The sequence below is a fragment of the Parasteatoda tepidariorum genome, chromosome 3, assembly GCF_982258835.1.
Source record: "Parasteatoda tepidariorum strain Cologne lab strain chromosome 3, Ptep-v5.0, whole genome shotgun sequence".
NCBI lineage: Eukaryota > Metazoa > Arthropoda > Arachnida > Araneae > Theridiidae > Parasteatoda > Parasteatoda tepidariorum.
The window spans coordinates 110895679-110967767 of NC_141757.1; the positions used below are offsets into that span (position 1 = coordinate 110895679).

The window sequence follows — 72089 nt, forward strand, 5'->3', positions numbered from 1 at the left end:
GAGCTGATTCAATTAATAAAGTTATTAATTATTACTGTTATTTTTTAACTTAATTTTTCAGACAATTTTGGTAAATATCTGTATTGTTATATTGATTTTAAAGTTTATAATACTGGCACATATATCACTTATGTGCAATGGAAGCATCTAACTTAAAATTAAATAAATAAAGTAATCATAAAAAGTATAAAGTAGTAATAAAACAAGTCATGAGGTGTCAATTTTATAAAACTTATTGAATCTGGTTAATATATTGTTAAAAAAAATGAAATAACTTATTGGTTTCAAATCGAAAGTTTTTAACACGTGATATAGAAATTGGATAAAATTTTAGGCCTTTATGCATCAAATGTGCTTGCCTTTTAAAAAAGTCACTATTAAAAAAATATTCACAGTTATATCTTTAACGTCGAGGAAAAAATAAAGTTGCGTTACTCTAGTGTGTGCAGGGTCCTAAAATATGGCAATATTTAAAAAAAGATTCAATTAGGAATATTTTTCCTATTGAAACTTCTGATCAGAATGACATTTAAATATATGTATTCACAATGTCATGCAATTATATATGACTAAACAATCATGACACGGGATTATTTTTTTTTATTGAAATTCCAAAGCAAATATCATATCAAGGAAAAAAGCATACAATTTTTTTTCCGAAATAAAAAACTCTTTTTAATGGATTGTCTTGACATTAAATATTATTTTCTTGACAGTAAATTTTATTTGCTACGAATTTTTAAAGTGAAAAATAAAATGGGGGGAAATTTTTAAAGTTAAAAATGGGGAAAATTAAATAAAATTTAAGCAGCTTTATGTATAGTATTTTTCTCATCTTGTTGCAGTTTAATTTATCTAGATTTATATCGAAATTGTCATTTTTTAAACGGAAAATAAAAATATTCAATTGATAAAGAGAAATATTCACATTATTAAGAAATGATAAATTACAATAGCTTTGATAGGATTAATTTCTTATCCTCTATCAACAGCATTTATAACTTCAACATTAAAACTTTTAAAAATTAATTCTTTAAATTCAAAAAAATTATTCATGAAAGCTTTCACAAAGTTAATTAGCTGAATTCGACCATCCTATAAAATTAATAATTAATCATATTAGAAATGTATAAAGAAAATTTTTAATTGTCAAAATAATTTTTACATTGTAGTTTTAAATTTAAAAAAAACACACACACATTAAGAAATATTTTTTATGTACAGATATTTTGACTGGCATTTGTTTTTATTCGGCATCGCCATTTTTTTCGCATGTTCTTAGCTGCAAAATTTTTGTAACTACAAATCAGTGAGGACGACTATTTTACAAGTGATTCATAAGAAGGCGGCCATCAGTTTCATCCTTCTAGATTTGGCTTTATTTCGCTATTCTGGCGCACACGTTTAAAATTTTAATGCGGCAGTCGATCTTGAGCTGATAGGAGGGTAGTTAATCGAAGGCAGGTGGTGTGAGATAATTATGGGGTTAAACCCAGGTAGGAACTTCCGAGGATGGATAGAGCTGTACCCCTTTCATTCATTCATTGAAAACAGGTGTGTTAGTTGAAAAGTTGCACGTCCAGTTGCAATAGTGAGCAAATAGGTTTGTATGTGTAGTAATAACAGAATAAATTTTAAAGTGTTCAAATAATTTTGTTTTGTTAAAGTTTTCAATGTTTTCGTGTTCTGATATTTTAAGAAATTATTTTAATTAAGCACTTTACATGCATAACTAACAAAATAATTTTTTTAAAAAAGCTAGTTAAATATTAGAATTATTTCTGTGTAACAAATTGAAGTTCGTTTAGGTTTAAGCACATTTCTTGAGATATTCATTTGGCCATTTGCTAAATTAAATTTTTAAGTGAAGTAAAAAGAAAATTTATGTATATAGCAACATGTAGGAAACGAAAAAGTAAACAATGATCCACCCCTTCTATAAGTTGACCACTTGTCTAAGTTGGCCACTAAAACAATGCACATGAAGTGGTCAACTTACACAAGCTTTACTGTAACTGTTTCATTGAACCAGAGTAGTTAATTGTTTTCGTAATAATCGGCCTTACAACTATTTAATTTAGATTCTTCGGACTTGGCGTCACTTCATGCATGTCTTTCGAGATTGAAATTTCAAAGATAAAATGTAAAAATTACAAGAATGCGTAAGCTGGTTTCAACTAACAAAAAAAAAGGGACAAAATCGTTGGCAAAAGAAGTTATCTCTGAAAAGAGTGTCAGAGTTGAAAAAGTATTGTAAAAACTGTAACAATTGTTACTCTTGTTTTATTAATGGTATTATAAACCAAATTTTATTTTAATCATGTTTTTTAAAGAACTAACGAAAGGAGTGTGTAAATAACATTAACTCTTTTTACTGCAAACTAAGTTTACTTAATATCATTTGCAAATATTATGAAGTACAAATTCTTGACTTGCTCCTTAAAATGAAAATTTATTTTAATCGTAGTTGAAGAAGTACGGATACGTATGCGACATTTGGAAAAAAAAGTCGTGTGATAGAGATAGTTTTAAACAGAACGAATTAGTTCTTTTGATTGAAATGCTGACAATATCATTACAGCATCTTGGTTAACAAGTGCCAGGAAAAAAGGTTTTGAACTTAAAATATGGATTTTAATATATTTTCCTATTTACATACCTCCTTGATCTCCGCACCGTTTTAATATTCTGTAAAGCATAAAATGAAATAATGTTGAATAAAAAAAGAGATTTCAAATGAAATATTTTATTTTCCTTAATACAGGGTATCTGCTACATTATAGATTTTCAAATTCATAACTTTTCATGTTAATTCTAAGAATTTTCATGACTTAGTGAAGTTACTATTTTCTCCGATAAAAACAGAATAATAAATTTAAAAAGCATTATAATCAAATTATATAAAATAGGTATAACCAAAACTGTTATACTCTGCATCTTCTTATTTATTTATTTTAAATTTAAAGAAACAGAGTAAAGAAAGAGTTGAAACAATAAAATAGCTGAGCAAATATTTTTTTTTTCTGCAAAATTATAATCTAAAGGTAATTTTCTTGTTCATCAGAAAAGAATTGGAATTCGCTGCTTGCTTTAAAGATTTCGTTTCATGTTTTATTCTGTTTCTTCCTTATATTTAATTTTCTGATTTCGCGTGATATTTTTACTTATTGTGTTCGATTATATTTGTTGCAATTTTTTTGTAAAAATTTTTTGAGTGCTTCTCACACTATTGCATTGATATATTTTACTTTGGCTATATTGATACAATATTAGAAAGAGCTATTTTTTTGCTGATATAATCGTGCAAGCTGATGAAAAGATTATATCTTTTATTTTCCGGATATTTTTCGAAATTTTTTTCCTTTTTTCGAAATTTTTTTTCTTCCGGTTTCTTGTTATTTTATTTTTATTATTATTTTTCTTCCCCTCTCCCTTTTTTTACTGTTCTGTAATTTTTCTCAAGTTTTTTCTACATTTTGAACTTATTTACTTTTTTTATGAATTCTATTTACTTGCAGCTTATGCGCAATAAATAAAACTTGTTATTTTTCTTAATTTTCTTCGTGTTTTTTTTTTGTTTTATATATATACTAGGAGGCTTCGCCCCCTGCTCGCTGGCCCTCGCCAACCCCCGGAATTGCTTTCGCAGTTCCTTTTGGATTGCTTCGCAATCCAATGCTCGCTTTGCTCGCTCATTGGATACGTTCTTAACGTCAAGCTCTTATATACTTTTTTGAATACTGAAGTTCCGAAAACTTTTCACTGTAGAAAATTCTAAACCTGTACATTTCAATATTAATTTGAAATTGCAAACAGTTCACATATTTTGCTTAATCACACTATTCCAAATTTCAGTTGTTGAGAAAAGTAACTGTCGTAAGTTTTGTTTTAAAGTCTTTCCCACCAGAGGGCTGAAGCCATGCGTTGTAAAACAATATGAAATAGTAGTCTGCCACTGAACACCGGATGTAAAGCATCGGCTTTGATGAAGATAATTTTGTATTTTTAATTCTCTGAAGGGCGCCACCCTATTAATATGGAATTTGTAAAATAAATGTATATATTTTTGATTGTTGATGAAGCCCATCATTTTGTGTTTTCATCAGTGTTCAGAAGCAGAACAACTCTTAAGTTTTTTATTTTATCACAAAAATATAAAATGTATAAAAAACAAAGAAAAGAGTAAGAAAATGAGTATAGTCATAGAAAAAGTTAAAATTATAATATAGTATTTGTCAGTTAAAATAAAACCTTTTGTTTAAGTCATCCCCGAGGCAATTCTAAAGTATAAATTAAGGTAGTATAGTTAAGTTGAAACACAATATTTTTAGTTTTGATGTCAAAATACAATTCAATTTTTTACAAAAATGATTGTTTCCATTGTTAAATTCAATGTCAACAATTCAAATTTTTCTGAGACAACTCTTAACCTCTAAATATTATTTTTTTATGTAGACATTTCTAAATGTCAGTATTCAGCCACAAAACAACTTAAAGTCCTCACATTTAGCATGAAGTTGTAAAATGTAATGAAAGAGGGTCAGAGGAATAAGGAAAGTAGAAGTAAAGTTAGTACTGTAAAATTAAAACAATATTTTTAATCAATGAGCCAAGTTTTTCAAGAAGCAGTTGTAGAAGTAAGTTGTTTATTTAAAACTTTTTATAGAATTTCTTTAAAAACACAATTGTTAATTTGGGCATTTGGCGATACAGCACTTATAGAATTGAAGGATTTGTTACGTCAAGCGTTCAGGTATCATAATTTTGATCTAGTTGCGCTTCTATGTCATTTTGATTTATGTTGCTAAGTTAACTTTCAAAAAATTCTACGGCTGGCAACAGCATTTTTATTTTTTTAAGTTGTTTATTTTTATTTCTTTTAGAATTCATTATTTTTTTAGCGAAATTTTTTCTAACCTAACAGAATTCTCTGCCGAATGTTTTCTCTATAAATGAAGAAAATAAAGTAAATATTTAAGTGCTGTGAAAAGAATCCTATTTAGTTGTACAAAGCACTATAGCCAAAATTTGGAAGCCACGTAAGAGAATTATATATATTAGATCAGAAACACATCATTAAAAGGCAGAATGCTTTGGTGTTTTCAAAACGTAAACAAAACAAAGCAAACTTTGCCACCGGCGGAAAAGAAATACAGCCAAAATTTGGGAGCCACGTAAGAGAATTATATATATATATATATATATATATATATATATATATATATATATATATATATATATATATATATATATATATATATATATATATATATATATATATATATATATATATATATATATATATATATATATATATATATATATATATATATATATATATATATATATATATATATATATATATATATATATATATATCAAAATGCTTTTAAAATGCCATATAACATTTATTAAGTTTTACAATTTTATCGAAAATAAATACCTTGAATTCTATAAAATTTTGCGATTATGCATCATAATAGCTATCTTTTTTCAGGTCCACCTTTGCTAGATCACTTTTTTTTCCTTTCCTAAGAAACTCGATGTGAGGGGAAAAAGCATTTAACCCTATAAATCTTCATAAATTTATGATTACTTATGAAAATTTGGTTTCAATTCAAAACTGTCATACAAATGACATTAAAACAGCTGTAAAAAAATTAATAATGTCAGATAAAAAGTCAAGGATTCTAAAATCTTGGAGAATCAAAAATAATTTATTAATTTATTTAAATTTCCTTTTCAAAGGAGATTAAAAAAAAAGCCCATAAAGCAACTCGAAAAATTATTTTGGTTGATTAGCAACGAGAAGCACTATCTTTTCCCATCTTGTCATTCATTCAGTCTCTTTATGGTTGTTATAAATTATTTCCCCTTCTATGGCGAGGTAATTTGGCATATTTTTAAACCATTGCCAGATATATAAATCCTTATTGCGACCATATTTACAACCCATTTTTTTCGAAATTTTGTCTACCCGCCTATTTTAAAGGTCAGGATTCCAAATATGTGAAAAAAAAATATATGTTTATTCAGAGAAAGTACGTTTTTGTGTCTGATTTCGCAACTTAATTATTAGTTAGCACTAATTAATTAGCATATTTGAGGTCACCCTCAGGAACCATTAAGATTGACACTTAGATCGTGAAAATCCGATCATTGGAACAAAAGTTATTCAACGTAGACCGTTTTTTTATTTCTGTGCACTGTACGTGTCTGCTTGTGTATGTCTTTATACCAGAATGCGGGTATACCGTAGATTCTACATCATGAAGCTAGAGAGCCGTGGTGGCTCAAGAGATAAAGCATTCGCCTCCCAATTAGGTTCGAATCCCAGCAATGGCTGGTAGATACGAATTCCGCACCCTGCGCACACCGACTAAAGTGCTGACGTAAAATATCCTCAGAGGTAAATAGATGGATCATGGGTTAGAATCCCTTGACGTCAAGATAACTGTGGGAGGTTTTCGTGGTTTTCTTCTTCATGCAACGCAAAAGCAGATTAGTTCTGCTAAAACTCCCTTAAATCGGTAAGTTTCTCTCAATATTTGATACAGGTGTTTCCTTGTCTTCTGGATTGGGTTCAAAATTACAAGGTTACGGAGTTGAATATTTGTAATCGTAGACTCCAAATTGAGTCGGCCGTTCAACGATGGTCATAAAAAAATACAGCATAAATCTAAATGAGTGCAATTGTAAACAAATTACTTAGCCCGATTTATATTTGATAATCTAATTAAAATTTTAATTCAGAGACATTTTTAATACTGGAATTTTCGCATTTGTTTAGCGGAAGTCATTTTATAACAATAGACCATTAAGTTTTGTCAAATATTTTATAAGTTACATTAGTGATGTCTTCTAGCTAATAGCTCTAATCAAAATAGTTGCTTATTAAGTGCTCTGTAATGCTTAATTATTTCTTATTCGTTACGGCCAAATTATCTGAATGATCCGTTTTGTGATCGCGGTAACATATGCGATCTACTACACCAAATCAATGTTTCTAAAGTACTCTGAAACAATGCAATATTTTTTGTTTATAGTGTTATGTATTTTGAAATATTATAGTTTATAATAAAACTAAATCATTAAAAATATACGGTGCTTGAAATAAACAAGTTTTGTAATGAAAGGCAAAATTAATGGGAAAAGAGTACTAATTCGTTAAGAAAGAACGCTAAAAAGACGACAATATTATTGACACTAATAATAATTATTATTGATAATTATTGCTATCTGAATTACAAAAATGAGCTATGTTCTAAAAAGCAAATTATTGGAGAAAAGGTACTAATTCGTTTAAAAGAGTATAAAAAATCAGCTATTACCAGATGGAACAGATTGTCAAAGTGACGTCATACTAAAGTCAAAAACAGTAACAGTCACAGGTGTGACCATTTTGAATTGCCTCAAGAAGGTCATAATGTGACTTTGATGCAACTCTGCTTTGTGATATCACATATAAGTCTCCATGACTATTTATTGTGACTTTTATCACTTGGAAGTCACAAAAATATCTTACTGGGACTAAAGTCACATGGAAAATGTGTTGCCACTTTGTTGCAACTTAGATCCCTAGAAAGTCACATGGAAACTATTTCATGACTGATCTTACTTAAGTTCCAGGAGTATTTTTTTCGACTTATCTCATTTTGCTCGCATATTTAATTTTTATCGAATTTGTTTCATTGAAGTAAGTTTGTTCTTTTATGTGACTTGCCTCACTTAAGTTATTATTCCACTCTATGCAGAACAGTCATTTACAAGTCTTGTAAGAACTTTTTTGCTAAAAATCACTTACAATTAAACATGTGAAATCAAACTGAAATATACCGACACAATTAAAGAACTTTGAAGAACCAGATAAGTGACATTTTTAGGGGAATTAATGAATCAGAATTAATGAGATTTAAAAAAAAGTGGTTGAATAAATACGGTATTTAATGTAACAGAAACGGTGTTTAATGTAACAGAACTGCTTTTGCTTTTACTTAAATTTTAGCATAACTAAAAACATCAAATTTCAGTATGCTTGCATGATTTTTATTTCAAATTAGGCCGTGGCTAAAATGATTTTCTAGTGCGCGTTGTATATTTTGATGAAATATTATTTACAATAAAAGCATTAATTTTTGTAACCATTCGTGACACTATTTAATTCACTGAGGTCACCGGTGACCCCCATGGCGCTACGAACAAACTTAGTGCCAGTCAGCGGTGATCCCCATGGCATTCAACGTGATAATTTTTGCTTTTGAATACATAAATATTTTTTTTTTATTCCATTACAGTTGGTTTTAAATAAGTAATTATTTAGAAACACGTTTAAAAGAATTACTATAAATAAAATAAAAGCACGTGGTATCGGACAAAGTGTAAATTTTGTGACGTACACCACGTGTGCTTCCACGTTATGTTCCTTGAATGCATCTGGCATAGCGAATATAAAATAATTAAATGCGTGCAATAAACTATTTTTTTATTAAACGAAGCTATAAGCAAGCAATTATCACTGATGTATCTTTAAAATACGTGAAAATTGATTCGTTAAATTTAAAACAAGGCTAACGCTTAACCAATCAGAAAATTCCATTAGGTATTTAGCTCATCCTGCCGATTTATTGTAGAATGTTCTAGTGTTGACAGTGCTTGAAACTATCTGTAAGCCAAATTTCATCACTTTCTGTCCGATGGTTTAGGAGTCTATAAAGAACATACATACAACACACACACAGACATATTACATTCCTTTTTATATAGATAGATGTAAATATATTGAGCTTATTGGCGTTGTTTAATCGATTCGTTTATTTTCAAAGTTTTTTACCATTATTGAATTTCTTTTCCTTCTCAGAAAAGTCTTTTATTTTGATTCAGTAAAATCATTATCATAACTAGTATAAGAATTATTTCAAGGAATTATTGTCTATTTTATCGTTTGATATGTTACAGTATGTATGATTTATTGATTACTTGGGTAAAATTTGAATTTTATTTTCAATATTGTGTTTGGGATTAAAGCAATTAATATATTTGAATTTTTCTTCTAAATGTAATATTTATATATTGAAATTTAATTTAATTGCTTGAATGCCCTTACGAGGAGGCAGAAATTAACATTTTTTATGGAAACAACATATAGTGTAATAGATAATTTGAAAAATGAATGAAATACTAATTTTACCTTATATTGGAAAAATAGCTAGGTCAGTTGAATTTTATATCTTAAATACTGATTTACCTTACTCCAAATTAAGTTTGACAGCTTGCATTGGATTTTAACTAGTGATTGATTGTGTTAAACCGGCTGTAATGCAATTCGGAGAAAACTGATCACTTTTTGCGACGATAAAAGCAACTTGTCCTTACATATTTCTTCTGAGATCAAGGTAAAAGATTCCGATAAAAGTACTGATAAGAAAAATAAAGTTTTACATAAGAATAAAGAATGTAAAAATGAAAGAAAGAAGAAAAAGAATGTAAAATCGATAAAAAACAATAATGAAAATATTCATTTGAATGTTGAAGAAAATAACATTTCGAATATAGAAATATTCAAAAAAAGAATAACAAGAATGTAAACTGAGTGAATTTAAAGAAAAATAAAATGAAATATGGACTAAAGGAATCGAGATTTAAATATAGCTAAACTGAAAATCTTGAATTATCAAATATTCTTGAGACTGATTGTGACAATGGGGAGTTACATTGTCAGAGTCATTTTGACAGAATTGGGCAATTCAAAGAAAGTTAAGAAACAATTCCTAAATTAATATCTAACTTCAGAATAACAACCAAAGTGTCATTTTTTATTTAAACAAAATAAAAATACTGAAATCTCGAACTTCAGATTTATTTTTTATTCTTATAACAAAATATGTCAGCTGTTATTTTTAAATCTCACGTTTTTCAATATTTGCATTTTTATAGTGCGCGTGGAAATTTACAATTTTAAATTAAGGTATTGAAAGTTGTAGAATAGTATTTGTTGGTGAAAGATTATCCTCAAGAAATATAAACAATTGATTTGAACTAAGCTGACAAAGAATAAGAAAAACTATAACTTTTTATAAAAAAAATTCAATTAATTGTAAAGTAGGCCTACAAGCATTTATATACAGCGAATCGTGAGTTAAATTAGTAATATTGTGTTACATTTTTATCTTGTATACAAAAGTGTATTTTTAACAATTCATATTACTTTTATATATTGATTGTCAAGATCACAAATTTTATTCTTTTCATGTTTAGTGTTCTTCTATTATAGTATTGCAAATATATAATTTTTTATGCATTATTAGATAGTAATTAAAATTTTCAGGAAGAGGGGATGTAACATAAAAAGCGTCATCTAATCCTTTTATGTTATTCCTTTATCTAAGTATTTTTCTTAATTTATTATTCAAAACTAAGCGCTTTCTCACACTTTAATATCCACATCCTGTTTTTTAAACTATTTTTAGTACAAGTATGCAATAATTAAAATTTTAACGTTCTCTCTTTACTAACTGAGGAAACATATTTTTCATTCGACCTATTTAATGGACCAATTTTATTCTATAATCTTCGTTGAACAGTCATCCCAATTGTTTGGGTTTACGATTACTAATGTTCAACTACTTAGTCTTGTAATTTTGAACCCAATCCGGAAGATAAGGGAACTACTTAAAGTGGAGAAATTTGCCTTCATGCCTTTCTTTCACTTTTCGATGGAACTAACGTATTAGCGTTACATGGAGAGGAAAACCACGGAAATTTTACAAGGCTAGCCTGAGGGCAAGGGGACTGACCCATGATCTGTCTACCACTGAGGATAGATAATTACGTCAGCATTGCTGTCGGTGCAAGCCGGATGCGGAATTAATACCGACCAGCCATTGCGGGGATTCGTACCCTCACCTCATTGGATGGCGAACGCTCTATCACCTGAGCCCTTACGTCTCAGGCTTCCCTTTTTCCTTTAGACAAAACATCGTTACGGTACTATTTGCAAGAATTTCCCTAATTTTAATTCGAGAGCACTTCGGTCTGTGTGTCACTTGGATCTTCGTTCTCTAATTATGATGGTTAAATAAAGTTAATTTGCTCTTTTTTAATCCTGTGCTTGTTCACCCAGCTCACCAGACTGATATATATATATATATATATATATATATATATATATATATATATATATATATATATATATATATATATATATATATATATATATATATATATATATATATATATATATATATATATATATATATATATATATATATATATATATATATATATATATATATATATATATATATATATATATATATATATATATATATATATATATATATTCGTCCCAAAATTAACGCAAGATTTGAATTTGCCGCCATTTAGCAGTAAATTGTTGACATCCCAGAAAAAAAAAAAAACAATTTGACAGCAGAAAGTTTAGGTTTAGAAAAATCCAGCGTTATACGATACCACAACGTGTTTTCGTTATTGAACTATATTTCAAAAATAATAAAAGTTTGGCAATTAGTTGACAAAATTAGTTGAAAGATTCAGAGAAACTGGATCAGTTGGAGATGAAACACACCGGTCATTCAAAAAGAAGCCTTTCAAATGTCGATATCGAAGCACTGCTTGAGAGAGTTGACAAAAATCCAGGAACACCAATTCTGCGTTGTGGACAAAAATTGTAAATTTCAAGCTCTCTGCAATGTATACTCACTAACGATCTGTCTCTCCATGCTTACAAATTAATACAACAACTGAAGCCTAATGATCATGAACAGCGAAGAGAATTCGTCGAATGGATTGGACATTAAAAAAGTGGATGCTGAGCAAAATATATCAATACAATAGTATGAGGAGCACTCAAAAAAATTGTTACGAAAAAATTACAACAAATAAAATAGAACACAATAAGTAAAATTAACGTAAAAACAGAAAATAAAATATAAAGAAAAAACAGAATAAAACTTGAAATTGAATCTACAAAGCGAGTAGCAAATTCAAATCAACTTACATGAATGGGAAATTTTTCAAGAATGATTTAAAATATTTTCGTGATAAGATTGTCAGATAGCGAAATATGAAACCAATAGCGCAAATTGAGGTAAAAGCGTAAATAGCGGGTTTTTGTATTAAAGTGCGTTCTTAATGCAGTACTGAAGCGCGTTTGATTTGTTAGTTACTGAGGATGGGCCCGAAAATGGATGCGTGCAGGGCAATATTATGCTGGATAATTTAAAGAAGTTGACAATTAATAATTTTAGAAAATTAACATTTATTTAAAAAATAAAATAAAATAGGATAAGGAAAGAAACATGAATTGCCTGCTTTGCACATAATTTCAGCCATGGATTTGACCGAAATGCTATATTGATAGCATTTAGCTACATTGATACAATATTAGAAAGCACTCCTTTTTGCGGATATAATCGTGTGAGCTGATGAAAAGATTATATCTTTTATATTCCTGATTTTTATTAATTTTTCCCCTTTTTTCGGATTTTTTTCTTCCGGCTTCTTGTTATTTTTATTTTAATTATTATTTTTCTTTTCCCCCCTTTTTTCATTGTTATTTAATGTTTTCACTACATTTTGAATTTATTTTATGAGTTATGAGAGACACTGTACTTTAACAAAACATATATTAAACGCTAAATTTGCATAAAGATGGACGATAAACAAACACAGAAATAACACAAAATAAATGAGTTCGTCATCGTGAAGTTAAAAAAAAGTCATCATCGCTGCCCCTCTCTGGAATTCATCAGCGTCTCCTTTTTTGTTAGTTCCATTACACGCTCCCGTGTCTCTCGTGTCTTTGGGAAATTCGCACGGGGTCTAACTTGCAGCTTACATAATCTGGTTGGATCTCTAGCTAGATCAGCTTACAGCACAGGAACTGGTATTATAGATTGGAACTGGCACTACATATATATATATATATATATATATATATATATATATATATATATATATATATATATATATATATATATATATATATATATATATATATATATAAATTAAAATAAGGCAAATTTGGTGATAAAATGTGTTCAAGTTTGCACGGTATCCATAAAAAATAATAATTTAAAACTTAGATTTGCATCAAATACTCTGTATTCTGCGCAGACGCCGAGTATTGGGTTTAGCCACATAATAAAAGAGTTCGATCACTACCAACCGAATAGTTCGATGATTGCTAACATATACATTTAGAATCACTTCAACTGATATATTTTAAATAACAAAAAATTTAATTGTACACTGATGTGAAAAAATTAAGGGCGAAATGGAAAATTGCCATAAGAACAAAACAAGTTGTTACAACGAAGGCAAAGATTGAGAAGACCAATCACGGTGAATAAAAGTAGCAAATTGGCATTGAAATGCGACCAACGTGATTGCAGAGTTCAGGATCACCACAGCATCATTTCACGAGTTTGGAACATATTTCAGAGGACAAGAACACCTGTTCGGAGGTTTAGTAGAGGTCGTCTTCGCACAACCACAGTAGCGAACGATCTGAGTAGCTAGGAAACTGAATAAGGATGGTCTATTTGCACACCGGCCAGTAAGGTGTGTTCCATTAACACCAGTTCACTGGAGACACAGTTTAAGGTGGTACCGGGAACACAACAACTGGACAGATGCGCAATGGGGTCGAGTACTCTTTATGGATGAGAACAGATTTAGTTAGACCAGTCTTGGCCAGATTTAGTCTGACACATCTGGAAAGAGAGTGGAACAAGCAATAACCTCTCTAGATCGTCCCACCTCTTCCAAACCGATCACTCTATCGTAAGAGATCGGTTTGGAAGAGGTGGAGTTCTGATATGGGCCGGTAGCATGCTTGGTACCCGTATAGATGTACACATCTTCCAAAGTGGTTCTGTCACTGGTGCCCATTATTGTACCGAGGTTCTTCTTCATGCTCGTCTTTAAAAGGTGCTGTGGGTTTTGTGCTCATCTTCATGGATGATAATGCAACGCCTCATCGTATAGTAGCTATCTAAGGACTGTTAGAGAGTGAAGATACCGCACGCATGGAATTGCCGGCAAGGTAACAGGATTTTAATCCGATTGTACATATGGAGGATATTCTAGGTAGAGGCTTTGCAGCATGGCCTTGACCGCCAGTAACAATTCCTCAACTGCGATTAGCACTACAACGGGAATGCGCAGAAATTCTTCAAGAGCTTCTTAACAACCTGGTCCTCACCATGGGCAGACGATATCAATCCTGCACAGCAGTCAGAAGGGATCCTATTCCATAATAATGGCTGGAATTTCCTTACCAATCCAGTGTAATATTAACGATTGTAATTTGTACAATTGAGTTTTAAGCTTAAATTTCCTTATTCCTTATTCCAAGTTCCTTATTGTTCCTGTGAATTACATTTTTGGTGCATTTTTTTCTTTCCCATATTCTTAAATTTCGAGGATTCTGTGGTATGATTCTTATCGATTTTCAACACTGATGTACAAATTTTCGAAAAACCACTTCATCCTTAATTTTCGTACTGCGTATGTGTATAAAACGATAAGAAGTTTTAAACATTTTTAAATAGACTATATATGTACTTTTTTTTGAATATTAAATACAAAACAATTTTTGGTTTATAACAAATTGTACTAATTTAATAAATGAATAGAAATTTAATTAGCCTTTAATTTTAATTAAGGGGTGGTAACATACATGAATAATATGAGAAATGAATGCTATTAAAAATTTAAAATTGCAAGGCGAAACGAAATTTAAGTGAAAGGGAGAGTTTTAAAGTTGATCATATGTTCCGATGCCTGAAATGGCAAATATCAACCAGGTGGGCATTGGGGAAAAAATTGTACCCCAGTGTAATCAATAGCATCATTTACGAGTTTACTGAGTATAATTAAACTTCGTTTTGGTTAGATCTACTTATAAAAATGTGTTTTAAAAACCGCTTTAAAAGGCAACAAATAATAGTAAAAAAGAAAAAAAAATATTATAACTTATTTCATTTAACCGGAATATAGTTCCATAAGGTGGATTAATATCGATTTGTTAATTCTTGACTTCCTTGTGCAATATTCAGTTACGTCGAAATGACGTAGTTATAATAGACTACATAATTCAGTGACACTGACAATGATTCAAATCTTAAATGGAAACCTCACAGACATATATATGATACATATACATAGATGTTATATAACATAAAATAATTTTTTTTATCCCATATAGTAGTTTAAGATAAAAATTATAACGTCTACAGAATTATAATGCATTAAATAACTAAATTATTTATGAATATATAAATAAAATGTAAGATAAATATTTATAGTTTCATGAATTAAAATATAAGGTTAGCAAAAAGCTTTTAACAACCTAACATTGTTCATTCAAAATAAATTATGATTTAACGTTTTGGGAAGGTGAGTACTATACTTGATAAAGGAATTTATAGAATTTTTTTCTATAAATAACTGTAATTAAATAAATATAAATCATTTCTAATCTTTAAACGCTCATCTGATTCGGGCATCTCTTTTTGAATAAAAACTGCCCGAATTTATGTTTGCATCCAAACGATTGTGAATGACTCGAAAATAACCCTACGAAGACCTAGAATAATATACCAAATGCTCATACCTAGCAAAAATGTATTATGCCAGAACTTCAGTCATTCAGCTCCGAGATTCTTTAATAACATTTCAACGATTTGCAGAACGCTTCGAACAATGGCTCATTGAAACGGAGATGAAGGGAATTTTTATTTTTAACTTTCATCCCTCCCCCCCCCTATATTTACACTCTCATTGCGTCTCAAAAAAAAGTGACTGCTAATTTTTACATATATTGAAGGACACCCTGTTAATCCACTAGTATGTTGTTGTATAGATTGTACTTTTCGCCTATTAAGTTTTGTCTTATTTCTTCATGTAAGTTTAAAATAATTAGATTTTATGGCTACCGTAATATATATATACACCGAAAAGTCATTACATTATGACCACCCTCCATCTATAACAATGGGCTCGCCCAGGAACAATGTTTTCATGGGGCACATTAGGACCCACAATCCTCATAGAACAATCCCTGACGTCTGTAAGCTCCTGCGAGGGATGGTGTTTACCAACAGGATAATGCACCATGTCATAAGGGTCGAATCGTCATGGATTGGTTCGAGGAACATTCCAGTGACTTTCAAGTCGTGTCTTGGCCCCCAAATTCTCCTGACCTTAATCCAATCGAGCATTTGTGGTCCTACTTAGATAACCAAATTCGTGCTGCCACGCTACCCCCTCGCAATGTGAGGAAAGTGCAGGATCAGTTGGTGAGCGCTTGGTACCAGATACCTCAGACTTCCTATCAGCGCCTTGTGGAATTAATGCCACTGCGGGTGCTAGCAGTTTTGAGGGCTAAAGGTGGTCCTACATGTTATTAGCAGGGTGGTCATAATGTAATGGCTCTTCGGTGTATTTATATATATATATATATATTTGTATTTGTATTTTCTTAATATTATAGCAGGCATGTAATAAAGAGCTGTTATGCTATTTTTCCTATAATTTTCATTTGACAGGGCCTGATTGAATAAAGATAATCCATTTTATGATGGATAACAGATTGTAAAAGAGCATTAAGGAACTTAGCTAGGAGGTAGATCGAAAATTTTTTAGAACACATTTAAATATTCCTAATTCCTACCTTCTGGCTAAAACAGACAAAATATCGGTTCAAAATGTCAATTTTGTTTCATTTTCAGTAAGGTATATGCCTTTAAGAAAATTCTGCTATTTACTATTTATTACAGTCTTCTTACATTGTCTTAAACTAAAGGTGAATTTCAGAAATGACGGCTAGACAAATAAAGTGGCATATTGTTTATTTTCATATCAATTAATGCAGTTACTTCTATGCCATTAAAAATCCACCTACCTTTTAAATTAGCTGTAAAGGTTTGACTAATAATCTGAATTCTTCAATATTTTCTGAACTTATAACGCATTTTAATTTTTTTCATGGTTTATTTATTATAATGACAGCATTTTAATCGAATTGCAGTATGATATATTTTCATTATTGAATTATAATGGAATTCTTAATTACATAAATACATTACAGAGTATAAAAAATACTATTTATGTCGCTTACCAATGCTCAAAAGCATTATTTTAAATTGATTTTTGAGTTGTAACAAAACATTATTTTTTTATAGGGGCTGTCAATGAATGGAACTCAAAAATACAATTCTTCTTGTCACCAAAACATGAATCAGTCAAAAGAAAAGAATCAGTAGAATTTTAGAATTTACGATTTTCTTTTCAAAAAGTTCTAATAATAAAAACGGTTGGTAAATAATTTCTTGGAGTAATAACAATTTAAAAAAAACGTTATTACTATTAATTAAAAGTCGTATTTTTGAATTGCTATTTCTCGGGTTTAATTTTGCCAATTTATTTTCAATATATTGATTTTACCAAACAAAATCTTTCATTAATAATGTGATTTGAAAATTTTCATGTTTCTATAGTTCGTAAGTGTTTTATTTATTATTAATTTTGAAACAATCATGATCATCTTTATTGATAATATTTTTTGTATAAACTGCAAGTTTAGAAAGAAAGAAATTTCTCACTGAAGAGGGATCATTAGAATACGTTTTATCGGTCCGAATGCAATGAAACTAAAACTGCAGATAATATTGAAAGCCATTTTATCACGAGAATATTTCTGATTAGCATACGTTGTAACGCAACTCATGTTTCACATTTTCAATATATGCTAATAGGTACAATTTATGTTGTAGCGCTATTGATTTTTCAATAAGTATTTTTACTTACCTATTGTCGGGTAGATAATGTATTTGCCATTTATGTTTGATATATACAATAATTTGAATTTTATTTCTTTTGTAGCAAGTTGATTCTAATATCCTTCTGAAATGGGAATCCCTCTGATATCCCACTGATAATCCTTCTGATAATTTTTCGGAAGTGGAAAGCTTATTTCTCATCAACTCTTTTTTTTCTTCTTCGAGTAAACGAGTTTTTTTTAACCTTTAGCAAAAACTTTTTTGGTCGCATTACTAGTATTTACAACTGATATGTAAAATAAAAACAAAAATTTTAAATGCCCGAATTCTCAATTGCTCTTTTGATTTAACTAATAAAGTAATAATTTTTCTCTACTTTACCACCATTCCCAAACATGGACCTTCTTCTTTCAAAATCAAACCCTGTAAAGGTTTTACGACACTAAGAGAGGCATTGTTCTGATGGAAAATCCAACTTTGTCCTCCAATTATCTCAGCAAATCGCAGTAAAGGTTTTTCCAGTATTCTGCAGCTCCATACGGCTTTTTAGTTGAGCTTATTAACTGTAGCCAAAGCATTCAATAATATCAAAAAAAAAAAAAAAACCTGTTAGTCATATATATTTTAAACTTCCCGAAAACAAGCTATATGAAGCTAAATGAATTTCTTACCAGTTTTTACTCTCTTTCGTCTTGATAACCGCCCTGATCCAATTTCGTGCAATATTTGTTGCCTAACATTATCAGCCATGCCATTTATGTTTGATACACAACATATTGTCGTTAGTAGCAGTCGTAAGATTCACTTAAATTGGTGGTTTTCTGCAGTCAATTGTAGAGAATTCATTGTTAAAACACCAGCTCAAGACATTGGGCAAATTTATTGTTGCTAATTTCATCATAATTTACAATTTAATTTGTATTATTTATTACAACATTATTATAGCGCTATCTATTGTTATTCTAGCGACATAATTTCCTACAGCATGAATTTTCATAGTGCAAAAGACACTATTGCCAGCCTTATACGCCCTGGAAAATGTCATAACGGTACTTAAAATCGTACTTGTTTATAATAATTTCTAATAATTTTAATAAGTTTAGTTCTTTCTAAGTGTTTCAGGCAATTAAATGTAACGTCCTATCAGATTTTGATTCTGTGGTTAATTAAATCATTGTCACGTTTCAATTGAGCATTAAAAAAACATTAACATTCTTGTCTTTTCACTGCGAAATAAAAGAAAAACTTTTATTTATAATTTCTGTAAAAGGTATTTTAAAACTATTAATTACAATTATAAAATAATTTGTTATTCAAAACTTTCTTAATACATCTTATTTTAGCATTAAGGAAATTCTAAAGTTAAAAAAATAACACGTTTTAGAGATGATGAGTCTAAAGTTAGCCTTGGAATCTTCTTACAATTTTCCATTTTTAGTATTTGCTGTTTTGCGAAATAAGGCATATTGAGCATTTTCCGGATACAACAATTCTTTTGAACTGTGCTAAAGATGAGTAATAATATTAAAAATTTTTAAGCAAATTTTTTCAACATTATCCTTACTCAAATAAACTTTTCCTTACTCAAACAAATAAGAAACAATAAAAAAAGACAATCTATAATTTATATTCCTTTTTCGAAAAATAGTATGTTTAGTAAACAGTCAGCTCTTCGAATCAGAGGAATACTTTTTTATTTCTTAACAAAATTTAATTGTCAGCTTGCTGGCAATAATTCTAAGTTTACTTTTAATAACAACATGGCCATAATTTAAAAAGGAATTTTACTTTAAAGCAAAGCCTAAAATAGAGTACTAAAGCAATTGATTAATATATTAATGGAAAAATAATATACGTGGTGGAGTAAAGAATAAGATTTTGAGGAATTTTAAAATTTAATTAAGTAACTGGCAAAATAATTCTGCGAAACAGGCGTAGACAGGTATTCAAAAAATTTAATTTAAAATGAAGACGATATGTAAGATGTTGAGAAATTTTAAGATGCTTAAAAATTTTGACTACGTATTCGCATTAAGAATTATAACTCAGGAAATTGATAAATATATTATTTAAAATCTATGCATGCGTTTGTATATTATTGAAACTGTATCGATTGATAAAAGAGCAAACTAAAAAATAAAATTAAAAGAAGCAAATGTATAATCACATTCTATCAGAAAAATACTTTTATAAAACTCGACATTCGTAGAATAGAATGTTTTTATCTAATAAAATGTTTTATTCAAGTCTCTTTATTAAATTATGAACAAATTTTTTGACCATAAAACAGAAATATCGTATTTTATAATTTGAAAAAAGGATCATAAATCGATTATCAGCGATAAAAATATGAATGAAATTTTACGCTGCACGCGCGCAAGTCAAGTTTCTCGTGAATTATCCTCATTTAAATATTAATCTCAACATTTAAATATTTCTTCCATCTCATCAAATTATTTTTTAAAAAATAATTTTAATTTTTCTCTGCTTCTACGAAATAAAAACTGCTGAAACTTTAGATTTTGATATAGAAAAATGCGTAGATTAATATGGTATAAAGAAATTTATGCATCCCATTTCCAAAATTCTTTAATCCATATTTAAATAATAAAAAATAATAAAAAACTATTGCAAGTTATTTTTGCATGAAATTATCTTTCAGTAAACGGATTTTATGAGTGGATGTTTTTTTTTTTGAATTGCTTAATTAATCTTCAAAATATGACTTAAAACGCAAAAAGTGAAATTAACATTGAAGGAGCCAAACTTAGCATCACTGTCCTGATTAAACTATGGGAACCATATTTCTCAGATTGCAGCTATCCCCTATATTTCGAAGGTTAAAAATATTATGCAAGAAAATGTATGAAGACGGAAATGTATTTAAGAAAAGTATCAGAGAAAGAATGTTTCTGCGTCCGATTTCGTAATTTAATTAATAGTTAGCACTGCATAATTAGCAGATTTAAGGTCATCCCCAAGAACCATCATAAGATGAAAATCCGACCATTAGAACGGAAATTATTTGGGGTGATATATATATATATATATATATATATATATATATATATATATATATATATATATATATATATATATATATATATATATATATATATATATATATATATATATATATATATATATATATATATATATATATATATATATATATATATATATATATATATATATATATATATATATATATATATATATATATATATATATATATATATATATATATATATATATATATATATATATATATATATATATATATATACTTGCTCATTGTACATATTGTACATATTCTTTACTGCCAATTTGACAAGAATTCTTATAATATTAAGACCGAGCATTCTAAAGACCGAACATTTTTTAAAATTAAAAAAAAAACATTTTTTGGCTTAATAAAAAAAGATATGGTCACTAATTTATTGTTTCCTAAGTATTATATATAAAGTTAGTTAAGTAAATAACAAAAATACAGCAACTCTTTTTAAACTTTCCTACATTTAATTTAATTACTTTGGGAATGGTAAAATATGCTATAATAAATCTGATTCCAATTGCATATTTTTTTTAATCACCCACTTTATAAAAATAACTAAATGAAATCAGCCTTTTTAGCCTCTTTAAATAGCCATATTATCAATTATAATATTAAAAACATTGTTTTGACAAAATCACTATTCTGTGAAATGATTATATTGGCGTCATGGTAAGGAAAATAATCCTGATACTGTATTACTCTAATCTATAATAACTAGTTACTTTAGCTAAGAAAGGTTTATCTCAAAGCCTGTGCCATAGAATATCCAATGCAATTAGAGACACTACAAGTCTTTTGGATTTAAATAAACTAATTATTCTTGATACATTAGAAGTTTAAGATCTGTGTAATAAAACTGAATATTGAATAATTATTGATTTTAATTTCAGCAATGTTCAGCAACGAAGACCTACTTGCTTTAGATGAAGTCAAACCTACTCGTATGGCGAACAGGAAGTCGGCCTCGCACCAGGAAGAGATCCCAGGTTCGAATCGCTTCGGACATGAATGTAATTTTTCTCTCTGTTCTATTTGTCTTCCTTGTGTTATTAAAGTGACATTGACCCAGCTATATGATGCCCACGATAAAGTTATTATTAGAAAAGTTAGATACATTAGGCACTACAAGGTTTTTTATTATTATTTTTTTTTTGTTGAGAAAAATGGAATAATGGAATATTTTTTTACTGTTAACGAAATTCGTTTCCTCGCAGAATTTACACTAATTATTTCGCCCTTTTGATGAAATGTTAGCATGTACTAGAAAACGGTTTGGCCAAAAGCGAAGTAATTTTCGTTGAGTGTTCATCAGGCACAAAAACGTACTTTCTCTGAATAAACAAATATTTTTTTTAACATACTTGGAATCCTGATCCTTGAAATAGGGGGGGGGGGTAGTTTATATATTTGACGATAGTGCAGAGAACAGCTAAGAAAAGACGCCGCCTCAAATCAATATTTTAAGATAACCCATACATTAATTCAAAAGAGGAATACTTAATTTTACTAGGTTGCTAAGCAACCAAATTGAAGCAAAAAAAATTGAAATAATGTTCTGGATTGCTCGGAGAGGTTTAATTAATAGTTAATATAAAATATCTCGAAGTTTCTAGGCAATAGACAATTTTTAACAATATTCTGTCCTAAAAGCAAATTTTTTTTATTTTATAATCTCCTTTAAATAGAAAGTTTGAATCAATTTGCAAATTATTTATGATTTTCTAAGCTTTCAGAATTTTACAGCTTTAATCAAGACAAGAAAATTTGAAGAAAAAAAAAGTGCCTGAAGAAAAATAAAATATAGATTGCATAGCAATTCTAATGCACATTCACAAGGTTTTCGATAATTTACGATATTTCTTTTTTCTATAACTCAAGGAATTGCTGAATGTTTAGTGGCATTTTAAAGAGATTGAAATATGTTATGCTTAAGAATAAGATATTGAAATAATATGTCGCATATTGTTTGATTTATTGTTTAAAAAATCGCTTTATCGCTTTCTGCTAGATATATAGGTTACATGGTTTTCTTCGGATAAAGATGATTTGCAAATACCATCCTCATGTTTCGATACATTCCGAAACTTACGTTCGCAAATTCACCATAAAATGTCGCGCAGCATATTCTTCAATTACAATAACCTACATTAACCATCAAATACTGCCATTATGATTATTTTTGCATCCTTCTATATATATATCTGATACGATACTCTCTTTTTAAACAGAGCTCGTAAGATCCTTAAGATACTGAAATGGGGGGAACAAAAACTTAAAAGATAAAATATTTAATTTCGTTAACTCAAAATATCTGGTCTCAAAATTTGAATTTTAAAGTTAAAATAACTTTTACAATATTGATGCTCTTACGTTTTAAAACAACACATGAATCCTGTTAAAATATTAAAATGCATATGCTTACTTTAACGAGTGTAAAATCCTTATCAAAATAATGATCAAGACCCAAATGTAAAACAGTATAATTGATGATAAAAACTCACCAGGCTTCAAAAAATATGAAGAAGGAAGTAAAAGTTGTCATGCAACAAGCATTCAAATATAAGCGCCCATTCTCAAGACTTGTCAGGCTTGAATAACTTGTGACTTTAATTACTGGACGCTCAAAACAAGTCTATTTTTATTTTCATCTATTATTTTTTAAATCAATGAAGTTTTTATATTTTCGATTCAGTTTCTTGGGATTATCCATTTAGTAACACAACATTACTAGTTAACTAGCTAAATTATTTCATTTGATTTTAAAATAAGTTTTTCATAAGTTATAGGCACAGGTTCTTAGATTGAAATTAATAATAATTCACTACTTTGCAAAAAAATCAAAGCAGTACTTTTTTTTTTGCTGCAAGCCTTAAAATTTTTAAAGACATAAAGAATTCCGTTTGCAATTGAAATTTCAAAAGTCGAATGTGAAAATGGAATGTCCCCTAGCACCAGGAATCGAAATTAAATAGTTACTACCCAGCAAAAACATAAGTTCTGGCCATCTTCGAAATTACTGACGGTACTGATTGAAAAGTGAAGGTGCAAATTACTGTCAGCTGGGTTGATTGCTGGGCCACCCTATGAACTTTTGCCAACATTGTAGGAAGTGTTGGGCCTGTACATTACAAACAGCCGCATCCCGTCAGTCTGTATCTACCCAATGGGCCACCAAGTTAAAGTAGTCTGCTGCCGCCAGTGAAGCGGTCGAGCGAGTAACTGTAACTGTGAATTTATTGTTTAGAAAAAGAAGCACGTTGGATTCTTATAATTTTCAAAAAAGGTAAGGTTTTATTTTTTTCTATTACATTGAAGTTATTATTTTAATCATTTTTGATTTACTATTGTTCAAATATGTTTACGACGTGCAGATTTCGGTTTACAAAGAACCGCGTTTGAAGTGCTGTTTTGGCGCTATGTTTTAGATTGGCAATCATCTTTATTCAATTAATACATCATAATTAACACCTTTCTAAGATAGAATAATAAAAAATATTAAATTTAATTCAATGAAAATGTACAGACAAATGTTTTATCAACACCAAGATCGCCGCCAAATTTTTAGCGACAATCACGCCAAAAACAAATATAAATTCTGTTGTATGATGACTCTTTAAGTGCAATTCATAATATGTTGTAGCATATGATATAAATCAGGTTTATCTAAGTATATTATGAAAATAGGTTTGTATAATAATCAAGAATTTTCATTAAAACTTATTTCTTTATGTTAAATAATATTTAGATTTTAGTTAACTAATTGCTGTTAGTAATATTAAAAATTGTTTCTGTTATATGTATTTCATTTTAATGAAATTTTTGAGCTAAATTCAAGTGTAAAAATAGGTAAAGGTTTAATAATTTATACTAAATAGTTTAAATTAAGATGAAAAATTTATTTGTACATGTTAATATAAATAATTGCGAAGAATCGTGCTGTGAATTCTTAAACAACCTAAAAAAATATAGATTATGGAAAGTTTTTTAGCACGCAGTTGCTCATACTTAATTGTATATTGGCTAACCCCACTTATACAAAAAAAAAATATTACAAAATTCTTTTATATTTTGAAATCAAAGAGTTAAGTGAATAATGTTTTTATTGTGAATTTCAAGTTAATATTCATATAAAATAATGCCCGATTTTTATAGGGATTACAAAAATATATAAAAGTTCAATACAATATGAAAACAAAATTCATACTCAATAAAAATAACAAACAACTCTTTTTCTATTAGTTTTAAAAATGTTAGAAAACCTGTTAGCGCTCTCCATGAATTTCTATAGGTTTTCTTATTTCTTGCTGTGTTTATTATTAATTTAATGAACTCGCACTCGTATTGGTAACATGCGATCAAAATTTCTACTTTTCGACTAGTTAGAGTACTAAAATCTACAGGAGCTCTGTACTTGTTGACAATTTAAATTACAATCATTTCCTGACCGCTATAGACAGAATATAATACCATTTTATTTACAAGTACAACTTCTTAAAAGGATGTTTGACCACTTTCGAAGTAGCCGAGGTGCTTCAAATTTAACTTGTATTCTATTGAGAAAACAAGTTATAACTGCTTCCAAATCACTGAAAGCTAAATTTATAATAATTTTTTGCAGAGAATCTTTCAGTGGAAATAAAAGTTTTTCAATTAACTCCTTGAAAGATTTTCAATGCTAACCTTATATTTTGTGATCCTAGAGCCGAACTTAGAAAATTTTGTTGTTTTATTGTTGACAATTCTGTTAAGAAAATTTCCTGACCTACAAGTTATTTTTCTCATTCTAATTTCTGAAAAATATTATTCTAATTTTCATTCAAACGTTTTGAGTGCCCGTTGTGTAATGCTTTTTAAATTTTTGCTGAAAGTTAAGCGAAATTTTTTTTACTCTATATCTCAAGTTAATATTCACATGAAAGTAAGACCTTTTTTTTTCTTTTACCTCTTTAAATGTTAGAAAACCTGTGCCAGTCCTCCATGAATTTCTGTAAGTTTTATTACTTAATGTATTTATTATTTATTAAATTATCTCGCTTTCATGTTTGTAACAATGGTAACTTGCAATTGAAATTTCTACTATTTTCCAACTGAGTGAAGTACTGCGTCTCTGTTCTCATCAACTTCACTTTCCAAGTAGCTGAAGTGCTCCAAATTCAACTCTTATTCCATTGACAACTTACATCTTATCACTTAAAGGAATTTTTTTTTTCTTAAACTAAATATCAAATCCTTATATTGAGCTTTGTATGGAAGTGCTAGACTAATATAATTATTAATAATAGTTTATTAGACACAATATGCTTTAATATTAGATTCCATTGAACACTAATTTAAACGTAAATTTACGAGTAGTTTGAAACACGGCTTAACGAAAAAATCTAGCCGCTTTTTTTTATTGATAATTTTCTTATTTTATTTTCATAATCTGTTTTGGCTTGAGCAGGGTTGGCAGGTTTTTGACATGTGACAGTTTTTGACAGTTTAAACCATGGTTTAAACCGTCACGTCAAAAACCTCACTGTCAAAATTGTCGAAAATGTCAAAAACCTATATTCATATGTGAAATTTAATTAATACATAAAATTTATATATTTTTTATAAAGGATAGTGTTTCTAAATATGTTCTAGAAAAAATAAATTTAAAATTTTGAAGAAACCCTTATATTTTGAATAGTAACCAAAATCTTGTACTTTTGAAAGCTCACATCTCTTATAATATTATGTATTTATTTTCATGTGTTATTGAAAATCTGCAGTGATATTATTAAGAAATTTATTTATAACCAAATTTAGTGTATAGTATAGATTATACTAAAAATTAGACATTTTTAAAGATAAACATTAGCAGTTTTGCACATTAGACATCTCTTAGAGAAAAATCTTTTTAATATTCTTTTAAATCTTCTTAATAATCTTTTTAACATAAGACAATACAAATTTAAGTGCTTTCTGTTAAATACACAGAGTAGTTAGTGTCGATTTACAGTATATTCAGCCTATTCATTTACTATGCTGAAAATTTAGTTTATCCAAATACTTGTGAATTTCATTTTGCTGAATACTATATACATAGTTTTGTTGAATATCTAAATATTCAGCTGTTGAATAATTACTTCTTGCTTTCAAGATATGCATTATTTGTATTCTTAATACAAGTGAGGGAAAAAATTAAGAGGTAAAAATTTTTTAAAATGATAAGTGTAATAATTATAAATAAATGTAATAAACAATATGAATTATATTTATCATTATTCACAAATATAACTACTTTTAAATTCAAATTAACAATCTGGATAATAAAGATATTCGATATAACATTAAAAATTTTTTTCATACACTTGTATCAAGTTTGTATTTATACAACATAACTTGTAAGTTCCTTATAAATATTAGTTATATGTTCCTTATATGTCAAAAATGCATAGTAATAAACTTTTAATTTTCTTAAGTATCAAAAAAAAAAAAATTTTTTTTTTCAAAATATAAATATTTAAAAAAATTTTGTGCAAAATTTTTCTGCACATGCATTGAATATAAATTTCTGAGATTTTAAATCTGTTATTTTACCTTAATTTTAATTAAAAAATATTTTAAAACCTGCTGATTACCTATAGTATAATTAAATTTCAATATAATGCATGGCAACTGTTGGTAGTTTTGAAGTTTATATATTTTTTTGGCAAACTTTAGTTTTTGACATTTTTGACGGGTTTTTGACGGTTTAAACCAGTATTATACCCTTGTCGTGTCAAAAACCACTTTTTGACGTCAAAAACCCAACCCTGGGCTTGAGCAAAATAGTTGTTGTTTGCCTGTCAGTCTGACCACAGCAAAGTGAGGGTTTAAACGCACATATTTTAAATTATTGTACTAGGGGGCGAACCATATGGAAACGACAAAAATTTGATTATAATCAATTTGAAAAGTTTTTTTCAAAATAAATTAAATTTCAAAAATGACTTTTATGTGAAACTGTTCTATTTTACATAAATTAAATTGAGAAAAGCAACTATTAAGAACCAATTCCCGTGATACAAATTTTTAAATTTATTAATAGTTAAAATGATTTATCAATTAACTTATTTTTTTTTTCATCATCTGCAGAATCTTTGATGTGCATAAATAATTTAATATTATTTTGAGAAGTAATATTTTAATTATTATCATTTGAATTATGATTTTAGAGAAGGATTAAGGACATTTTAATGTATTAAGCGAATTCATTTATAAAGTACAGTGAATTCTCACTTATGCACCAGTCTTTGGGACCAAGAGAAAAAGCGTATAAGATTTAAAAAACAGTAAGTTCATGCAAATAACAAAAGCTTCAGATTCAGCAAAAGCTAAATTTACAATAATTTTTTGCCGAGAATCTATTAGTGGGAATAAAAAAATAAATTTCAATTAACTCTTAGGAAGATTTTCAATGCTAACCTTATATTTTGTGTTTTTTTTTATTGTTGACAATTCTGTTAATAAAATTTCCTGGTCGAAAAGTTATTTTTCTCATTCTAAATTTCCTGGCCTACAAGTTATTTTTCTCATTCTAATTTCTAAAAAATATTTTAATTTTTATTTAATCTTTCTGGGTGTCCATTGGGTAATACTTTTTAAATTTCTGCTAAGAGTTTACCGTAAAATATTTTTACTGTATACAAGGTAATATTTACATAAAAATATGACCTTTTTTTTCCTTTTAGCTTTTTAACCTGTGCCAGTCCACCATGAATTTCAGTAAGTTTTTTAACTTTTATCATATGCAGAATCTTGGATGTACATAATTAATTTAATATTAGGTACTTTGAGAAGTAGTATTTTAATTATTATTACTTGAATTATGATTTTAAAGAAGAATTAGGGACATTTTAATGTATAAAGCAAATTTATTTATAAAGTGCAGTGAATTCTCCCTTATGCATCAGTTTTTGGGACCAAGAGAAAAAGTGTATAAGATTTTAAAAACAGTAAGTTCATGCACATAAGAAAAGCTTCAGATTCAGCGAAAGCTAAATTTACAATAATTTTTTGTGGAGAATCTTTAAGTGGAAATAAAAAAATAAATTTCAATTAACTCTTTGGAAGATTTTAAACGCTGACCTTATATTTTGTGATCCTAGAGGCGAACTTAGAAAATTTTGTTGTTTTATTGATGACGATTCTGTTAATAAAATTTCGTAGCCTGCAAGTTATTTTTCTCATTCAAATTTCTAAAAAATATTATTCTAATTTTTACTTAATCTTTCTGGGTGTCCGTTGTATAATGTTTTTTAAATTTCTGCTAAAAGTTTACTGAAAAAATTTTTTACTGTATATCTCAAGTTAATATTTACATAAAAATAAGACCCTTTTTTTTCCCTTTTAGCTCTTCAAATGTTGGTAAACCTGTGCCAGTCCACCATGAATTTCTGTAAGTTTTATTACTTTTATCATCTGCAGAATCTTTGATGTGCATAAATAATTTATTATTTTGAGAAGTATTATTTTAATTATTATTATTTGAATTATGATTTTAAAGAAGGATTAGGGACATTTTAATTTATTAAGCGAATTCATTTATAAAATACAGTGAATTCTCATTATGCTTCAGTCTTTGGGACCAAGAGAAAAAGTCCATAAGATTTTAAAAACAGTAAGTTCATACAAATAAGAAAAGCTAGATAGAAAAGTTTCAATAGCTGAATAAAACTACAAATAGTCGTGAATAGCGGCTAAACCTTCTAATTGTTTTTAATGATTTCGAGTAATGTTTTTGTCATCTCTGTTTTCGCGTAAACTGAGTAATAGTAATCGCTATAGCTTTACATTCCTTGACCAAAAACTAACGTTTTAATTGGTGGTGGGAAAGACACTGCTAGATAAATTTTGAAAGCATATGGGTGGTATATATGGTGGTTTCAATATGGGTGGTGTGATAGATAAGACACCTTATTCAAATTCATATAAAAAAATGTCTTCCTAGAAACAATAAAGGTGAAAAAAATCCCATAGGGAAGAAAAATGAACTGTATTACTAGATCCAGTAACTTATTTCCTTTTATCTGTAACGAAGATTGTTTATTTGCTTTAAACTGAAAACTTTTTCTAAAAAATGGGATTATTTTTTTCTATTTAAACAAAAAATAAAATCAAAATTTTAGACTTTTAGAAAAAAATTGTGTGCTGAATTGAAATATTTATTTTCTGAATGATGCATAAAGAATTATAATTATTATTATTTTCCTATATAATGATCAAGGGCCTTTGAAAACCTTTGTATATATGCAAAAGGCACATAAAAGAGGTGGCGCAGAAGTGATTGGTCACTGTATGTAGTTTTATATTTTAATAATGGTTATTAATTTTCATTTTAATCGTTCACTTCCCTATTCAATGAAAAAAAGTGTTATATTTATAAATTTTATTGATGTATATAAAATATTTTTTTAAAATTTTTATTAAGTACAGTAAGATTTTGATTGTGAAAACACAATCATATTTAAAAACCTACCTTGTTAACATAGCTTAAAAACGTGTAGGTTAAAGAGAAAAAAAAAAAAGTAACGACAAAGTACTGATTTGAAGCATCTTGAAACTAACCTGTACAATATTGAATGCCTTCTAAGACATTATTTGGTAGAAAAAATTTTTGCGATAAGAACAATTTTTTAGTCCAAGCAAATAAAATGCCCCGTAAAAGTTAAAAAATTCTTAATAAAATGTGTAAGTAAATTTAATTTATGGTAACTAAGAAATAATGTTAATAACACCTACATTTCACTTATTTATCTATTCTTCAATAGTACAAAATATTTTTATTTGGCAATAATATATACACCTACCTTTTTAAAAACAAAAAAGTTTTCTTGAAACAGAAGTTTAAAATGTAAACACATTAGGAATCTCTAAACTAACATTTAAGTGCGACAGAAGCAAAAAGATTATAGAAATCTTACGATTTTATGAGTTAAACGAGATGAAAAACATCAGAACCAGTTTAATTGCATATTGAAATGTTGAAGTTTTTAAAGATTCTTTTTTAACTTTCCGCCCTATAAACGGGTTGTGGTTGTGTGACGTGGGCGACCCTGCTTCACCACAGGTGCCCACTGGGTAACGAGAAGAAAGTAGTAGTTCTGGCATTCCTGTGGCCAATGGGACAACCCCCCAATGCCTGCAATTTAAAAAAAAAAGGGAAAAAAGTCTATAATAAGGAAACGCCCATTGTAACGCTCCTGTCCTTGGGCAATCAAACAGGTTTAAATGTTTTCAGTCTAATTTTTCTCTGAATTATTCATTAGATTTAAATAAGTTTTGTTTCTTTTTATTTGTGGCCCATAATGTGTGTATCCTATTACAGAGTTTATTTGCTAGAATTCGAAAAGTATATGTTGAAAGTGGTTAATGTGCAATTCCTGCTATTCTAATCTACAGAAAATGACAACTAATTTTTCTGTATCAAATAAAAATGCAGTGTACCTCCTCGAGAAGGGCCAACCGTCCTCACTGCCCTTTGACGACACTGTCTGATAATATTCCTTTTAAAAAATTTAATGTGTAAATGATGATTACACACTTTTAAAATTATTCGTGTTAATAAGTTTGATTCAGATACCATTACAAATATTTACTTTGTTAATTCTCAACTGGTTAAATTTTTAAAAGATTTTTTTAGTATCAATAAGTTTATTAAAAGATTTTTTAAAAAAATGTGAAATGAATATTTTTTTTAAAAATATGTACCTTTCAATATTTATTTTTAATTAATCGTTTATTAGTTAATAGTTTAAATTATGGAAAAAGCCTTCAAGTTTAACAATATTTTTTTCTATTGCACAATGTTTTCTATTGCACAATGATTTTCTATTAGCATGTTTTTTTTCTTTGTAAGCTACAAATTTTTCTCATTTTGATAATGGGTGAGAACTACTTTTTGAAATATACATGTAAAATAGTAGGTATAGGATGGTAATTTTACAGTTGTTAAGAATCGAATTCAGCTGTTACATAATAGTACACATTTTGTTAACTATTTACGGTGTTAATTAAAAGCCCTTTAAAAACTCGGTGTACCCTTTTTTTTTAGGAAGCACCTTTCCCTTTTTTATTCCTAGGCATAGTAATGGAGTATTTAACAAATATTTTTTGTTAAAAGAAGGAACTAAATTAATAAAAAAAATTTGAAGAAAAGAAATTTCATCAGAGATGTAAACAATGTTATTAATATTTATGTAAACTTTTCATTTTTTGTCTTACATCTATACCAGTTATATCTATACCAGTTATACATTACGGAAATCGTGACATTGGTCAAATCTGTCGTTATTCTTATCTAGTTCTTGTGTTTTTTATATGAGGAAAACATTAATTTCACAAAGCATCACCATTAAAGTAATTTAAGAATTTATTGATTTATAAAGTTATTACAGAATTGTAAAATTATCTGCCTTTTTAACTAGCAAATTTTGAGCAACCTTTTTTCATATGGTTTCAATTCAATACATATTATTGTTTTGATGCCTATTTTAATATGAAAAATGTTGTAAATTTTGAAATTTTTTTTGTCAAGGGTATACAATTAAAAATTTAATCATAAAAGTAAAGCGAAAAAGAAATACTATTGATACATTCGTGCATGTAAGTAATATATATTTAAAAGTAATTTTTCTTCTACAGCTTTCCTTGAAACAATAATTTACATTAGAATATCATAATTGTTTTAAATATTAAATGCAATAAAATTGAGCACCATAAAATTAATGAAGAAAAAACTGCATGTTTTTTAAAATTAAATATTTTCTGAGAAAAGGTGAGCACAAAATTAAACACCCTGAATAACTTTTCATTTAACAGTTATATTTTCATGTACTAGTTGTCAATCTTAATGGGTTCGTGAGTCAATATTCAATAATTTCATTCAGAAAGGAATTTTATGTTCAAAATCTTTCTAAATTATAAGACAGGTGTATGTTTTGCATGGTGTTACTAATTTGAAGACTAATTTGATGAGTCAAAATTTATCAATGAAATGATAAAAGCAAAAACTTTTCGATAGAAATTTTAGTTTTAAAAGCTCATTTTCACAAAAATACTTATGTTTTTAAAATATACGATTTGCATAATTTTTATTTTATTATCCTCTCTTTCAGGAGAACTCTTCTGTGCTATTCCAAGTGATTCTATGTAGACAAAGATATGATTTCTCTGTTGTTTTTATTATTTTTAAAATTAAATTGAAATTTGTGTAATATTTGTATTGATTAAGGTTATGTCTTTGTATTTATATGTCTTTGTATAATAAAATGTTTGCAAGAGACAATGTTGATTATTCATTTAACTAATTTCAGGGTACATTCAATTCATTACATGACTGGTTACATTAGAACATTTTTGTCCAATACACCTATTTTTTGTTAAATTTGCTGCAAGACTAAATATAATCAGTAAAACATGAATTCATGATCAGTATCGCACTAAATGATCATCTCTGGACAGCCTCTTAATATTATCGGCTGTAGGTTGTATTTATTTTTGTATAGGGTACAATAGTATCACTAGATTCCTTAAGAACACAGCTTTAATTTTAAAACATATATATACTGACTACAAGCTATTATAGACATATATATTGACTTCAAGTTAAAACTTGAAAAATTACTTGTGAGATACAGAATTTTCATAATTCTGGACAGCAGTTTTATTATTCTGCTTTTAAGTAGAATATCACTGTAAAGAAAAGATTATTACATATGTTTACCTAGTTTAAAAATGTATTGATAAGTGGAAGCATAGATTGTGCACAGCAAATCTTTAGGACTAAGGGGTTAAACTGTGTAAAAAATATTCTTTGCATAAAACAATTTAAATGAAAAAATTAACCTAGAAATATTTTCTTAGTTCATATATTAATAATTTATTCAGAAATGTATTAGATAGCTAGATATTTATTTAGCTAATTGAATTAAATAAAAATTAGGTTTGTGGGTTTTAATTACTCCTGTAACTAGGTCAATGACCTCTCGTAAACCTCTATAAACTAAAGGGATGCTGCTGGGTGTATATAAATTGCTGGCCCTCAATTATTGATTCATTGATTACCCTCTACTGGAAAATGTCGGGCAATCACTCACCCAGCGCGTTTTAGACAGTAACTGCTGGGTTAGGTACTACCGGCCATCGATAGGCCGGTATTGTTGGCTCGACAGAAGGCCAGCCATTCACTTTAGTACAGTTGAAAGTGACTTTTGCCGGCACAGACCCGTCGCTTTAGCTGGTGGCAAACAGCAGTTTTGTGGAGCTGGACCTACAGATTTGTTTTTGCTGGGTAGGACAGCTGTTTCAAACAAGTTAGAGTAGGTATTTTTTATATATCGATTCCAAAGTTTATTCTACATATAGTTTAGGGCATACTTTCACATCCTCATTTGCTTAATTTTCACATCCTCATTTTCACATTTATTTTCACATCCTCATTTGCTTAAAATTATTAAACAATTTGCTTAAAATAAATATTTCAAGGTACATGATTTAATGTATTTATAGTATATTAGTAAACGGGGCTTTCATCGCATGTCTTTAACCTTGATACCGCTATCGTTAAATAAATGGAATAAGCTTAGATAAATAATAAAAGTTAATTTTTCCCTCGTGTAATTTTCAAGGAATAATATGTTTCGATCAAGCAGATTTCATTCTGGAAATAATGAAATTATTGTGTTGGTTCCTTGAAGCAATATCATTTTTTTCCTATTAGGACGAAATGTAGGACAAATTGGTTCTTACAATTTCTCTAAAAAGTATGTTAACCTTCTCGCCTCGTATTTTTTTTTCTTTATCAAAATAAGTTCGAAAATTGCGAATTTTTTATAGCATTTTTTTTTTAAATCAGATGATTCTAAAATTGGCACGGCTTCGTAATCCTTTTACAAATTTCAATTTTTAGTGTTTGTCGCTTAGCAAAATAAGGAATTTTCCCAATAACAAATTATACTACAGTTGAATTCCACGCCAACTGAAACCAGTAGTAGAATTCCAAGCGTAATAGAGGGGAAATCACACAGGTATTTTGTCATGAAAATGTATTAAATATGTGTAAAAACAAAAAATTGTGCAATAATATGCTTCTTTAAGGTGCATTGCTTAATTAAATGACATGATATTTCCCTGTAACAATTTGTCAAATTTGCAAAATGCCCCCTCTGCTACATTGCATTTTTTGAAGTTAATAAAAATGAGTAAGCAATTTAAGAAGTCTTATAATAATTTACTTTACCTTGAAATGCGATAATGAAAAAAAATTACAAATAATGTTTGGGATGTTTAAAATCACAGAATATAGCGGAAATAACAGTGAATGTCTAAAGTGTGGGATTTTCTTAGTCCCCTCTGTTACTGACGCTTTGAATTACCTGGCAATTAAATTATGAGGCTCTTTTATTATTTTATGTAATTAAATTAAACATTGCATCTTAAAGTAGCACATTATTGCAAAATTTTTTGTTTTCACATACATTTAATACACTTTTTAGGATAAAATACCTGTATGATTTTCCCTCTGTTACGCTTGGAATTCCACTACAAAAATATCTTGGGAATCGTGCTAAAGTTAAAAATTAAACAAAATAGTTTAGTATATTATCCGGAAAAATATACATGGTATCATAAAGAAAGAGTGAAAGATATAATGAAATAATTAGTTGAATAGTTCTGTGAATCACACGTAGTAAGATAATTATAAATTTAATTTCACAACTATGATGTTAGGGCGACATTTAAGATATTGAGATAATTTAAGACGCTTAAAAATTTTGGCTACGTATTCGACAGCTTTTTGACTTATGAAACTATAGTGACTTATAAAAGATCAACACTATTTTAGATAATCTATGTTGGAATCACAAGAAAAAAAAAGACAATCAATAATTTTTATTCTTTTTTCTAAAAAAAATAGTATGCTCGGTAAATAATCAGTTGTTTTGCATCAAATAATTTTAAGCAGTGGAATGTTTTTAATTTCTTAACAAGGTTTTATTCTTAGCTACCAGACAATAATTCTTTTAAAAAAAACTTGACAATAATTTAAAAAGGAAGTTTACTTTAAAGAAAATCTAAATTAAAGTACTAAAAAAATTTATTAGTATATTAATGAAGAAATATTCTACGTAGTAGCGTAAAGAGTAAGATTTTTAAAAATGTTAAAATTTAATTAAATCTGTGTTAAAATAGTTCTGCGAAACTCTCCCGGACAGGTAATTGAAAAATTTATTTTAAGGTTAAGGCGATATATAAGATGTTGAGAGATTTTAAGATACTTAAAAATGTTGACTACGTATTCGTATTAATAATTATGAAATATATGTTAAAGAAATTGATAAATATATTATTCCAAAGTTATGCATACTCATGTATATTATTGAAATTGTATCAGTTATTGAGAAAACAAACTAAAAAAAAAATAGTCACATTAAATAAGCACAATTTGGTGTATAATCATATTCTATCTGAAGGCATGCTTTTATAAAACTCGACATTCGCTCAATAAAATGTTTTTTATTCAATAGAATGTTTTATTCAAATTTCCTTACTAAATTGCAAATAAATTATTAGAAGCCTAAAAAATAAACATCGCTTTTTATACACTGATTATCATAAATTAAGGAAAATTCACAAAAATCGCGATAACTCAAGAAATTACACATGGAATTTTATGAAACTTACCCACAATATACAACACATAGTAAGGTATTAAACAACATAAAAAGAAATTATCAGACATTAATAGTAGTATAGAAATTAGCACATGTATAAAATAAACAAATTGGAAGTATCGGTTTGCAATAGAAAAAGTACCTTTAATATGGAATATGATTGCCTCTAGAAGCAATACAGCACAAACAGCGATGTGTGATGCTTTCAATTATGCGGTCTATCAGTTCAATAGGAAGTGAGAGCCATTGCTCTTGTAAAGCAGTTGCAAGCGTGGCAAGGGTCTGAGGGGGCGGATTGATGGCAGATACACGCCTCCCTAGAGCATCCCAAACGTGCTCGATAGGATTCAAGTCCGGGGATCGAGCTGGCCACTCCATGCGAGTAATTGTTTCCTGTTGAAGATAATCATCAACAATGCGAGCTCTGTGTGGTCTTGCATTATCGTCCTGTAACAGGAAGCAATCACCAATTGCCCCGGCATATGGGCGCACATAAGCATCAAGGATGTTGTCTCGATAAACCTGAGCATTCACGGTTCCCCTTGGAAAGACATGGAGGTATGTGCGCCCTCCTAAGGATATGCCTCCCCAAACACAGACACTGCCTCTTCCGTATGCATCTCTTTCACGGATGTTTGATGGATGATAACGGGTCCCAGGTTCTCTCCATATCAAATAACGTCTACTGTCACTTTCTAGACTAAACCTGGACTCATCCGTAAAGAGAACAGGCCTCCATTGATCTGACGTCCAGTGGACATGTTGTCGGGCCCACTGCAAACGGTCTCTCCTATGGCGTGATGTGAGCGGCACGCAAATGGCTGGTCGTCTCGCATACAGACCACCTTCGTGGAGCCTTCTGCGCACAGTTGACGTTGACACCAACCTTCCGGTGGCTGCAGCAAGAGAGGATCTAAGATGTGTCGGAGTAGCGGTTCTATTCCTGCGTGCACTTAATGTCAAATATCGGTCATCGGCACTGGTCGTAACAGTTGGCCGTCCTTGACTGAACCTCCTAGATGCCGAATCTGTGGTTTGAAATTGCCTCCAAAGTCTATGAACCACAGATGGACTCACATTTAGCCATCTGGCCACTTCTGATTGACTCTGCCCTGACTCTAGTCTCCCGATGGCTCTCCATCGTAGTTCTTCAGGCAAATGATGCCTAGAGGTCATTATTACGAATTGGCTATCTCAGATTTTCAATGTCGCAATCACAGTAAAATTTGTGTGCTTTCTCTCAAACTTGGACTTTTATGCTCCAGGCAGATGACGTAAGCCGAGTGCAGCGCCACTAATTTGCATATTGCAATTTTACTCAGCTACTCTTAGTGGACAACATATGCAAATTTTGCACGGTTTGGCTTACTTTTGAAAGAGTTATCGCTATTTTTGTGATTTTTCCTTAATTTATGATAACCAGTGTAGTTTAAAAAAAACCAAAAATAAAAGGATTAGCAATCGGTTAATAGCGAAAAAAATATGAATGAAATTTTAAGCTACATCCGCGAAGTCAAGTTCCTCGTAAGTTAATCACATTTTAATTAAATCGACCCATTTAATTATTTCTTCATTGTCGCCAAATTATTTTGTAAAAATAATTAATTTAAATTTTTCTCAGCTTCTACTATATAAAAGTAGTAGAAACTTTTGATTTTTCAATTGAAAAATATGTAGATTAATATGGTATAAAAAATTCATACCTTATAGTTCAATTTTTTTTTCATCCTCAATTAAATTAAATGATAAAAAATAAGAAATAATTATTAAAAATTATTTTTGCATGAAATTATCTTTGGATGACTGGGTTACTTAAGTGGGTGCAATTTTTTTCTTAATTTTCTTAATTAGTTTTTAAAAATATGACTAAAAATGCAAAAAGTGAAATTAACATTAAGGGGTCCAAACTTTAAATCGCTCTCCTGACCAAACTATGGGGACCACATTTCTCAATTGCGGCTGCCCCCTATATTTTGAAGATTGAAAAACAAGATTGAAGAGATAAAAGAAGATTGAAAAGATAAAAATATATATGTTTATTCAGAGAAAGTACGTTTTTGTGTTCGATTTCGTAACTTAATTGAGAGTTAGCACTAAACAATTAACATATCTGAGATCACCCCCAGAAACCATTAAGTTTGGCACTAAGTACGTGAAAATCCGATCATAAGAACGAAAGTTACCTAGGGTGATATTTTTATTTATTTATTTTTTTTTTCGCGGACTGTACCTCCTGACCTTGACTTGACTTCTCATGTGTATGGACTGGATCGTAGTGCTCTGCTAATTCTGAGTATGTTGCTCACTCTGTAAGTTGTTTTTCTGGTATCGCAGTGAGTTGGACTTCCTCTCCTTTCTATTTATTTTCTTTAGCTCAATAACGTAAAGCCACCGAGAAGGGTTATAGTTAATCATTAAAATAAAATAAATAAGCTATGTTCTAAAAAGTAAAATTAATGGAGGAAAAGTCATTTGTATGGAGAAATTTGTTATGGATAACATTAAAAAGTCGCCATACTATTGTTGATACTTGTGCTTAATTTCGGTAGTAGGCAGTACTGGCATTATGGAAACTGATGAAGTTTTTATATGTACCAAATATACTCTTCCATAAGTACAGTTGTTTGATTGCGGTAAATTTTAAATATGAGTAAATTTGGTACCTATTACAGCTATAGCAAAACTTTGTCTTTTTATGATGGACACTGTGGAAAAGTGTTTTTTGTAGCTCCTCGAAAATATAAGAAAGTTGTTTGATTGTGGTAAATTTTAAATAAGAGTTATCAGGTGATACAGTTAATCTTTATTTTAATTTGATGAACAACCAAATACGCTTTATATGCTTAATCTAATAACGAAAAGCGACCGGGAAGAGAACTAAATAATAATGAATAAAAAACATTGAATTATTTTAGCTTTATTATTTATGTCATTGTTTGTCTTGCTGTTTTGGGCAAGATTTTGTAGTGTTGTTCACAACTGATTTATAGATTCTTACAGTACGAAAAACGAGAGTTGCGCTTGTGTTAAATAAATGGTTTATTGATTTCATTTGATTATAACTACAGGGGTATCAGAAGTCATAACTGGTTAAAAATCCTAATTCCCGAATCCCCTATGACCCTTCCATGAATCCCTAGGAATCCATGGCACATCTTCTGAAAATCGCTTATATAGTGGATATCACTGTAATCTAATCCACATATTTTTAAAGGTTACCCACATATTGTAGATGGAGATTTCATGCAAATTTGAGGTCATTAATCTCGCAAAATTCGACTAATAGTCCAATTGAGCAATGAAGTCAATTTTTATGTATTTTAAAATTTAGATACAGTTTTATTTTAATTTTAAGCAGAAGTTATTAAGCATATATATGCTTAAAAACTTATATATTTTGACTTATATTATTATATATTTGGATTATCTATTTAATATTTTGATAAATATATATTTTGACATATATATATGCTTTTTGATTTCCATTCCTACAAAAATGAATCTCAATATAGTTACTAATATTATAAGGAAAAAGTTTTATCATTCATAGAATAATTTCGCAAGACTTGTTTCAACATATTGAACAAAATTCTAAGTATCCTTCAAACTAAAAATCAGTGCTGTGGTTACTTAGTATTTTCGTAGTAAAAGAATACAACTGCGCACTAAATCTGTTTTTTTTTCTTCATCCCTCACAAATTCTAAGAAATCCTTAGCTTATTCCTCAAATTCATTGAAGAAACAATATTTAAGAAAGGAATTTCTAAATAGATATCACTCACCATATTTTATTTAATGAAGCAAATTGCTTCTTATAATGCATTTGAAGATGGAAATTTTAATAAATTTATTCATTCCATAAATTTAGTGTTAGAAATTTCTCTACAAGTAATTAATTGTTTTAATTAATTCATTTAATCATTATTTTACCACATTAATTGCCATAAAAAAGATGGTATTCAAATTTTTAACTGCCGGAAAAATCATTTTTTGTTGGTTTTCATCTTATACAGTAAAACAATCCGAATTGTATTCACGCCTACTAAGCCCATCTAATAAAGCCTTTTATTTTTTTTTAACTGGCTAATCTGTCAATCTAATGACCGCCTCAACGGCGGTTCGTACCCCGTCTTTGACAGCACAATATTTCCTGCATTTCTTCAACATTTAAAGAACTTTCCGTGTCCCGCACTCCATAATTGGTGATCCTGGACTATTAGAAGACGAATGTTCCATTCACGCACTGGCGGAAGCACCACAAAGCTGCTTAACTCAACACAGTCTAGTGATTCCCTCTTCTCACGATAGATTACACGATTAAATAAAATAATTAAGCTACATTTCTCGGTTAACTTGACAAGACACTACTCAACCACTACCTAACTCCAATGTCCCTAAATTAACAAAAAGCCTAACATAAGCTGAATCTAATGTCCAGTTAAATTTTATTTTTATGGTTTGGAACCATGCCGCTTGTGAATGGATTCAAAACCGCAAATGCAAAGAAATATATTTAACCTAGTATAGAACAATTAGAGAAATTTGACTTTTCAAAAGGGCATCAGACATACGGTTTGATATGAATTTTTCTTTAAATCGCCATACGTTTAAAATTGGCAAACAATACATTTTAAAAACTACTGCCTTTTTAAAATTTGCTGAATATTAAGGGCAATTTATAAACATTTTGAGAACACAAATATAGGTGAATGTATAATATTTTCAAGTCATTCAAGCTTTTCAAGCTATTAATTTGATATTTTATTTCAGGCAACTGCACGCAGGCGTTTAAATCCCTTCGTTATTATCTAAGACGAGTTTTTCTATGTGGACGAGAAACTGAAAAGAATAATGAGTAAGTTTATTTTCAGTTTCTAATTTATACACAAACATTAAATTTTAAAATTTAAAAAAAAAATACTAAATGTTCTTCCATAATAACCATTACATTATAAATAACCCTTGAAACAGGAAACTTTTTTATTAAAAATTTGTCATCAATAACAATTCCATTGGAAAGAACATTTCAAACAGTTTTGCAATGTTTTCATTAAACTCACTATTCTTTTCGTAAATAGCTACCTCAAGTTTTCACAATTTCTTCACACTTATAATCAAACCGTTACCATTGATTTCCGCAAATCAAAAGTTCTAGAGGTCTCCAAAACTTGAACATAGATGAAGCTTTATAAATACTAACAGCATTAAAATAATTCAGCATCAAAGATCAATATATTATATTTATAGGGATAAAATAAATCATAAATTATTGAAAAAATACTAATTAGTTAAGGAATTTATTCACCTTAAGTAAAAAGAGAAGTAAAATTCCTTTTCTGTCAGCAAGGAACCTTTACGAGTAGTATTTTGTTTGTCTATTCCATGATAGATAATCTATACACTTTAGAAACAATGTTTTGTTGTAATATGTATACTATGTTTTTAAAAGTTCTTTATTTATACTATAATATTAAAGTGTGTGCATGTATGTATCTCCTATAACTCCAGAACTGTTTGTTTTACGATCGCGTATCGTTCTATCTTAAATCAAACAACAGTTTTCTCTATTAATCTGAAAAGGTACCAAACACTTTCCTACCAATTAATCTCTACAAGATAATTGTTATTCCTCTTGTAGAGCCGTTTCCAAATCTGTGAGAGTGGCTGTAGAAAGGTGCACACATACCTCAGCTAGGGCATCTCGAAAATTTTCCTTTACTGATATCTCAACAATGAAATATCTCTTAGGACATGCATTATCATTCATTAAAATGCAAGTAGGAGACAGTCGTTGAATTACATCGCCAGTAGACGTGCAGGTTGGTGTGATATATTTTTGAAACTCGTGCCTAGACCACTGCAGAATGCATTTGATTTGGTGATGATCTGTGGCTTTTTGCATGTACCTTGTTTCCTCCAGACTCTTACATGCTTAGCATCAGGTTTATTCACCAGGCCAAATCTGAGCTTGACCGCCCCTCTGAATTGCTACGAACGTGATATCGTGGTACCCGGGTGTGTAGTTCTTTCATGTGCAAACATAATTGTTGAAATCACTCTTTTATTCTGCTTGGCTACAGCATCAAATCATTACCAGAGTTCAAAAGCTTTTATTCATTATCTGGAAGCCATAGAAACAAATCTAACTGGAAAAAAAATTATAGAGATGTTCTAAACACCTTTTATCTGCACTTAAATGCAACTCGTGTAAACTTTCACAAAGCCATCTTCTTATACTGCTGCCTGTCTTGTATATTTCTTAACACAAAGCCGTGATTAGTAGTTATATTTGCATTCTTCCTCTACAACTTCAAAGCAGATAGGCTTTCAAAAATTCCAATTTTCTCATCATGCTTAAGTTTTGGAAGTAAGTGTTGTATACATTGTAACTTATCTTTTTTTATTCAATAGAGAACCAAATATTTAACAAGCAAGGTTTTTAGTTGAATCTAAAAGATGCTAAGTAATTTTCTCTCGTAATCTAAAAGGGTAAGAATAGTTTCCTGGAAATTACAGTTTCATTAAAATAACAAATGCAAATTTCTGACAGTTATGATCATGTTTTTAAAACATTCCTTAATATCTTTTAAATGTAATTTCCTTTGTGATTGAGTTTCTTTCTTAACTTCGAACAAAAATTTTCTCTCTTGATCTAAAAAGGTATGAAAAGTTTAACCTCCACTGCAAATTACAGTTTACATACACAGTTTCATTAAAATAACAAATACAAATTTCTGACATCTATGATCATGTTTTTAAAACATACCCTAATATCTTTCAAACATAATTTCTTTTGTGATTGCGTTTCTTTCTTAACTTCGAACAAACATTGTCCCGCAATGGGCAGATCATTAAGATTCAGCTTCCAGTAGATCACTGACATCGCCGTCAGTGAGCGGTTGGATGATCACTTTGATCATCAGCTTGCGAAGGGATAGAAGGAAGGTGGTATGTCCTCGCTAAACCTTTCCATCGTAAAGTACTCAACTTCACGCGGTGGTCGGTCGTCAAGTTACTAAAGGGGAGCCATCCTCTCTAAAGAGGATCGAAATTGTGATGGTATGTCTTCGGAGCATCCTCATGGACGATCCTCTTCCCCTCTTTCGAGGACATATTTCCTTGACCATTACTAATAGCCCATTGTGTAGCTCTAGTACGACGTGCGTACAGTGCTACTACTGGAACAAAAGTTAAAGATTTACAAGAAGAATCCTATTAAAATCTTTCATGAATGCTGCTATTTCAATTCTTTAAGTTTGGTGGGATTTTTTTTATAAAGGAACAAATTAATAAAACATTCGGTTCATTATGAATAATAATCAATGGTGTCTGCTGATTATTTAGAATTACCGACAACAAAAATTATTCATAAATCTTCGCTTGTTTCATATTAACCCAATTACAGTAACCTTTCCATTCTAACGACAAATTCTTAAAGCTGTGTTTACTTAGATTCAATATTATTTTAACATCCATTCTTTAATCAAATGTGAACCGCTTATTCCAATAAAGCGCCTAAAAATTTTTTTCTGAAAAAAGAATTTCGGAGACAATTTTAATATACAATCACTTTCTGTAACTTTCAGTCAATTGGTTCAAAGGAATTTTTTAAAACACTTATTTTTTTAACGTCACCGCATATACTATCCAAAACCGAATGAACGCCGATGTTCGCCGACCACCTCACCTTCATCATCAGTGGTTGTGAACCTTAGCTCCAAAAGCTTGGGAAATATGGATAATAAAATCAATTCTCCCTGACAACTATTACACTGTGGAAAGGGGTCATAATGTAGAATAAATATTTTCTGCTAGCGAGCATTTTTTTTCTCCAAATCGGCTTTTATATGCATAAAGAATTCTTTCCCTGTGGTCTTCATTTAGCTAATTCTAAACCTCTTTATTATACATTATAAATATTTTTAACATTTCACAAAAAAAGTAAAATATTATAAAAAAATAATAGATTTTAGGTAAGAACATAAATGTTTGTGAAGTAATATTTTTGAAGACTTCATGAGGGCATTGTATAAATACACAACATGACATTTACACAAAATTAGTACAAACAAATTTTCCGCAGCAGTCCGTTTCCTGGTAACATCTTAAGGGTACATAAGAATCTCTTTCTAGAAATTCTATTAAATTTTTTTATATTCCTTCCGAAATGTAATTCCGAGTATTGAAAGCATATGTAAAATATAACGAAACAAAATATTTCGTCTTAGGAAAACAATTCTGAGAAAGAAATATTTAGTTTTATGTTTCATGCAATTATATTTTCAGTTCTCATTCATTATATTTCTTTATTCCTTAAAAGGCTATTTTTCTTAGAATGTGTCATAACTTTTTTTTGCATGAAAATTTCTATTAAGCTTATGCTATAAAGAAAAAATTTGTTATGCACTAGTACCGAATAATAATAAGGAAATAACATTTTTCTAGCGGGCATCAAAGGACACAAAATAATGAATGACCCATAGAGCACGAATTATGTTACAGATCTTACAAAACAATTATAGGGATATCGAAAATTCGAAAGTATTCTCAAAAACACGGATACACATTAAAAAATAATAACCAATATTTTTTTCTTGTGTGTGCAACAATAATTTTAAACTTAAACAATGAACTCATTATTCAAAATAAGAATTGAAATCTAAGTTTAAAAAAAGTACTTATTTATTTACATAACATATTATATGACACTCAACTAATATTTTACTATGAAGAATATATTATTAGTATATATTTATTAATACATTATATTTATTTATTCATTAAACTCATTTATACAAATAAATTGTTATTCGTTAAGTATACTGAAACAAAGGAATTGACCTTCAATTGAGTTTTATTTCTTAATTTAAGTTTAAATTCAGTGAAGATATGCAATACAGGGAATATTTTATAGTAGCAATAAATAAGAAATTTATTAACTATTTTGAACATATAGGCATGGGAGGACGCGTGATCCCTCAATAATTTTCAAAATTTCATAATTTTTAAAATTATTCCCTTAAAAGATAACAGCAAACAAATATTTTTTATTTGATAAAAACTAATAACTTTAGATAGTTCATTAATAATTTAATTTATTAATAATTTCTATATTTATTTCTTTTCGGCGTAGGCGGTATCTTAAAACTCATTTAATGATTTTTTAAAAGTTCTTTCGCTTATTACTGAACGATTTTGAGCTTGAAATCGATAAGTATTAATATAGTTTATAAATAAGGTTATTAGTTGTGTAGTTTAATTTATGCACAATACAATTTTTTTAATGACAATTCTTTTGTTTTCTAATAAAGATTTTAGTATCGTTTAAAAATTTTTTTTCTAGCACTAATAAACTTCCAGCTTGTCTGGAACTTTAATTTTTTATTCGGATTTGTTTTAATTATAAATTTTTAGGTAAAATGTGATAGAATATTTCTTTCATAATTTTTATAATTTTTAACCAATAAGTTGTATTTCATACGAAATATCCCTTTTACATGAGTGATTAATTTTAAATGTAACATGCCAATTTTCATCATATTTCAACAGAATGCGCTATAAACTATTTGATTTAATTTTCACTTAACTTTTAAAAACCTTCCACCGGACTTGAAAAACCGGATTGCACTAAATGCATAAAAATATAAAAAAGTGGCAGATTATTACACTTAGTAAAAATGTTATTCTTTTATATTTTAAGGAAGTTTCATATCAAGGAATTACTAATTAATTACTAATACAGTACATTATGATGGATCTGATTTTCTCATAATCTCCAGTGCAATAGTTAAAAACGAATTAAATCTGCAAGAACTTGTATGCGTTTTGGGCACTGTGGGTAAAGCGATCATACGTACAGGCTAACACTAATTTCATTCATGCTACTCTTTTATTAAAAATATATTTCGTGGCAGTTAAAATTGCATTAGATTTTGTATTATTTTTCAAACACAGCTTCTTGTTCAAACATTAAAATGAAATATATTTCAAATTGAAACAATTTCCTGTCATTTACTTGAAGAAGTAAATGTTTTTATATATAAGAAAAATGTAGGAATGAAAAGTGAAAAAAAAAAAAATCAATGCAACACATTTTTTTACAATTAATTGTTAAAAATACCCATGAGAAAAATCAAATGAGAGAAATCAAAATGAGAGAAATCAAACTTTTGTATTTTAATTCTTTGAATTAGAATTGCAGACAGCACAAAAATAAATAAATAAATAAAAATAAAATAAAATAAAATAAAAATGAAATGAAATGAAATGAAATAAAATAAAATAAAATAAAAAATAAAATAAAATAAAATAAAATAAAAATAAAATAAAATAAAATAAAATAAAATAAAATAAAATAAAATAAAATAAAATAAAATAAAATAAAATAAAATAAAATAAAATAAAATAAAATTAAATTAAATTAAATTAAATTAAATTAAAATAAATAAATAAATACGAGTAAAAAACTAACAAATAAATAATAATAACGAGCTACCCTGAATAACCTTTGATTTAATGAACGGATCTTTACTTTCTAGGAGTCAATCTCAATTGTTTTAAGGTGGGACTACAAATATGCTAATTAATTAGTGCAGACAATACCGTAAATTATGAAATCAGACACAAAAACGCGCTTTCTCTGTACAAACATAGGGGAGTGTCGGGTACTCCCGCCCAGCGGGTACTCCTGCCCACTGTCAATTTCATATGCATAGAATATTTTTTCAAGTCAATGGGCCATCGGACATTAATTGTTATATTAAAAAAAGATTATTTTCAAAGTTTCAAGTATTTACACAGCTGGTAACATGGTAAACAATAGTTTACCATGTTATATAAATATAAATGTGTAATAAATAAAATAATTTTGTGATAAAATGATAAATGAGGTTTATCTATTGTCAATACATTGGTGATTTTCCTTTACACCTGTAAAAACAGTCAGAAAACATAATTTTTGTAACTGGGCGGGGCTACCCGACACATTTTAAAAAGAGCTGTAAAAAATGTTTTTTTAAATTTCTATTTTTTCAAGTTAAACTATTCTTTTTTTGGTTTATTCTTTTTGCATTATTTAATTAGATGATAAAACAATAGAAACAGACAAAAATATTGATTATTACTCAATATTATACAGAAATATAAGCAATATTCCTTAAGTGGGCGGGGCTACCCGACTCTCCCCTACCTTTTTTTTTCAGGGACTTGAATTTCTGATCCCCAAAACATAAAGAGAATCTGGGAAATATGACCAAAATAGTTCCATCAGGGCAGAGGTTGAAAATTAGGACCCTTTAATGATAATTTTACTTTCTGCTTATCGAAGACTGACCAGCGAGGCTGCGGAGTTCTGGATCACGCACAGCATGGTATCACGAGCTTGGAAATTATTTTAGAGGACCTGAGCAGTTGTCTGGGAGCTTAGAAGAGGTCATCCTTCCACAAACACGGCAACGGACGACCAGTATATACTCCTACAGGCTAGAAATAACCAACGCAAATAGCAAGAGAAATCGCTAGGCACACACAGCAAAGTATTGGATCCCCGCTCACGCGTATTACCGTGGCCAGGAGACCGTGCAAGTGAGGTCTATTTGCACAACGGCCAGTACGGTGCGTATCATCAATTCCAGTTCACAGGAGACGCCGTGCCGGGTGCCGGGAACAGAACAAATGGACAGATGTGCAGTTTGGTCGAGTACTCTTTACGGATGAGAGTCCAGCAGTGGACGGATCGTTAAGACACGGTTCCCAGCAGATCACCGAAGTCAAGCATCACTGGCTGCGGTCAGTGTGCGGATGGGTGAATACTTGGATCAGTCTGCAGGAACCGAAGATGTGCGGTAAGGGTCCTCGTTAAACTGTTCTACCATAAAGTGCTCGACTTCGCTTTTTTTGCTATCAAGAAAATTGGCATTTATTTTATAGTTAATATAATGATGTGGCAAAAATTTCAATAATTGTCAAATAAAGAAAGGCTACAAAAACGGGCACTAAGACAAGAAAGAAAAAAACATCTAGTTTGTTCTAAGGTTACCAATTAAAAACGAATTAATAATGAAATATGCAAAGAGATATGTTGTTCGTGTTTTGAGAAATGCATAAATAGTATTTGTTCTAACAATTTTTAAGGCAACTGCACAAATAATTTATCTAACAGTTAATTTATGGATTTAGTTTTTAACTATTTGATTCACGTTAAAATGAAATATTGATCGAAATGAGTAAAATATATTAGAGATATTTGAGCTGCTTTTTGAAATGTCATTTATTCTTATTGTTTTTTATTTAAAATCATTTAGAGGAAAGTAACTGAAACCTTTATAAGGGCATTTCTTTTAGTAATGTTATGTTAAAATATTTTTGGAATTGGGATTAATTTAGAAAAAAATATCCATTTAGCTTACCTGAAATTAATTTAATTTAAGACCATTTTTGTTTGGTTGAATTTTCAAAATTTATAAAAAATTCGTTATGAACTTGAACTTCTATGCTTATAAACAACCGAATTCATTCAATTCTGGTTTATAACAGCAAATGAACTCAATAAGGAATGTTTAATTGAACGAACGCATAACGCAAAGCAGAAAGTAACCTCTAAATCTTGGCTTCTTTTATTGACCCCTCACTAACCTTTACTATTACCTACATGTATGTAAACAAAGCCATTCATTGTTATATTTTCTGTACAACACAGAATGTATAATAGTTAAACTTTATTTTGATGAGCTAAACTTCACGAGTGTATCTTTCTTCATCCGATAATGTAAAGACATCGAGAAAGGCAACAAATAACAAGAAATATATAAAAATAGAAATTATTTATACCCTATTAATTTTGAATGTATATGCCTTTCAGTAAGAGCAATTTTTCGTGGTGGGATTAATATCAATTTAATGATTATTTTCTTTCCTTTTTCACCCCGTACGAAGAACAGGTATTCAGCTTGTTTAAAATAAAAGGAAAAATGATTAAGCTTTAAAAAAATTAACTTAGTTTTATTTGTTGGTTCGTTTAATTGATCATTTATAAGATTTATTTCATCAGCTTTTTGTAAAAAAAACTGCCTCAAAAAATGTTACTGATGTCGTCTCGTTGCTATTTATCCTCTGAACTGACTGTAAAACAAAAGTCAGATTAGCTCTACTGATTTGCTGATTATGATTAGAGCTAGCCCTTTGACACAGATGGGACACTGGTGCCTCTTTTATATGTTTTTTCTGACACTTTAATTACGAGCAAAAATATATTTTGGTATCTTTTAATTATAAGCAACCGTCTAATAGTTGCTAAATTACTAAATAAATTTTGATAGATAATCAAAATTGTATTTGTGCTAAAATATAATATAAAAAAACGAAGTTTGGATTTTTTTTTTCATTAGTTCTCAAAAATTTATCAGTAATTGATTTTTTTTTAATCAAAGAAATTTAAATAATAGATACGGAATCTTATATCTAAATAACTGCATACAAGTGCCAATTTGAAAATTGTTTGGATGTGAGTCGTGCTTCCAAACTTTTAATTTTAACACAGAAAAAGATACCGGTATTTCTTAACTATAAATTCTTAAAATGCTAAATATAATATTCTGCTCTTATTTTGACTTAAATTAACACAAAATGATAAAAAAAATAATGAAAAATAGGCGTCGAAGTTACCCTTTGACACATATTTTTCATTAATTTTTGATTATTTTGTATTAGTTTTGTATTGAAGGAATCTGTTATCAAATCTTTTTTTGAAAATCCAAAATATGTTCTATTGAAGCTTGATGTGTGTTGATTTCCTAGATGTCTGGGAAAATTGATTTAACACATTTCGTACTAATTTTTTTTCCACTGCAAAGATGTTTTAGTTACGAGGGGTGTAAAGGTTCCGTATTTTTATTTCGCGTGCATCGAAGTAGCCTATCTGATAAATGTATGATTTCTGTTTGTAAATTTTGACGTAATTGCACAACTTTATGTTTCTGATGATTAGTTTAAATAAGATATGTATAGCTGTGAGCATCATGCTACAATATTGTATATTTTTAATTACTCATTTTGCTCAATCATAAATATTTTCCTTCTGCAGCGAAACAGTTATCGGATACCAAACTTTAAAGGAAAACATCTACTTCCACTCACCGAATGCAAGTAAGAAATTTTTAATATTATTTTTTTACATTGTATACCACATCTGCTTACCGACTGGATTCGTTCATCGTTGGTGTTCCCATTCCTCCAAACAGATCAACATAATGTTTTTGTATATCAAACCAATTGCAAGTAAAAGCAAGAAAGAACCACAGATGATTTCATTTTCATCTAGATTTTTTTCTGCTTTTTTCCTATGTCCTTTGCAATTATCATCTATAGAAAACAGCTGAGTTCTATGTGTACTTAGATTAATATACAAAAATTCACTGCACCTACTTGTTACTTAAACTTTCCTTTTATGATTTTCTTATACTTTTTTCCTTTTCAAAATGGCAAATTGGAAAGATTCTGGCTATCATACCGAATTCAGGATTTGGAAAAGTTCTCTTATCATAGGTGAAACCGAAAAGAGAACAATAATAATAATAAAAAAACTAAAAATAACCCCATAACGAAGAAGACCAAGAAATAACCGAAAATCAAAACTAAATAAACTTGCTATCAAACAGTTTAGTTTACAGATACAAACTAAAATTGCTTAACAATTTCAATACAGAATTATTATTTTCCATCAATAAATAAATGTATGATATTTCTTCAGACAAAACTGTCGCACGTAACATTTAATTGCTGATGTATACGCTTTAATTACTCTTTCTTAAATTCCTATGGGTCAAAACTCCTACATTGTGGGTCAAACTATCCTAATCAAATAACGTCATCTTGGAAATTGGTGAATTAAAATAAAGTTAGAAAAAATATTTTAATAAAATGCCTGGCAAACCTCGCATGTTTCCTGTATAATGATTTTTATCTTGTGATTGAAAAAAAAAATTATATACTTCTTGCATTCGCTTCCAAGTAAATATGCTTTCCTAAATGGAAAAGCAAGCAAATAAGTTAGTAACTTCTCTTTTACCTTAAATAGGTTGCTGATAATTTATGGTAGGATTAAATAACAGCATGTATGCATTTGGATTATGGTAATTTATTGTTGGATTAAAAAAAGGTATTTCTTAAAATTTTGGTTTCCGAGATTTAAAATGAGTTATGGATGAAATATTATTTACCATATAATAAAATAAGAAAAACTAACGGGTATCACTGTTGTTTAGTTTGATGCTCATGAAGGAAGTTTCGTTGAAGATGTTGATGATTTATTTTCAATTGCTAATTATTCCACTTAATGCTATAGGAAGGCAATTATATTAAAAATCGTAAACTGCTACTATGAAGAATAAATTTGATAACTAATAATACTCGTTTATTAATAAAAATATTGAGCTCCCTCAACATAAAAAGCATTCTTAATTTTTAATCAATTACATGAATTACTAAATAATAAAATTTGAAAATGGATCTGAGAGCGTGGCAGCAGGGACAAGCCACATAGGAGACGTTCGTTCATCAAGAAATCAAAATTGTGAGTGAGATGTATACGTTAGAATAGCTTTCTCAAGGAAAATTTAAGGAATCCATATATTGGCTTTTGATTGCTTTAATTTATTGATAGAGCTCGCTTTTTTTTAACTTTACGTATTCATATATGTTGGCGGGAAAGGAAGTGTAAGGAATAATAACGAATTTTAATAAAATCAAAACATTAAGCAGCTATATAATGGTTTTCGAATTCTATAAAAATATATAATGCAAATGTAAAGGATGCTTCTAAAAATTGATTTTATTTTGCACTCCATGAGAATCAACGAAGGTAAAGGACGGTGGGTATATCCCCACCTCAATCATGAGACATCTTAAACCCACTTCCTTGAATATCTCCGACCAATAAAAATATTTGTGAGTGGATTATCAGTGATTTGAATTCTTTGAAGTTATCTTTTAGGAGGTATTAACCACATATAAGATATTTTGATGATTTTAAAGTTTTTTGAGCATGACTCTTTAGTTTAATTTCGTCGTCCTCAAATTTTCCTGCGATGCCCATGCGGCACCCCATTCAAGAATGCGGTATAAAAAAAGACTACTGATTATATTAATGCATTTTATTTATTGAGAAAGGTATTAAATTAATGTTAGTCTTAAATAACTTTACTTTTATCAAATTTAATTTTCATATTATAGGGAATACAGTTGACAATGCTTAATATACTTGCGTACCCAGAAATACTTGGATTTAATATAATAAGATTAACAAAATTTCTAAAATTATTATATTTGTACAAAGAAATTGAAGAAGTTTTTTAGAACTAACCCGAAAATAAAGACAGCTAAATATGTAAGTTAGGTTGAATTTAATGCAAGAATTCCTCATTTTTATCTTAAAATACAAGTCCCAGTGATAAATATACAAGACCATGAAAGCATACTGCTTTCGTTTAAAACTAATGACAACTACGTATTTTATTTTGTAGTATTTATTCCAAAATTAAACTCCGTATGTATATCCATATCTCAAACAGCGATTGAATGATGACGTTACATTTTAAATAAATCGAAAAATCTTGCCGAATAGAGAAAAAAAATTCAATGATCAGATCAATTAAAAAAATATTTCAATTATTCAATAATAGGGTTGTTCGAAAAAGTGTTTTTTTTTCCAGAGAACTTCATTGTATTTATTCACAGCCAACTTCACGTTTAAGTCGTATAATCATTATAAATTTTGAAAGCTGATACAGGAAGGCTTACTTGCAAAAAAGTTCAAAACTATGCCGTAGTTTTTGGTTGGTGCCTTTTCAAATGAAGAAAGTGCTTATTTTACTTTTTTTCCATCGAAAAAGTAAAAATGGTGTTAAAACAAGAAAAAAAATTATCCGATGTGTATAGAGAAGATGTATTATTGACATTATAAGAGTGCTAAAACTGACTTGTAACATTTCGATTAAGAGGCATAAAGAGCCAGTTTAGGCTGATAAAGATACAATAAAGGCATTAATTGAAGTTTAACGATCATTGAGGGAGTAGATTCGTCGAATTCAACCGTTTATCATCATTTGGAAAACCTAAATTTGAATCGCAAAGCTGGTCATATGAGTTCTTACGGAAAGAAATTGGCGTCGTATTAGACGTCTGTGATTTGCTTCACAAACGTCAAGAAAATTATCCATTTTTGAAGAGCATCATCACTGGGGACGAGAAGTGATTTGCTTATAATTTTCATCTCTACGAAAAAATTTATACTGTAATTCTTTCACTTCAAATGAAGGGATCAAAAGTCACCTGGATAATTTTTTAGAACAAACATTTTATGAGCTAGGAAACATGCAACTAACAAAAAGATGACAAGGGCCCAGAATGGACAATAATATATTTCAATCAATTCATTCACAATAACAATATCAGTCCTTCATTTTTATAAGAACAAAAAATAATTAAATAAACGATATAACTTTCCGAACAATCCAAAAGAATTTTCTTCCCCTATCTCCACTCTTCCGAGAGATGAATTCTGTCGAGGAAAATAATGGCCTCTTAAATAGAATTTACATCATTTACAATTATTATTACATGAAATTATATTTAAACGTAATTCATTTAAAATACTTTTTGTTTAACAGGGAAGAAGACTATCAAAGAAGAGCTGGAAAACAGATACTCAAGTAATTAAAAAAGACTTTTTTTATTGTATATTTCATAATTTGGTTTTACTCTTTTAGAAAAAATTTATAAAGCTTTGAAACACTCAATTCTTTAAGGGGTATTATCAGCCAATAATAAAATATAAACGAATTAGTTCCACATACAACACATAAATTAAAAAGTGAAGAAAAATATATTTATTGTCGGATATTTTCACACAAAAACACTATACTTTTCGTACTAATCTGCGTATGGAAAACTATAATGTTAAGTAGTAGCACGCTCCAGCACTACTTGCTTGCGGACTAAGCTCGCTTCGCTAGCGATCTAGTTAGTCCAGTTAGAAACGAAGCCAAGATTTTGGCATCACAAATAATTGCAAAATCAACATTAAATGAGAAATAATTTGTTACCTTTACCCAAAATATTTTTAAACCATATGGTCACAAAATCAAAAAAGTGTGATTTTAGGCTTTACTTTAACTTCCAACTAATTAACAACTTATGCAATGCATCTTAGAAACACAATTAATCACCATTAGGCACTATATTACCCAGTGAAATTTTTTTATGTTGCCTATTCTCTGTAAGTTGCAATTGCAGCAGCCTGATATTATTTGTAATAAAAACGAGATTTCATGGTTTAAAATCAAAGTTTTATTTTAAGCAAATTAATAAGAATACGTAGATTCCCTTTCATCGAAGACTGTGTTTTTTTATCTTTACTGTGTTTTTTGTCCTAATTGATATTTTACTAAGCCATAACTTGGCATTTTAATTAAAGTTTTTTCTTTAATAAAGATTTTTTGGCTTCCAATTAGTATCAATTTAAAAATAATTATACTTTATTTATTGAGCCTTTTTTAATGATTAAACTTTACTTGTTATTTTAATTGTAGGTATAGTTCATCATTTCAATAAGATATCATGGTTAAAATAATAATATTTTAAACGGTTGTTTCAATAATGAAAGAGTTCGATTCTAAAGCCATTTTCCCAAAATGTATTGCATTTCTTGCATCCATGCTACGTTTATTTCATTCGACAGGTGAAAAAATCTAATAAATATATTTACTGAATTTTGGAACCAGAATAAAATCAAATCCAGAAATAAATTTTTGGGAAAAAAGTATTTTGAAACATTCATCAACAATTTTCATTGAAACTTTTTAATAAAATGAAGAGACATGATTGGTACGCTTCTAAACATCTGTAGATTGGGAAAACATTTTTGATTGTTAATGAAGTATGTCTTAGGGCAGATAAACTTGGAAAAAAGTTTTTCGAGTGAACAATCAACCAACAGTGCAAGATCCAAAATATTTTTTCTGTCAATCATCTGACCAAAATTATCTGTAACGATGCGTTAATGTACGAAATGAATTTTCATAATCTTATGTTTCTCATACTTGCAATTTTGAAACAAAAAAACATTAACTCGATGAAAAAAAAATTATAAATAAATAAAATAAAAATGAATAAATGAAATAAAAATAAATAAATGAAATAAAAATAAATAAATGAAATAAAAATAAATAAATGAAATAAAAATAAATAAATGAAATAAAAATAAATAAACTTATGTGAAAAGGAAACTACTTTCTTTACTACATTTTCTACTCCTGCATCATAAATCAATTTTTTTTTATCACGGTTCATAAAATATGTAAAGTAGTATATAAATTTTTATTAAGAAAACTATTTGTGTTATATATTTTCAGATTTACGGAAGCCGCTAAAGAACTTCAACTTTCTGAGACAAGAAGTATGTAAGTATCAATGTCTTGTATGTATAATGCAATAAGATACGATCCGTTTTTTTTAAATAATTAATTGCCGAACTGTTTATTAGTTTACATCATTTTCCTTCCTCCATAAAAACAAACGTTTCGTTCAGATTTACCGAGTTTAATATGCCTAGCGACAACATCGTCTTTAAATGTAATTTACAGTTGGGTATCTGCAGGTGACGTCACATGACGTTGTCTAACCTGATTGACTGTGGAATCGTAGCATTCGTACATTCTACGATTAAATCTGATCTGAATTGCCAATTAAATCTGATATAAAAATTAATTTAGCCTGATAGTAAACCAAGTATAATAGCTGTGACGCTTTCACACCACCTTGTTCATACACAACCATATGATTTCAGAGGTCTTCTTCTTCTTGAGTTGCAGGTACGCGATTTAGAAAGATTTTAATATTTTTTGAAGGATTTCAACAGAATCGCCAAGCAATTCTTTTGGGTTTGAAAAGTCAGAGACCTGCACACAATATAGAGGAGAAAAGTTTTATCACATGTATTTCAGAGTTAAAAGAAACAATAAGCTTTAACAATTTACTGACAGAAAAGTTATATTTCTGCATAAACTATTCTAAAACAACGTATTTTTTAGATAGGTTACCGCTGAAGTGCAAAAATCTATTGTTATTCTGATTATGTAGCTAATCTACAGATTAACTAGGGGGATACGTTAAAGTGAGAAAAAATGATTCATTTCTCAATTGACCAAGGTACGAGGGTTGCTATTTATATTTGTGGCCTAATAATGAAAAAACAAATATGTAGGATCGAAATTGGTTTTATTGTTTTTCAAAATATTCTCCATGATGATCAATACACTTTTGCATCCGTTTGAACCAATTTTGAAAGCACTTTTTCCAGTCCGATTGAGGTAACTCCAAAACATGCGTTTTGAATGCATCAACCGTTTCTTCGGGGGTCGAAAATCGTTGTTCACGTAATTTATTTTTGTGGGAATAAGAAGAAGTCATTGGGTGTCAAATCAGGGCGTTGCGGCGGATGACCCATCAGTTCGATCTTTCGCTCCGTCAGAAATGCCTTTGCTTGAGTCGATGTGTGAGAGCTCGCATTGTCATGATGAAGAATGATTCGCCTGTTCTTCTGCTTTTTTCGAATTTCTCCGATGACTTCTGGCAAACAAATGGTCGTGTACCATTCAGAATTGACCGTCCTGCGTTGCTCTAGCGCCACTGTTGTCACATGACCGTTAATGCCGAAGAAACAGGCAATCATTTGTTTCGATGTGCTTCTTCCTCGAACAACTTTTGTTGGTTTTGCCCCGTCTTGGAAGACCCATACAGTTGATTGCTGTTTTGTTTCCGGCTCATATGCATAGATCCATGATTCGTCACCTGTGTAGATGTTATACACAGCCTTTGATGTACCTGGAACGTATTTTTCCAAAATTTCCTTGTAACCAATCGACACGAGCCTTTTTTTGAGCGTTTGTCAGATTATGCGGGATCCAACGCGAACAAATTTTTTTTACGTTCATGCAATATTTTATTGATGCTAGTCATACTAATGTCCAAAGACGGTTCTACCTCACGGTATGTCACATGAAGATCTTGCTTTATCAGTTCACGCACAGCATCGATCTCTTCCGCCACAACAACGGATTTTGGACGACCTGCACGGGATTTGTCCTGGATTGAACATCGACCACGATTAAATTCGTTATACCAATTTTTTACAGTGCTGTGGGATGGCGCTTTATCGCTGAATAAAGAATTAAGTTCATCGAAGCACTCTTGTCTTGACAAAAACGTCGAAAGTTATGAAAAATAATGGCACGAAAATGTTCACGATTTAATTCCATTTTTTGAAAGAGAAGAACTTTTCAATTTACTGTCAACAACACAAATGAAGCTATAATGGTAAATCGTCTGCTGAATTTATGTTTAAAAATATCTAACTTTCGATTAAAATCGTCTGCGGTCGCCTAGCAACACTTACTGTTGCCAAGGCCAGAAATATAAATAGCAACCCTCGTAATCTGCAATATAGCTAAATACTCTACGCACACATTACCCACTAGCCACTCGTTAAAGAGTAAATAACCTGAACAACAGCAACGTTTCTGTGTGCTTAAATTAAAATGACGTTATTCGTATATTTTTCACTATTTTGAACATCAATTTACTACAATGAAACAATCAACACATTAATTGAAAGAATCAATCGTCTTAATAACCCTAATACAACTAATGGAAGTATTTAAAGTATTATTACAATTGATGAATTTAACATAATGGCATTTATTTATTATTCAATAAAGAATTACATTGAAAGAATAAAGTAAATAAATGCAACCAAACAATCAACAAATTAGTTGACAGTATGTGAGAAACAAACTTTTCCATTTTAACGATACGAAAAGCATAAATGCGCAAATTACCTACAAAAATTGCGGAAGACACTGGATTCCTCACTTTAATGGAATACCCGATTCAATCTACAGATTGGGTTGGTAATGTTCATGTTATTAGCTTTTGAGCTTCGCTTTAACAGAAAAGATGGTCAACTGATAATGAAGAGTTATCATTTACGTTCTTAATTATCAAAACGATGCTTCTTATCTCAAAACGTTGAGAAAAGAATTTCAGAATGGACAGGGAAGCGCTATTCGTGTGAAAGATTTGTCGTCCACACCAAAACAATTGAAAAAATATCCTTCATCGTTAACTACCAGTTTTCTGATTAAACTCTTCGTTGGTCTGAAAGGTATTAATATGGACACAGATAAACATTGCTGATAGATAGTCGAGTTCCTGATTAAGAAGACGGAAGAAACTTTTCGTGATAAATTCTGTTTCACTTCCATTGGTAATTTAAAACTTAAAGTTTAGAGCAATTTTAAGTGAATTCATGCAAATCTGTAAATTTCAAATACTGGAAAAAAAATTTAGAAATATCAAAATACAAGCACATTATATCAGGATTACCTAAGTTTATGAAGTGTAAAAAGTAAATAAATATGCCATTGTTTGCATTTCAATATTTTGAAAAAATATTTTCAGCATTTGGAGCTTTAGGACTTACTCAAGGTTTATCTGAACTTATTTATTATGTACTTTAAATTGTAAGTTACTTCTGAAGATGAAAGAGAACTTCCAATGAAGGCTTTCTTCTGCCTCCTCTTAAGATGAGTGACTTCTCATCAGCCTCCTAAAACCAAAATTTCCAGACCGATAAGAAATTTCATTGCCCCTGCTGGCTATTTTGTATAGTTAGTTGAAGGAAACATTTTTCGTTTTAAAGTTTTTATAACTACATACCAAGGATCTTCTTGTGTTGGAACTGTATTCATGTTTTGTAGGTTATAAGTTCATTATCTCCACTAAAGTCTCTTTCTGTGGTCCAGTGGAAGCTGGGAAAAATACCCTAGGTTGCTCTAAAAGTTAAAAGAAACAAACTGTACAAATTAAACTATACATGTAACGAATACTGAAAACTGATTTTTGGATTTTATTTATTTTACAGGAATTAAAAAAATATGTTATCTCCATCGATTGAAGACTGGATTTCTCCTGATGATGATCGCTACTCCAAATTAAAAACTTTTCCCCAAAATTTGTTGGCATTTTTGACTAACCTTTATAAGAATTGTAACCACGAAGTTTATCAATGGTCTATCGGAAGCTGGAAAAATTGCTACCCTGAGTTGGATATGTATGAAGAGCTGGTTATCATATCACGGGACTTTAATAACTTAAGTACTGATTTCTGACATCATAACTTTTTTGACATCAAGTTTTTATAAAAACTGTTTACATCAAGTTTTTATAAATTTGTTTTATGTGCAATGATTTTTAATAATATGGGCAAATAAAGCTACTTAGTTATTCTTACCTTGTCAGATAAGACATTAGGTAATTTCTTTGACATGCATTAGTCAATTAAAAAGTGATATTACGCATTTGTTAATTGTAGTTTTCACATTATATATAATATAATACGGTTAAATAGTGAAAGACTCTTGGAATTTTATACTAATTTTAAATACGTTTAAAATTCTTAGAAGCGCCAATTTAATAATGAGTTTTTACAGAGCTGAGATTTTCTTAGACGTCTATAGTTAAAATAATAACGAGCTTAAGAACTTCAATAAAAAGTATATTAAAAAAATCTAACGTCAAATTTAGTTTTAAAAAGAGTGCTTTCATACTCTTGGTGCTCTCATTTTTATAAGTCTCTTAACTTACATCTAAAACTCCACTAGTCACTGATACTATTTAAACCAACTGTCATTAAATCTTGGCAATCATTAAATACTGTTTCCGTCAGTTTTAGAAACTTGATTTCCGGATATTTGCTTGCAAATTTCTAACTAATGTCATCATAATAATAAAAAAATCAACTTATTATAGTAGTTGCGAATTTCAATGAATATATATCGGAAGTAAAAAAAATGGTGTTTGTCCATTTAAATGTGTCTCTTCATTTATGTCATATATAGTATGATGATAGATGTTAATTGTTGTTAATTTTTAAAAATTTAATATGATGGTAACTGTTAAGTCTGTAAAAAATACCATTTATAAAAGTAATATTTAAAATATATTGTGTATATATTGTGTTTATATATATATTTAAAATATATTGTGTAAAATATATGTTTAAATTTGTGATGAGCTTTGTAAAAATTGTAAAATGATGCACACAGTTTTAGTTATTTATGCAAAAGAAACCCTATAATATTCTTTGCTATAGTGTTGCTTGTTACTTAAGCTTTGTCAGTTTAATTTTAATATAAACTTCTTGTTGGATTGCATCGTAAATTTTAATGAGAAGTTAATTTTGAGAAATATGCTTCAAAAGTTATGAAAATAATTAAGCCAATATAAATATTTTTAAGTATATTCGACATCATTTTTTTTTGCATTATGATTGAGGCAATTTCGAAGGTGTTTTGCTGCAGTTTTAATTTTGAATGAAAAAAATTTAATTAAGTGTAATTTTAAAATTTATTACTGTATCTGCTGTTTTTAAGTCTAGTTTATCGATCATGATATTCCCTTGAAATATTTATATTTTTTATTTTTCATATGGTTTTGTTACGCAGCGCATCTCAGTGCAACCCAAATTATGGAGATACAATATTTGTCAAATTAAGCTTTTAAACCTAAAACCGGTTTTGACAACGAAGAGAATTTGCGGAGCAAGTTGAGAGATAAAAAAATTTATTACTAAATAAAAAACTCACAAAAAAATGCAATTCTTAATCGCTTCATATAATCTCTGTCTTTATTTATAACATACCATTGAGGATAATCACCTTTAGATAAATATTTGAAGTATTATTGTCTGAAAAAAAAATCATTTCTTTTGCATTTTCTGAAAGTTTATAGTTGGTTTACGCGTTGGAATTTTTTCAGGAATTCGAGAATTCTAAAAAAATTACAATGTTTTTTAATATGCTATTTTGAAATTCATACAAAGTTGTTTAACATGCTGCTTATTAAATAACATCAGAGAACTTTTTCTAACCATTAATACCACAGAAACTATTCGTCCGAATTTATTAGATTATATACAATTTAATCAATATGGACTTTAGAACCTTATTTTGCTTAAAAAAATGTTTTTAGAACATGGAATTCGTTTATTCATAAAATCATTTAAATTCACTCAGCAAATAGATAATTTCTGCTATATCGATGCAATTCAATTTTTATAAAAAGTTTTAAAGCAAAAGATAATACAGTATAACGTTAATAATTAAAATGGGATCTGTAACTTTTGTTTTATTGATGCAATTAGATTTTTAAAATAAAGTTTTTTAGTAAAAGATAATACAGTTTGACTATTGGCATGTTTTGCTATACTCTGTAAAGGTTATAGTAACTTCTTACGAAGATCGATTTTCAAAAAAAATTCATTTTAGCTCATTATTTTACTAACTGTAGGCTTTTTGGTAAATGAAACATTTATGCCGTTTCTTCCTCAATGTATAAAGTTTTTTAGAAACAACAATCCTTTTTACTCTAAGTCAGTTTACTGAATAGCGAATAAGAACAAATGATATAAATAAAGAAAGTTTCAATTTCATATGCCAATACTGACAGAACTTTCGTAGCAGTGCAAAGTTTATGTTTAAAAAAAATTGTTCATGTCTCTTTATTTATGTTCCTAAAACTTTTGTTTTTACTCATTTTATTTTGAATATTATTGAAGCATATATAAAGTACAGTGATCTAAAAAAAAGTATTTCCCTAAATATGCAAAAAAAATTACTCTTAGTGTCTAAATATGCATTTTTACCATCTACCTAAGACACTACAGGAAGTCTTGCTGTTCTCCTTTGACGTTATAGGAGAACGTAATTGTTTCTTCTTTTTTCAAAAAAAAAAAATCTTTACTCTTTAATGAATTACTTTATTGAATTCGGCGCGATGCGTCTTCAGGGAATTTAAACATTTTAATTTCAGACAACAAATTAGTGCTCCACACTCAAACTTAGGTGCACTCAAACCAGGGCTCGAAAAAACTCAGAAATTTTACCCGTCCCCGAGGACGGCTTGTTCAACAATGCACCCGTCCTCCGCTGAAACTAACCCGTCGCTTTTAAATAAATAAAAATATAATTTTCTCCTATTTATTACAAACATTTATATAAATTGCACAATGAATTAGTCGTTACTAGGATTACATTATACACTAATAAAAGAAATACTAGGTTACTAATAGTAAACTAGTATTTCTTTTATGAAATAATTTAAATGACAAGGGTCAAGTTATGGAAAGTCAAGTTATTCGAGGGTACTGCGTTTTTTAAATGAATCAAATATGACGTTTGCCAGTTCCACAATCAAGCCAATGATTTACAGAGGTTTCTGAACAGAAATCTGAAAGGGGTTTTCCATTTAGGTAGATGTTCATAATTGCTTTTAAAGCTTCTTGTTTAAGACCAGTACGTATTGTGTTTTTTTGTAAGTTTATTGCTGCAAAGCCCCTTTTAACCGCTGTAGTACGCCCAGACAGAGAAAACATCAATATATGCACAGTATGTTGCTGTATTGTGGGTCATTTTGCTGCCTTGTAACTTACAAGACTCTTGTAAGATAACAAAAATTGAAAATGTATCACGAACATTAACGGGAAACACGAACATTAACGCGCGGACGTCGGATTCGAGAAATTAGTTGTCCGCGGAGAATTTTTGACAGTCGAGGACGGGCTGTTTTTCGAGCCCTGACCCAAACCCTTCATTCATAGTGCACCAAAACTCTTCGACACATAGTACACCTTTTTTCTTAACACACAAAAAAAAATAATAAATCTGCCCAAGATTTTTCCGATTTGAGAAATTAGTCATATTCGGTGTGATAAAAATTTTAACCCACCAAAAAATTTTATTTTTTTTCGGAGAAAACGTCTTTTTGTCTGTCGAAAAATGTATTCGAAATAAAAAATAATTACGTAGGTGTACTTAAAGTATATCATTTGAAGCATTGAAGTTACAACTGAATATATGGCGTTGCTTTAATCAAAGATTATTTAGGGTAATACTTTTTTATAGGTTTGTACTGTTAGTTAACAAAGAGAAAAAAAGAAATTTTGCACACTCGGCGATAATAATAATCCCAAATAATTGCAGCCTGTTTCAAATAACTTGTTGCAAATCTGCAAAATAAAATGTTAAATGTATAAGTTTTTCTACTCATCTTCTTTATAGTAGTCATCTGCAATTATTTGCTGCCTTATTTAATCGATAAAAGCTGTAAGCTATCATTATATTGTGTTTATAAACATTTTGTCCCTGTTACAAGTAACTTGTGGAAATTCTGCAAAATAAAATGTTAGATGTAATGTTGAACTTTTTCTTCTCGTTTTCTTTTAACCTTTAACCTCCTTAGCTGCAAGTTGCAATATTACTACATTTGGTGCAATTTTATTGCTTGAAAAATTTGAGTTATTTTTTTTTCTATTAGTGTGACAAAGAGATCTTTTATGTAAAATTATAATTCAGTTAAATTTTTAGTTGGGATTTTATTTAATTAACTATTAAATAAAAATTTTAGGAAAGGTAAGAAATTCGATTCAAGTAGCCTTTTAGACCAAGTTTTGGCATATACACTTGTTATTTGAATCTAGTGGATTTTGTTTCATGACCAAAATGGGAAGAAACATACCTTTAAAAAATCCCCATCAATCTGCAAAAAATTCTAAAATTTCAAATTTGCAATTTTTTATGCATTATTTAAAAATATCTAAAAAAAAGCTGAGTGAGATTTTTTGATTACTTTTTTGAAATATTTCATCAGACTCAATATGCTGAAAGGAGTAACGTACGAATCCAACAGTTATCGTCACTAAAAAAAGGAGACACAAAACCCTAAAATCCCAACTTTCTGCAAGTTTTAAAAATCGCCGGTCTTTTTGAAACTTGTTACCTAGAAAAAGAAAAAAAAACTCTTTTTCTTATTTTCACTTGTTATCTCTCCTTCCAAGAATCAAGAAACAGTGTAAACACTCTCTTCACTGATTAAAATATTCCTTCTATTATATCTACCACCCACAGAGATGCGGGTTCCCCACGACAAAAAAAAATCATCTCATGGGAAAAGCTAGTAATTTTTTGAGTTCCTTTGTCGTGAGACTTCTTCTCGTTAAAGTGCTCATAATTCAATAAAATTTTTTATTAGTTCAAAACTATTATACTATAATATTTTTTAAAATATTTATTATAAGAAAACCCTTTATTTAGTTCGATTATCCTAATTGTTTAAAATTTTAATTCTTCGTATCTTTAACTGTGGCTAGGGCGTATTCTTCGGGATTTTATTATAACACTAGCCGCCTAAGGCGGCCAGCTGTCCGCCACGCTGAAGGTTTTCACAAATAAAGTTTTTTAAAACATAGCAGGAAATCTGAAGATTAGTGGACAATTAAAGTGTTCCTGTCCTGCAATTTTGTCTTCATATCCAGTTCTGCTGCAGATGTGTTATAGCTCTTGAGGATGTTTGAAATTATATAGCTACAACGCTTAAGAAGGAAAAAAAACTAAAATGCCAAATACATGAAAAGAACACGAAAACGAATAAATTTTTTATGGTATCAATTTTTATTTCTATATAATTTTTTATGGTATCAAATTCTATTTCTATATCTGTTACGTCAAGCACTCAGGTATTATAATTTGATCTAGTTGTGCTTGTATAATTTTGATCTAGTTGCGCTTTCTACGTCATTTTGTTAACATCGTTTGGTTTGTTATTTCTAAGTTAACTTTCAAAAAATTGGCTGGCATCAGCATTTTTATTCTTTAAGTTGTTTACTTTTTCTTTTGGAATTCGTTCCTTTTTAGCGAAATGTTTTTCAACCTAATCGAATTCTTTGCCGACTGTTCTCTGTATATATAAAGAAAATAAAGTAAATATTTTTAAAGTGTTGTGAAAAGAATTTTTAGCTGTACAAAGTACTACAATATCGCTACAAAAATTATCGTCTTCGCTTAAGAAAAAAAAAAAAGCGTGGAAAGAAGAAGAAAAACTTATTATAACAATTATGAACAGCGACAAATATATCAAAGCGAAGCGTTCTATTTACGTATCGAATATGTTGCCACATTTTTAATACAAAAGTTAAACTTTTCTCCACTTTAATAAATGTAAACTAATGCGAACTTTACAATTAAATTATTAATTCCTTCGTATATTATTGGTTTAAGTTGTCGAAAATTAATATTTCAATTGTAAGGTTCGCATTAGCATACATTTATAAGAGTGGGGAAAAGTATATGCATTTTTTAATAGTTTTTTGAATATGGCTCTTTGAAGACGAAAAAGCAGACGAAAAGCATAGACTTACAAAATGACTGATAACTAAATAACTAATCCAAATTTTTGAAAAAGAAAAAAAATACTTCTTCATTATGTCAAAACACAATTATGTGCCGAGTTTCGTGCCTGGGCGAGGCTTCTGGGGCGATATATTGTGATTACAGACACACACACAGCCGCTTTTATTATTATGTATAGATGTATAGATTATTTGTAGTCAAAATATATGTACGATAATTTTATGATAAAATATACAAGAAATCAAAACTAAAAGGCAAAATACAAATTTGTGCTTTGGTCATAATTTATCTTCGGCAGATATATATGAGAAAAAAATCTATAACCTACGTATAAAATAAATGTTTTCTTTTCTCTTTTTTTATTTATTTCATTTAACTGTTAAAAAGGAATCATTGTAAATGAGAAGAGCTCTTTAATCATTATAAGACTCCTACAATGAATGATTGCCGACCGACCTGTGTAGAGGTTAGGGAACTGCCCTTGCACCAGAAAGGTTCTGGGCTCGTATCCCGGGCAGGGCATGGATGTTCTTTCTTTCTCTGTACTATCTGTCATTACTGTGGGAGCAACGTTGGCCCACCTAATAGGGTGCCCCTGAAAGAGAGGTCAACAAATCTGCCCTTCAGGTGTCTGTATGACCTAGGTCTTTATCCAAGTGGGCATTTAAAAAAAAAAAAAAAAAGAAACAATGAATGACTTGAAAAAATTAATTTTTAAAATTAAAAATTTTAAAACATTCTTTTCTATTTCAGTATAATAAAACATATATATATATATATATATATATATATATATATATATATATATATATATATATATATATATATATATATATATAAAAAACCTTAAAAAACTGGATATATATATATATATATATATATATATATATATATATATATATATATATATATATATATATATATATATATATATATATATATATATATATATATATATATATATATATATATATATATATATATATATATATATGTATGTATATATATATATATATATATATATATATATATATATATATATATATATATATATATATATATATATATATATATATATATATATATATATATATATATATATATATACTAGAGGGCTCCGCCCCTTGCTCGCTGCCGCTTGCCAACCCCAGATAACTGCTACGCATTTACATTTTTGGTCGCTTCGCGAACAAAATTAAAATCGTTTCTCTGGGGATTAGTTGGCAATTTTTCTGCACCAACATCACATAGAGAGAATATTATAGGATTGTAATATGTCAGAGATCCTTGTTATCAGCATTATAAACTTATATAAAGCGAGGAAGCAATATTATTTAACAAATTACTATAGGGCATTAGCCGGAGATTAATCTCCGTATTCGAAGCACACGTGGCAGAGCCTAACTCAGTTGACTATATTTGAAGGTGCCTCTTGATTCTCGCCAAGTTGTAATCGCGGTTGGGAGTTGTAATCCGATTTGTAATCCGGTACCACAGACGCAATTTTCGATTCGTATATCGCCGAATTTATGTGGCGATGGAGGTATACACATTTTATTCATGATAAATTTAGACAGTATCTAACTGATATAATAAAAACATATGTAACTGAAATTCGACAAATTAAATTAAGCAATTTAATTTTTCTGTTATACTGTATACTAATAAAAAAACAAATGTAAAATGAAATAATTATGTTTGAAATAATTATGTTGTCAATGATCAACAAACATTTTTGTCTGAATTGTTATAAAAAAATAAGGCGAAAGCAGTAAAATTAAAAATTATTTACAATAGATCTCTGAATATTCACAAAACCTAGCTATGTACATTTTTCATTGATTTTTCTTTTCACATCATTTTGTATATCAATGATTTGCACTTTTATGCATTATTTAAGAAATATCTCAAACAAATATGAACTGTTAATTAATATTTCTGGCTGCACGATTTTTTGAAAGTAAGTAAAGAACAATTGAAAGTAAGAAAAAACAAAAATAAAATTAAAAATTATTTACAAAACCTCCTTATATACAACATTTTTTATCTATTTCTTTTCCATATTATTCGTTTTCATTTAAACGTCTTGACTCTTCAACGTTCCTTCGCTGTCGCGTATTGATAGTACTGCGATTATTTTCCCGGTAATTTCGCACTGCAGAATTTCAGCCCTATGTCACTGTTGATATCTCCTAAGATATTCACGGCGATCCATTTTTTATAAAAGATATATGTATTTTAAAGTAAACTCTGTTCAATATATTCCACACATTCAATACAAAATAAAAATCGCAACAAGATTTAGCCGGTAAGTTTAGTTGTAACATTTCTGCAAACAACATAATTAAAAATTATTACCTTTACACACACATGCGTTCTCAATGCGATTGGCTATGCGTTATCATTCCACTCTCTTCTTATATATATATATATATATATATATATATATATATATATATATATATATATATATATATATATATATATATATATATATATATATATATATATATATATATATATATATATATATATATATATATATATATATATATATATATATATATATATATATATATATATATATATATATATATATATATATATATATATATATATATATATATATATATATATATATATATATATATATATATATATATATATATATATATATATATATATAATATATATATATATATATATATATATATATATATATATATATATATATATATATATATATATATATATATATATATATATATATATATATATATATATATATATATATATATATATATATATATATATATATATATATATATATATATATATATATATGTATATATATATATATATATATATATATATATATATATATATATATATATATATATATATATATATATATATATATATATATATATATATATATATATATATATATATATATATAAAGACAAAAAAGAAACGAGACATTAGCGAAAAAAATTTAAAAAATAATAAGTTTTACTTACTGCTCATCAGCTGCAAATACAAAGAACCTATAAAATAAGTTAACAGTAAAATGAAAACATGGAAAAAATATAGATAACTTTTTTTAAAGCGAAGAAAAAAAATTATTAATAAATAAAAATAGTTTTAAAAAAATGACGAGATTATATCTTTTCCTTATTTTGTTTTCCGGCTTTTTAATTATTTATTATTACTTTTAAATATTTTTTACAAATATTTCCTTTAATAATATAATTTTTCTTCTCCTATTATACATTTTATATTATATATTTTACATTATACATTTAATTTTATATATTATCGATTTATATAATTTTAAGTATCTTGTTTGTAGATAGACGTGTAAGTGTGTGTTATTAATAATAACAAAGAAAATGTTAGTTTTTTATCTATCAATTTATAGTAAAATTACTAATAAAATAGGACTGTATAATAACTTATTATACAGTCCTATTTTATTAGTAATTTTACTATAAATTGATAGATAAAAAACTAACATTTTCTTTGTTATTATTATAACCATGCAGAAATATTTCTTAAGAAGCGTCATTAAATTTAGGAATCTTTTTTTATCTAGTTCTAATGAAACATCCGAGAGTAAAAATACATTTCCAAACGTTTCGAAAAAGATGAACATCAAATATTCAGAGTTCTCTAAATACTTGAACTGCTTGAGTGTTTACTGCATTTAACTTAGATTGAAAAAAAATGAAAAAGTTTTTTCTTCTTTGCCATAACAGTAAAATCATAACAGTAAAATCATACTATAACAGTAAAATGTGAATACATAAAACATAAAATCATTTTCCAATGATCTCTCGATAAAAAATCAAAATATGTACATATTTTAAACATGTGCCAAAGCATATTTCATTTAATTTTTCTGAGTGTAAAATTGTTTCCTACTTGGAATAGATTTTCTTTTGACGTTTCCTATGGTTAATATTTTTTAATTGTATTAATTGTATATAATAAGTAATATTTTATATTATTGTTTCTGATATTTTTATCTATTTATTTTTATTTTTCATAATAATTTATTATAATTAATATTTTTGACTTTATGTTATTACTGATAAATTTTAAAATTTTTGTTGTGAAAAAGTCTGTATTAAGAATTTTTTACCTCTATGAATCGCAATAGAAACAATTATGCTGGTAAAAGAATTGTTGAACTTAATTAGACTCAAAGTAAAAAAGTATATTTAAGTTTACTTATCAGTCGTATTTTTCTTTATTACATTACTTTTTAGCTAGTTTAGAAAATAGTACAAGAGTGAAGTACCAGAGTAGAAAACAGTACAGTGAAAATTTTGATGCTTATAATCACTATAAGTCATTCGAATGTTTAAAAATTTATTACTTTATTTTTAAAAATTAATTTTGCCTAATCTACACTGGTGTGCAAAACTTAAGCAACAAGTGCGTTTTTTGTCATAACTCTGCAAGAAATCATCCGATTGACATGAAATTTGAATATGATGTACATTATTTTGTACTTAAACGATGGTAAAAGAATAATGGCGCAGTAATGAATTTAAAGCTTAAAGTATGGTATGGAGCAAAAAAAGGCTTTATTTGACATACAGTGGTGGCCAAAAGTGTGGACATTTTTTGAAAGTTTCATGTTTTTCAACTTTGTGTGCTTGTAGAATATATTAAATTTCACTTAAATACAAACGTTTATATGTCAAATTGAAGGTAATTTAACGCAGAATTTAATAATAAATACAGTATTACAATAATCTGTATTACAAAAAATTTATGCATCTAATAGTAAGATCTATCTTAGATTTGCATTTTTTTAAAGTGATGCTTACACAATCAATACTTGGTAGGATAACCCTTAATTTTTAAGAAAGCTTCAAAGCGTCTTTTCATCGAGTGAACGAGTGCTTGGAGTTTATCTTTCGTAATCATATGGTGCCAAGAATCAATTATAGCTTCAATAAGTTGTCTTTTATTGGATGGACGTTTTTTCCGTACAAGAATTTTCAAACCTCGCCACAAATTTTCCCTTGGATTGAGATTAGGGCTGTTTCCTGGCCATGGTAATATATCTATGCCTTTATTTTGAAACCATGCTTTGATTACTTTTGCTGTGTAGCATGGAGCTGAATCCCGCTGAAAAATAAATGGTGCGTTGTTGGGGAGGAGATTCCTGATGGAAAGCATCAATTTTGGTTTCAGGACAGTTTCGATGTGTTTTTTGGCATTCAGGATGACATCTTCTTCTTCATAAGCGCAACAGCCTTTCACAGGCCAAGGCTGACTCGCAGATTTTCCTTCATCTGGCCCTGTCCGTTGCGACTGCCCGCAATCGGTTGACTCCCAATAGCTTGAGGTCCTTTTCAACGTCGTCTATCCATCTTGTAGGTGGTCGTCCCCTACGTCTCGTCCCTTCAATTGTGGAAAAAGTCACTTTCTTGGCAGGGAAGGCATCAGAATTTCTGAAGAGGTGGCCCAGATACCTAATGCGTGATGCTTTAATAGTTCTCACAATGTCGATCCCACCGAATTTGTCATATTTTTTGTAAATTTCGTGGTTGTAAAGAATTCTCCTTACGTTATTCTCTTGCCATCAATAACTTGAATTCGGCCTACACCTTCTGCAGACATACATGCCCAGATCATGACATTTGTTGGGTTTTTTGTAGTTGCTTCAATGCAATCAGGATGAGCTTCACCTACTCTACATCTCACGTATTTTCTATCATCACCACCAAAGAGCGATATTTTACTCTTATCGCTCCAGATTACTTGCTTCCATTGATTTTCTGACCATTTAATGTGTTCTTTTGCCCCCTTAACTCGTTTTTCGCTTTGCTTTTGATTTAAATATGGTTTTTTCCTTGGAATTCTAGCTTGTAGTCCAAATCCTGATAACCTTCTTATTGTTCTTGAACTTACTGCAATACCCGCTGCATTCATTTCCCATCTAATGGCATCTGATGATGTTTTTCTATCTTGAAGGCATAGCCGTTTAATTTTTCTATCGGCAGTAGCACTTGCGCATTTTTTTGGCCTGATTTGGCATCCTGAATGCCAAAAAATACATCGAAACTGTCCTGAAACCAAAATTGATACCTTCCATCAGAGATCTCTTCCCCAACAACGCAACATTGATTTTTCAGCAGGATTCAGCTCCATGCCACACAGCAAAAGTATGCAAAGCATGGTTTCAAAATAAAGGCATAGATATATTACCATGGCCAGGAAACAGCCCTGATAT

The 72089-nt window shown here is 28.9% G+C and overlaps 3 long non-coding RNA genes across 3 annotated transcripts; all 3 read left to right on the forward strand.

Moving 5' to 3' along the window:
* The first annotated feature begins 1431 nt into the window (after positions 1 to 1431).
* Positions 1432 to 41400, forward strand: LOC147814166 (uncharacterized). The gene is made up of 3 exons (XR_015432702.1): positions 1432 to 1603; positions 21750 to 21869; positions 41313 to 41400. It is a non-coding gene; the product is annotated as an uncharacterized LOC147814166 (long non-coding RNA).
* On the forward strand, positions 24059 to 33154 carry LOC147814167 (uncharacterized). The gene is made up of 4 exons (XR_015432701.1): positions 24059 to 24142; positions 28560 to 28593; positions 29222 to 29266; positions 32985 to 33154. It is a non-coding gene; the product is annotated as an uncharacterized LOC147814167 (long non-coding RNA).
* Positions 41401 to 50622: 9222 nt separating the features above from the next.
* On the forward strand, positions 50623 to 60463 carry LOC122268714 (uncharacterized). The gene is made up of 4 exons (XR_011638134.2): positions 50623 to 50684; positions 54206 to 54247; positions 55949 to 55996; positions 59518 to 60463. It is a non-coding gene; the product is annotated as an uncharacterized LOC122268714 (long non-coding RNA).
* Positions 60464 to 72089: the final 11626 nt, after the last annotated feature.